The sequence below is a fragment of the Capsicum annuum genome, chromosome 11 (genome assembly GCF_002878395.1).
Source record: "Capsicum annuum cultivar UCD-10X-F1 chromosome 11, UCD10Xv1.1, whole genome shotgun sequence".
NCBI lineage: Eukaryota > Viridiplantae > Streptophyta > Magnoliopsida > Solanales > Solanaceae > Capsicum > Capsicum annuum.
The window spans coordinates 98,397,339-98,469,427 of NC_061121.1; the positions used below are offsets into that span (position 1 = coordinate 98,397,339).

Genomic DNA, 72,089 nt, shown 5'->3' on the forward strand with positions numbered 1-72,089 from the left:
TCTCACCAAAAAGTATAAATATAAGATCTTAAAGTCTATTATTTTCTCAAGAAAATATAGAACAGTTCTAAGGCAAGATCAAACAACCTAGGGTTCCTAATCTAGCAAGCAAAACAAGTTTCTCTTGTTAAGTGTTTGTTTTTATTCAGGTGCATAAGATTTCAGTGATGGATTCCATTCATCCTCACATTCAATTACTTTCAATATATATGAAAATTTGTTCATACCTAGGATTAATGCCCAAATAACAGAACTTGGATTATTTACATGTTTTTCTTGTTTTTATTAAACAACATTACTATGATCTTATGACTTTTTTCTTGAAAACTCTTATTTATGCATTAAATTTCATTCTTTAAGGTTGTTTATAAAGTTATGAACTCTATTTTAAGAATCTATACAATTATGCATATTGAGGTAAGTTTTCCATGATTTATGTTATAAGCAAGATTCAGTAAATATATACTAGATACATGATTTTTAGTATATGATTTATGACATGAAATTGAGCATATCCTCACTACAGTACAGATTTACAAATAAGTGAGCATAGGCTCAAACCATGATTCAATTATGTTATAGAGTACTAATATGTTTGGGCAAAGGTTCAGATAACCCATGTTCAATAACTATATTGCTATCATAGGTTTAGCCTAAAAGGCATAATTATAGGATTCTTCAATACATGGTTCTACAGTTTGACTAGTCAGAACAACTCTTCTAATGTGGGTAAGACGTTGGCATCATGAGCTCACATGGTGTTTGTTAGTTATAAGAAACTCCCCAAGTGCATAGTCTTTATGAAATCTTTTATTTACATACGCATGAAATACTTTTTTACATAATTAGCTATCCTGATTTCCATAAATTTACGACTTTATAACCTCATTATATATGTATTAAAGAAAGAAGTTTTATGCAAGGTTCTTAGCCATCAGGTTCTTATCAAATTTTCAACATGTCTAAGGTATTTTAAAGGCTTTTCTCATGATTTATCATTCAGAGTTTACACTTGTTTTAGGGATCTTACTCTCATGTTATCTTACTCAGTTTTCAAATTTATAGTATATTCATGTATGTATATAAGTTGTGTATCAATATATTTCATTATATTGACTGGGTCTTACACTATATTTATCATGTGGTGTAGATTCATTCACTAGCTTAAGGTTTGCTGCTAGACATTCGGTAGCACCTAAAATTTAATTGATTGGTAAGCACTCTTATCATTCAGGAGGCTTAGAGATGTTTTCAGTTTTTTTCTTTGTTGGCTTATATTTTATTATAATAAAGGTCACGGGGTCTAGTCCCGATTGACTCTTATATTTAGTAGTCAAGGCTTCATTAGACAATAATTATGTAGTAGTTGACAATCTTACATTTATTTTTATTTATGTCTCAATAAAGGTTGTTTCTCTTCAGATTTAGCCTCCATCACTATTTATGTTTCCGCATCAGTTCCATTTTCTGTATTACAATATAGATATGCTATGTTAAGGGTCCTTTCGAACCACTAGTGAGTAGTTAATTATGGCTCACGGCTAGTGATTAGTCTCGGATCATAACACCAAATACTATAGAAGTGTTCAAAACTTATGTTAACTTAAATGCACCTAAAATAAGTCAATTCAATAGTCTTAGTACTTCTATCAATAAGAGTTCTGCCTGCTTCTTTTTTGGTTTGCCCTAATCCATATATTTCATTGCCATGTACAAATATACAAACATACAAGGGACATTTGAAACTATACGCGTATCTAACATTTTTTTTCATTTCCTTTCTTATAGGTCTTGTTCTCTTGGATTATCAAGATTTTTACATAAAAAATTTGCATGTAGACCCATTTTTAACAAAACCCTTAAGTTATGGGTAATTGATTTATAGAATAACGTTTATCAAAATAATTTTCAAATCAAAAATCAGAAATTTTCAGGTGTATTTCAATTATTTTTCTTTATCGATCTAGTGAAGCGTTATTTGAACTTACTTTTAAGTCTTTCATCCCATAATCCATTCAAGAAAAATGTATAAAATTTCAGTAAAAGTAAAGATATAAACCCTCTTTATAATCTATTTTTTATAAAAAAAATAAAAATAAAAAAAATCTTGTATCTGATAATTGTGAAATAATCCTACAATTGATTTTAAGAAATGCAGTTGGCATCTTTTGAAAATTTGGTAAAATTATAGGACAATATAATCATAGACTTTAATAATCTCCTAATTCATAGTTATTTTTAAATATTCAAAGTTGCAATAGATTATGTTACAATGCACAATTTAACTGGTTATATCATCCCAAAAATGAAATCATGCTTTAAAGGTTTAGGTGCAATTTTATCACTTGGGTTTAAAATTGTAATTTTTTTTATATTCATATGTGATAATGCTTACAGTTAATCAACATTTGGAGCAATTTCTCAAAACAATTAGGATAGAAATGTAGAAAATAAACAATGAGAAATACAGAAATTATAATAACAACATATCTGGTGTGATTCCACAAATGAGTTTTGAGGTGGGTTGAGTGTATACAAACTTTATTACTATTTTAAGAGATAGAGAATTTGTTTTTGATAGACTCTTGGCCCAAGTAAAAATATTTCAAAGCAATGAAAATAAAGAAAGTCATAACAAATCACTAAAGAAAGCATGCTAGAGCATTCTTATAGAGAAACAATAACTACAAGAATAATAATAAGATAATCAAATTACAAAAAAAATAAAATAGTAATAGAGATTGAATAACAAGAAACTGCAACAGTAATACTATAACTAATAGTATGGAAAGATAATTGAGACAAACACTCAATTATCTAACTAATCCGGTACCCTCATCTATATCCTCCATTACCTATTATCTAAAGTCATGTTCTCGGTCAATAGATATCGCATCATGTTTTGCCTAGTCATTTCTTATGAATACCTCTTCGGCATACTTCTACCGTTCCTCCTGGAACTATCCATAATCAACTTTTCACACATCCACTAGGATAGTTGTGTTTGTCCTTTCCACATGATAGAATTATCTCAATCTGGCTTCTGCATCATGCCCTTAATTGGGGCCACTCCACCTTACCATAGATATTATCATTTCTAATCTTATATCTCCTAATATCCTCAAACATCCATCTTAATATCCCCATTTTTGCAATTTTTATCTTTTTGATATGAGGGTCATTGACTGACTAACATTCCATCCAAAACTACATAATTGGTCTAACTATCTTCTATAGAACTTGTTGTCAAATTTTGGTGGAACAATCTTATCACACATGACTCTAAAAACGATCCTCCATTTCCTCTAGTCTTTATCAATATGATGTGTGACATCATCGTCAATCACCCCATTATTTTAGATAATAGATCAAATTAAAACACTTGGTATTTGTTGGTTTAAATGGCCTGAGTATCAAGCCTCACTTCTGCATCAGTCTCGTGCATTATATTACTGAACCCACACTTTAGGTATTTGGTCTTGTTCCTGCTCAATCTGAACCCTTTAGACTCTAAAATTTATTTCAACCTCCAACTTAGTATTAACTCCATAGGAATCGTCTCAGCAATCAAATCTACGACATTTATAAATAACATGCACCAAGTATGATACCTGGCGTTGCTTTTGTAGCGTCAATTTTTTTCATCAAAATATTAATGCCTCGATTTTAGTTTGTTTTAGTTTGACTTGACAAATAATTTAATATGGGTAAAGAAAATTTTTGTATCTTGTGAATCTTAAACTAGAGATATATTTAGTGTACCAAAACATTTTTTAGTCTTTTTATTATACATGTTGTGGGGTGTTAAAATTAAAGAGTTATCAAATCAGAAAAATAATTCTTTTTAAACAATTTAAAAAGAAAATAAATTGAAACATAGGGAGAGGGACAAAGTATGACATTACATTTTCAGATTATTTTTCCTTAAACAGAAATTCTTTGAAATATTTTTAAAATTACATAATATCTTCTAATTTTAGTTTGTAATTACAATTGAAAATTCAAATCATGACGACCTTTTGATCTTTACAACATAAATGAAGTTCTTGTAGTGTTTATTATGCATATATGGAGTTGTAGTGTTTATTATGCATATATGGAGTCAAATTGATTGTGGAACTCATTGTCATCCAATGTCCTTGTGTTTGTAGGAGCGCCTTTGGTGAGCGATTACTGTTTTTTTTTACAGAGCGGTCACTGCTTTTATACCCTCCCTTTTTATTGTTGTTGCTGCTAATATTATTATTTTACTAGTTTAAGTGTACGTGCCTTGAGCGTGTACATCATTTCAGTAAGTTTAAACATTACATTAAATAGAATATTTGTTTAAATAATAAAGATAAATATAATAATTAACTTTAATATCTTTTGAGTATGTAAATATGGAGAATTTATTTATAAAACCTAATCTTTATCAAAAATATTTTTAAAAGTCGATTGACATTTATCTACCATCTGTAAATTGCAACAAAACAATACAGTGATAGAGACACTAAAATAATACAATTAAATCTAATCTTTACACACAAATTTTTTTTGAATTCATTCGACACTCATCTGCCACATGTAAACAATAACAAAATAATACGACAATAGAAATATCAAATAATACAACTAAACCTAACCTTTACATAAAAATATTTTTCAAAGCCGACCAACATTTATCAATCACTTGTAAACTGCAACAAAATAATACAATAAAAATAATATCAAAACAATACAATTAAGCTTAAATTTTAAACACAAAAAATTATCAAAGCCGATCGAAATTCATCTACGAACTGTAACTACCATACATAACAAACTAATAGAGGTATTACGATAATACATTTAAACTTAATATTTACCTAAAAAAAATCAAAGTCGACCCACATTCATCTAGCATCTATAAATTAAATAAAACAATAAGATAATAAAGATATCAAAACAATACAATTAAACTTAACATTTACACAAGAAATTCTTCAAAGCCAACTGACATTCATCTATGACCTGTAAACTATAAAAAAAAAATATAATAATGATCACAAAACTTTGATTTTAATCCAACTAATTCTTGTCTGAGCGAAAATTTTGACCCTAAAAAATAATTTTAAATGAAAACAATAAAGATATATATATATATATACACACACATGTTGAATTCTATTATGCTGACAAAAATAGTGATAAAGTTGTGGATTAGAAAATCGAGCATCCACCAATCTAGACATGCAATCGAATCAAGTTAGATGAGCATCAATCATATTCTTCCAATAGGCAAATCGGTTTGTTCTCTAGTTTAATGTACATCTCAATATTTATAGAAGTATTTCATTTAATAGAGTCATATTGTAGGAATACTTTTCTAATTGAACAATAGAAAAGAAAATATTAATTAATTCTCCTATCATATATTTTAAGGAGTACCATATATTTTAGAAAGTCTAGTCGAAAGGAAAATATTAATTAATTCTCATACCATATATTTTAAGAGTCTCATATATTTTTGGAAGTCTAGTTAATATAATAAAATATAATTAAATAATAAATTTAAAAAATAGTGAAAAGATAATTTTGTCTAAAGAAGAGTCTTTTAATGAAGGGCAAAAAGTTCAAATCACTTTTCTATGGGTCTTCACATTTTTAATATATTATAAATTAGAGATCGTTTGATAGAATGTATAAGAATAATAATGAATAAGGCATATTAGAAATGTTTACACTACTAATGTAAGTACTGTTAATGTTGGTATTAGTTATGCAGACATTACTTCTTACACTGTATTTGATTTGATGTATTAAAAATGATTATATTTACATAATTTTTATAAAAGATGTTTGTTTACCAAAATACCCTTCTTTCCATTAAAGCTTCACAAATGTCTCATGATAATTACAAATAATGGCAACAACCGCCTTCCCAACCGTCAACTCTAATTCTTTATCTTCATCCTCTAAAGCTCCTTCCTCTCCTCCAAAGAAGTTCCTCAAATGTAAGAACAATTTCTTGAACTTCACCAAAATCAACATTGATTCAGAATTCTCCAATAAATGTGATAATCTGCTTAAATTGAAAGAGAAGGAGAATTTTAAAGCTAATAGGAGAAGTTTAGGGTGTGATATTAAAGAGATGACACACGGTTACGAGGAGTTCCGACGAATAACATAACAAAGAAATCATTACTTGATTGAAAAATAATAAAGCAACTTCGATGGAAAAAATCATAATTATTTGATTAAATAGAAGGAGCAACATGTGAAGAAAATCATTGTTCCTTTTTCATAGCAAAGCGCACAGAAGAGAAAGAGAGACAAAATGAATTGAGTAATTTTGTCATTCATCAAGTTAATAAATATGTTGAAATCTTTATATTACTAATACATGAAAAATGGATGATATTAATAATATACAATAGAATATAGAGTTAACACAAATACTAGTTATAGATGAAATAATATATTTAGAAATATACAAAGGTAGCCTATGCATTATTTTTAATAATACACTCTATCAACCAATCCTTTCCGGTAATTAGTTAGTAAGTTCTTTTTTTCTTTTTTGTGGGGTGTAGAGTTGGGGTTGGTTCCGTTCTTCTGGTCCATCTTATTTTATGGGGGTGAGGGGCGGGGAGTTTTGGTGGGGTGGGGTGGGAGTGGGTGTAGGGGGTGGGAGTGGTTTATTCCTCTGGTCCGTCTATTTTCAATTCAAAGTCCATCTCCGCTTTTCCAATTTCATTTCTCTGTCGGGACATTAATCCAGTTCTTTTACTTATTTTTTTCCTACAACAAATTTCTCTCTCCTCTGATCTTTCTGTTTCTGTCTCTCTACATTTCTCCAACAGAAGCTGGGGAGCGAGGGCTCGGGAATCTCCGCCGTCGCTCACCGGAAACATCAGAGTTCCGATCGGGATATGAATGTTTAGCTGTGGATAAAGGGAGAAAGCACAATTGCAGAGGAGAGAGAGAGGATTATTTGCAGGTGGTTTAACGTGCAATGTAGGAAAAAACAGGAGAGAGAAACAGCGAGACAGACAGTGAGAGAAAGGAATCGAAGCTTTGGAGGTTTCTGCACGGCACGGATACCTAGATCTCTTCTTCAATTCCCCCCTCCCTTGCCTTGTGCCGTAATTTATTCCTATTTTCATCTCTGTCTGTTCTCTCTTCCAAATCCTTATAGCCAGCCCCTCACCCTCACCCTTCTCTTTTCTATAAAAAAAAATTAAATCGTCTTTCCTCTTCTGTTGAATTCTGTATCCACAGATAGGTGCGTGCTTGCTTTCTCCTTTTTAGCTCAATTATGCCATCAGTTCTCTTTTTGCCCTTTGATCTACTCCCTCACCTTCAAATTAATGCGCTGTAGACCTGCTATACTGTTCGATCGGCCTTCTAATTTTCTCTTTGCTAGAGTTTGTGTCTAACATCAACTAACATTCTTCTTGATCTGCCTAAGTTGATTAATTTATTTTTCTTACCTTTTTCCTCATGCTTATGTTGCATTTCCCATGTTAGCATTGAATAATTCCTTTATTCTCCTCGAATGATTAATAAAAGCTAGTCTTTTTTCTTAAATTCTAGTAGCTAGTCTTTTTTCTTAAATTCTAGTTCCATCTTAGAGTTGTTAAATGGGTCTCCCTGGAAACTAGTGATCCAACCCAGCCTTTGAATTTGACAACCTAATACTGAAGCTGAAGCTATTTGCTGTTCCATATTAACGTTTGTGTTTACTCTTCAACTGAAACTTGGATTACAGCACAATTGAAATATGTTTACATCTGTCATATCTGAAGTGCGAGAAGTTGCTTAGCTGAATTTACTTTGGTGTTGCCATTTTGTGCCCAATCTTTTTTATGATTTCTCTTTGCAGAAATACTTCGAAAAAAGAATCTTCTTTAAACTTCATACAAGGTTGATGTATTTGTGGTCTGATTGAAGGCGGAGATTCTTTCTTTGATTAGATAATTCCTTTTCAGTCCAAATTGCATCACACCATTTCAAATGAGGGAGCTACAGGGTTTATCGCCATCATCTTACTTCTCGGAGGAGTTATGTTTTCGTGATGAGGTATAAATTGGCCATGTATCACTCTTTATTTCTTTCGTAATATGTTAATCTACTTGTGATGTTACAACAGTCTTTATGATCGACCTTACCCTTCTCTCAAATAAGGCATCAAACAGATAAAGAGGGAGGGAACTCTATTTTGCACGTTTTTTCCTCATAACTGATACCTTCCTCTTCTGAACTTAGCAGAGGCAAGTTGGATTTTGGAAGACAAATAGCCTGCAAAACTACCATGGTGAGTAGTAATTTTAATAGGCCATTGTATGTTCCTGTTTATTTCAGGAGTTTGCTAGTATTAGCCGTTGTTTCCAAAACGCATTGTTGCAACTGCCTGCCTCATGCGCAATGCGAGTAGCAGAATAGTTAAGTTCCCTGATTTGAAGTGGCAGTGGATACTAATTATTACAGCCGATTTAGCTTAAGAATCTCCATTATCCCTTCTTCTCTTCTTTTCCAATTACTTATTGTTACCCAAATTGCGCGGACTCTTCAATTTCGAGGCCGAACCCGTGTCAGATTTTCCAAAAGTCCACTATTTTTGGGGAACCCGACACGCACCTGTTGACATTTTTGAAGAGTCCGAGCAGCATAGATTGTTACATTGCTGTAAGCTATAAATTTAGAATGTGTGATCTCATTTTGCCAAACTTCTCTTCTTAAAACGATTAGAGAAAATAGTAATGTTTAAATCATCTGCAAGTTACACAAGATTAGTATCTCTACTGATTTTTGAAAACTTATTCTGCTGAAAGGTGGTGACAAAAATGGTAATTAGGCCATATGAATCTTGCCAGATGGTCGTTTGAATCTTATCTAAATTGATGTGCTTTAACCTTTCTGATTTCCAAAATATGTGTACCCTTCCAAAATACAAACAAATGCATGAATCTCTCTCTCTATTGAGGATAAAAAAAGAGAAAAAGAAAAAAAAAAAAAGAAGGAAGACCCTGTTAGTGAAAATTGCAGTGACAAGTAAATCCTGTTATTTCTGACATATTTTTTCGTGGCTCCATCCATGTACATTCTTTATAAAAGATACTGTAACTAGGGTGAGTAATACTTTTTATTTCCAAGTGAAAGGGTTGTGATCCAGATGGAGATTTTTGATAACCTCTCTTTCCACTTATCTGACGCCTTTCCATACAGGTCTTAAAAGTGATGATGCTTTACAAAGAGCTGCTGTTCATTCATCACCCTTTGAGAATCATATTTCGTTGGGCTCCCCGATGGCGAAGAATTTTGAACATCATGATTCTCATCTAAAACAAGACATAAAAGTTAACAATATCATAGAACAACGATCTTTTGGCGTGGAAAGAGCATCTCACTCCTTACCTAGAGCTCTTGACCATAATGTGGGGGTAAGATCTATTGTCAGCGCCGACTTGGCATCTTATCAAGCAGAAGATGACAAAATTAGCGTAATGGGCAGTCAATATGAGAATGGCCTCTTCTCGAGCTCATTATCAGAGTTATTCAGTAGAAAATGTATGCCTTGCTTTCTTTTTGTCTATTACTGCCTTGGCCTATTAATTTGATTTCCTAGTGTTGTCACTATGGTATTTTGTCCTATTGCTATTTGAGTAGCCGTCAATATTGGTATTTTCACTGCTTCTCTTGTGATTATGTTGGTGGATAATTTATTATTTCAGTCCCTGTCTCATCTATATTTAGTTGTTTTTTCTTCGGCTTTTCTGTCAGCAGAAGAGGAGTTGATGTTTGGACTTTTTGTGCAGTGCGATTACCGACTAACAATTCCCCACATGGTCATTCCGTTGGAGCAGCTGACTCACACTATGAAGAAGAACCTTTTGAGTCCCTTAAAGAACTTGAGGCGCACACTATTGGAAATCTTCTCCCTGATGATGATGACTTGCTTGCTGGGGTGACTGATGGTCTAGACTATGTTGGCCAACCCTATGCTGGTGATGAAACTGAAGATCTTGATCTTTTCAGTAGTGTTGGAGGGATGGACCTAGGAGAAGATGGTTCCTCTACAGGACAACAAAATTCTGAATATGCTGGGAATTATACACCGCAGTTGGGCAACTCTAATGCTGCAATTGGTGGCCAGCACCCTTTCGGGGAAAATCCATCTAGAACACTCTTTGTTAGAAATATAAACAGCAGCGTTGAAGATTCTGAACTACAAACTCTTTTTGAGGTGAGAGCGGTCAATCTGTGGGTCTACATTTTCCAGAAACTTTTGTCTACCCTCTTCAAAGAGAAAATAAAAAAGAACAGAAGTTGTATGTTTTGATTGGTGATAATTGTTATGTTTGATTCGTGTGAACAGCAATATGGAGATATTCGCACACTGTATACAACATGCAAGCATCGCGGTTTTGTTATGATCTCATATTATGATATTCGGGCATCACAGAATGCCATGAAAGCTCTTCAGAACAAACCACTGAATCACAGGAAGCTAGACATACATTTCTCTATTCCCAAGGTATGTATGCTTCATCTTCCTTGGTCCTTCCCATGCCTGTTTTTGACATTACTGGCCCTACAATTGCTTTTGACATTTGTATATCCTCCCATATGCAAGCAGTATACCAAAAAGATCATCCATAGGCATTATTTTCTGAGCTAGTTTGTTTTTTGCATCACATGTTTCTTAGTTAATAAGAAACTATTCTCAGCCCTACTTTTCTGATCATTTTTTATAGGACAATCCATCAGAAAACGATGTCAATCAAGGGACTTTCCTGGTTTTCAACCTTGATTCTTCTGTTTCAAATGATGAACTACGTCAAATATTTGGTGTATATGGAGAGATTAAGGAGGTCAGCTAGTTTACTGGCTTTTTTGCATGCAGTTTTGTCAAGGATATTGCTGATTTTTGTCTTCGTTTTTGCCCCTTTCTTATGAAAGATCCGCGAGACTCCGCATAGAAGCCATCACAAATTTGTAGAGTTTTATGATATTAGAGCTGCAGAAGCTGCTCTTGTTGCTTTAAACAGGAGTGACGTTGCAGGGAAGCAGATAAAGATTGAAGCAATCCATCCTGGTGGTACTAGACGGTGCGAATTTTTAACATTTTACTTTGCTTTGTTCTTCTCGGAGATACCCCTCCTTTCCACTTCTTAGAGAGAGGGAGAGGGAGAAGGAGGGGGAGGGAGAGGAGGAGACAGGAGGGAAGGGAGGGAGGGAGGGAGAGAGGGAGGGAGGAGGGGAGAGAGAGAGGGGACAGTGCTGTTGTATAAAGCTGTTAGCTACGTTATATTTTATAGCTGATTATATCAATTATCCATGTTCTATAGGCTACAAAAATTTGTATTTGTTAATTTTAAAAATCTTAATTTTCTTTAAACTGATTCACACTGTATTTGAGCCTTTGTTTGAATACAGCAGGTTTTCACAGCAATTTCCTTCTGAGCTGGAGCAAGATGAACCTGGTCTTTATTTTCAGCAGAGTAGTCCTAGTAGTTTAGCCACTGGATTTTCTGGTATTGTTACTCTTCATTCTTTGCATCATAATAATTCCTTTGAGAAAAAGTATTACGTTCACTTTACTTGATCTTAAGTTCCAGGAGCATTTCTACATGTAGGACATGCATCGAATATGGAAAATGGATCTATTCTGGGCAGACAATCAGCCAATGGCTCTGCCATTAATTCCTATTTGGATAATGCATTTGACTGTGGATTATCATTCAGTGTTCCTAATAGCTTATTGAGGCTGGAATCTAAGGGGAGCTCCCAAGCCAATGTTGGTGAAACTGGCCACCTGCTGAGCCAAGTCAATTTTGACTTTAGGGGAACATCAGGTCTCCATCCTCATTCACCGCCGGAGTACCATGATGGTTTATCTAATGGAACTTCCTCCATTTCTTCGGGTGGCATTTCTGCAACTATGAATATCAGGCCACTAGAAGCAATTGAAAACCGACAGTTCTCCAGAGTTGGCCCTAATGGGCAACTGGTTGAGCTAAATGAAGGTAAGAAGTTCCGTATCACAGGTCTTCGTTCTGTGCAAGGATAAATATTATACTGACTGGAATAGTGAGGTTGTAATCCTGAAAAAGATGGAAGAGAGAAGAATGAGACTGTTGAAATTTGCTTCTATCCTAGCCAGTTCTGTGATATGTTTCTTTTTCATTTTAATGAGGTCTGCAATTTCTAACAGAACTGTGAGTGCAATTGTACCTGTAAGGGTACTGATACAAGGACCAAGAAATAAATTCTAAGTGTGTGCCAAATTTCCTTATTTACTGATCTTCTATGTTTGCTATTTGTTGGAAAGAAAGAACAGAACTTAATCTGTATAAAGAAAAAATACAGATGTTGAACTAAGAAGAGAGAGCAGAAAAACTTTTATTTATTTCATAGCTTATTGAAATGATCACTGCCACATTTATACACAAAATCATAACTGAAAAAGCTTAATTAAAGGAGTAAAATAAGCTATCATATATCTAACATTATTGCCTAAAGATTAGTATCTGTTATAAAATCAGATTGTGCATGATTGCAGCCTTATTTACCTAAACTTAATCCAACTTTAAAGCTGTAAGCTGAATTTCAGCAGCTAGTATAGCTAATCTGCAGCTCTTGAGATACTAATCTTAACACTCCTCCTTGACTCAAGAGCTGTAACACCAAGTCTATCTATGAGAAACTTGAATCTTTCTCTAGGTAGAGACTTAGTTAAAATGTCAGCATTCTGAAAAACAGTTTTGCAATGCACCATGATTATTTTCCCTTCTTTTGCACCTCCCTCAAGAAATAAAGCTCGATCTTGAAATGTTGTCTTTCCATGAGAAACAGGATTATTTGCAATTGAAATTGCAGCTTCATTATCCACAAGGATTTCAGTACTCTTCTTTTGTTCCATGTACAAATCTGCCAGCAACTTCCGAATCCAAAGAGCTTGATTCACAGCTAAAGCAGTACCATTTAAAAATGGTGTTTTCTGAGGTCCTCCGACGTCCGTGTGAACAATTTGCAGCTTATTCTTTGGCCTCCATGATAAATTCTAAAAAGGAAGCCTTGTTTGCTTCCCATACCAACAAGCTTCACAAGCACGCAGATTTTTCTCAAGGCTCGGGAGACCTTTTGTTAGTTGATTTTCTTTCATGAAGAGTATGGCATCATGATGATAATGTCCGAGTCTTTTGTGGCATAACTCGGAATCATTTTTCAACCTGACAATTGTTGCTTGCTCCTCGTCAATAGATCCTCTCATCTTGATATTGAACATCTCCTTATTATCAAAATCCTTAATGACACATGTTTTTTCTTTAAACAACACTTTGAACCCATTTTCAAGTAGCTGCCCAACACTTAAGAGGTTTTGATCAAGATCAGGAACAAAGAAAACATTATTATAAGTTTCAAACGTGTAGGGCTTTGAATTCCAATTGTTCCTTTGCCTTTTGCGTTAAGATATTCTCCATTTCCAATTTTGACTTTGGAAATAACAGATAGATATGTCTAGCTCTTTAAAGAGCTCATGATCACTGGTCATATGATTTGTGCATCCACTTTTTCAATCAACCAAATTTTAGAAGTGTTTTTGCTAGCAAAACAAGTTGCTACAAACAATTACTCTTCTTCATATTGATTTACAGCAGCCTTGGCTTCTTCTTGTTGCGTTTGTGACTTGCATACCCTCTCCACATGGCTGAGTTGACCACATTTGTTGCACTTGACATCTGGTCTCCACCAACATTTCTGTTGAGAGTGATTTGTCTTTTTGCAATGAGGGCAGGGGGATTACTTCCTCCCTGATTATTGTAATTATTGTAATGCCTTTGTTTCTGGTTCTTTTTCTTTTCCTCGTATGACTCGTTCTGTGATTTAGCTTGAAAAGCACCTTCAACAGAACCTCCTTCAACAGAACCTTCTTTCCTCATTATTCTCCTTTGCTCCAATGCCTGCAAAGCATTAACAAGTTCTGCCAAGGTAATGCTTGACAGATCCTTAGAATTTTCGAAAGAAGAGATTGTGGCTTCGCATTTCTCAGGAAGTGTGACAAGAATTTTTTGAACAATTCTTTCATCAGTAAAATCCTTACCAAACAATCTCACCTTGTTGGCTAAGTCAAGTAGCGGATATGCATAATCTTTTATGGTTTCTGATTCTTTCATTTTATTCATTTCAAATTCCTGAATCAGATTCATCACTTGCATATTTTGAACTCTTTCGTTTCCCTGGTATTCCTTTTCAAGATACTCCCAAATTTCTGCAGCGGACTTCATTTGCATAATTCTGTTAAGAATTGAAGGAGATACCGTAGAGAAAAGGCATGCTTTGGCTTTGGCTTTCCTTGTCTTTCTCTCCTTGTGATGTCTCATCTGATTTACTCTTGGATTATCTCCAAGAGGAGTTACTTCATAGTCCTCTTCTACTCCTCTTCTACTGCTTCCCATAGATCCAGTGCTTCAAGATGAACCGTCATTCTAATTGCCCAAGCTTGATAATTCTCACCATTGAAGACGGGTGGAGTAAAGCTTGTTTCAGAATTCATTCTCTATAAACTATTTAAGATAACAGTTTAAAGAATGGTTTTATAGAAAGAACTTGTGTTTTTTTATTCACTCTCTTCTCACAGGTCCCTCAAGATGACAATGCTCTTGATACCAATTTGTTGGAAAGAAAGAACAGAACTTAATCTGTATAAAGAAAAAAAACAGATGTTGAACTAAGAAGAGAGAGCAAAAAAACTTTTATTTATTTCATAGCTTATTGAAATGATCACTGCCACATTTATTACACAAAATCATAACTGAAAAAGCTTACTTAAAGGAGTAAAATAAGCTATCATATCTCTAACATTATTGCCTAAAGATTAGTAGCTGTTATAAAATCAGATTCTGCATGATTGCAGCCTTATTTACCTAAACTTAATCCAACTTTAAAGCTGTAAGCTGAATTTCAGCAGCTAGTACAGCGAATCTGCAGCTCTTGAGGCACTAATCTTAACACTATTTCTGTTCATTTCAGTTTTTACTCCAAATGGAAATGTAAACTGTCCTTCTCCTGGGCACCAGTACATGTGGAGTAATTCACATCATCCGCAGCCTCAAGGCATGATGTGGCCAAACTCACCAACATTTGTTGGTGGGGTCTGTGCTACTCGCCCTCAACAACTGCATTCAGTTCCAAGGGCTCCATCCCATATGCTGAATGCGCTTGTACCGATAAACAACCATCATGTGGGTTCAGCACCTTCTGTTAATCGATCCCTCTCTCTCTGGGACAGAAGACATGCCTATGCAGGAGAATCGCCTGATTCATCTGGTTTTCACCCAGGTTCTTTGGGCAGTATGAGGATTTCTGGAAATTCACCACATCCTTTGGAGTTTATTCCTCATAATGTTTTATCGCGCACTGGTGGCAGCTGTATAGACTTGCCAATGTCTTCCAGTAATGTCGGATTGCATTCCCATCAACAGAGAAGTTTAATGTTTCCTAGTAGAGGTCAAATAATTCCTATGATCAATTCATTTGATTCTCCAAATGAAAGGATGCGGAGCCGTAGGAATGAAGGCAATTCGAGTCAGGCTGACAACAAGAAGCAGTTTGAACTGGATATTGAACGGATTGCACGAGGGGATGATAAAAGGACGACCCTAATGATAAAGAACATTCCTAACAAGTACGTCATTCTCTTATTATTAATTGATATTCAATTTTATGCCTGAAACCCTTCTATTTGCTGATATGGAAACACCATGCTAAAGATGTTGGAAGTGGAGGGAATTTGCTCCAAAAATAAATAAATAATAATAATAATAATAAATGAAGAAGCTGTTTGTTCTTGATGGATTTCTAATCCATTAGTTTCTTTGTTATTTGAGTTGATTTTTGTAATGTTTTCTCTTGAAAACTAACCTGACTTGTTGGCTCATCTGGCATTTGTGTAGATAAAATTACCATAAGTATGTACAAGTAGAGAGTAGCAGCGCCTCCCACCTTGAACTGTTATCGGAAAAAGCGTGGTGATTGCTATTACATATCAGGCCTTCTCATGTTAAAGAATTTCCTCTCCCCTTTTCTTGCTTAATGCCATGAATTTTTTCTGAAATTTTCTCAAATGTGTCTTACCTGTAACTTATCTAACAGTTTTTCTAGTTGCGTTTTGTAGATCATTGATACCAACACCAATGCATCTGCTCGACATACCTTATATATGTATTTTGGTTGCAAAAATTCAATGCTTGTATACCAGCATGAAATGAATAAAATAACATCAAGGCTTCAATTCATGATCAGTTTTCATCTTTTGAGTATAAAGATCATCTATCTGTTCTCAGAGGGACAAAATTCTTCAGCTTTTGGATAAATACTTTTTGCATTCTGTGTTTTCAAAATTTTCTATGGTGTGCCATGTTTTAACTTCTCCTGGGGATTTTTAGGTATACTTCAAAAATGCTTTTGGCTGCAATTGATGAACGTCACAGAGGAACGTATGATTTCATCTATCTACCAATTGATTTCAAGGTCAGTGCTTTTCCATGGTTTAAGCTTTCTTGTGTTCTGGATCTTGTTTCTACTTTCTGTATAACTTTGGTTCGTTTTGTTGCAGAACAAATGCAACGTAGGTTACGCATTTATCAACATGACTGATCCTTCTCTTATTGTTCCATTTTATCATGTATGTAGTCCTTGCATCCTAAACAAATTAGTTCTATTCAATTTAATGGTTACTTCCTATCATTGTTGCTTTTTTGATGATAAAACGTGAGAATATTTGGCAGGCATTCGATGGAAAGAAATGGGAAAAATTCAATAGTGAGAAGGTGGCGTCACTTGCATATGCTCGCATTCAGGGAAAAGCTGCACTCATTGCTCACTTCCAGAATTCTAGCCTCATGAATGAAGATAAGCGATGCCGTCCAATCCTCTTCCACACTGATGGCCCTAATGCTGGTGATCAGGTGTGAACACAACTCTATCAACAGCGGTCTTTGCTTTTATAGTTTCATTGTATTGGGGGCCTTGGCTCATGATTAAGCATTTGCCAATTTGTGATTGGAGCATCAGCTTGATATTGCTTGAGTGCTTGGTTCCAATTTGATGTAGTGTGTTTTGTGTCCGGGGTAAAATAGAAAAGGTACTAGTCTCACTTTCCTGATTTTGCAGGTGCCCTTTCCCATGGGTGTAAACATCAGGTCAAGAACCAGCAAAAATCGGGCTGGCACCAGTGAAGAAAGCCTCCAAGAAAGCCAAACTAGTTTGTCAATCGGCAAGTATTTCATAATTGAAGAGTCGTCTTCAGGTTCTGTCAAGGAATCAAATTGAGCAAGCTGCTGCAATTTTGTTGGTACTAACCTACTAATAGGACTTTGAGATTGGAAAGAATCCACACAATTTTTATTAATGTACATTAGGGGTAGTCTGTGGGAAAGGCAGAAAAAGAAGAAAAGACTTCTATTTTTCTGAATTTTGGGACGGACTCCTAAAATAGTCATGAAAATTGTGCATTACCCGTTTGCGTACAGGTTATCGTATACCGAGGCATCGCAGTGGAACTTCAAAATTTTGGAAGATTGGGAGGCTACTAATTCATGATAAACACACATGTATGAGTTTCTATGTATGATAAAGCATTTGCGGCACAACGGAGGGTTCTGTTGTATCTCTTTTTGTCTCCTGCCATTTTCACTATGTCTCTTTTTGTCTTCTTGGCAGCATCCCAAGATATGTTGTGCCATTTCTTCCAAGTTGCAAGAATGTCAATACGGCTGACGCCCTGTGGCCCTGCTTTTTACATTTTGGCCACGTAATTGAATAAGATCCTATAAACATTTTTTGGTTAAAGATTTTTTTTTAAAAAAGTAAAAGGATGAGGCTTATGAGCTGGTCCAAGCAACAAGACCCGGCCCAACAAGAGAATAACCGAAAAGAAAACAAAAGAGAAACATCTGATATTATTTATTATCATTATTTTAAATTATATAGAAGAGTGAGTTGGAGAACAGTTAAGGATAAAATTGTCATTTCATAAATACTTTAGAATATTTATTTTTATTATATAGTATTAAAAGTTGGTCATAAATTTTAAAATAATAAAATAGCCAAACATCTTTTTCAAAATGTCAAGTGTGTCCTAATGATGTGACATTTAAGGTGAACTCCACATTTTTTCAATAATAATTTTTCAAAAAGTATGTTTTGTATATCAATAATTAATCTATTTTAATAAGATATTATCTAAATTTCAATTCCTTTTTAGGATGTGAAATTTACATTTTTATTTTATTAGAATAGAAATATTTAGAGAAAAATTGTAACTATGTTATCATATACTTATGAAACTTTCATAAAATAATATGAAATATAATTCTAAACAAAAATGTATAAAATATTCGTATGATTTGAGATCAAGTTTGTGCACAAATTAGATCAACTTGATTTTTTGAGTCGATTCGAATCAATTTCAATAATATAATTTCGATGATTAAAAATTTAATTTGATTTACAAATTCAATACTAGAATATTACTATGAGAGAAGTAATAATTATCCCCTGAACTTGTCGACTTTTATTCATGGTACACTTGAACTTTTAACCGTCTTAAATACACCTCCAAACTTATTTTTTTCACAACTTCGACTGACCCTTCTTTGGCCAAAGGCCACAATGTTGAATACAAGCGCTTTCACCATGGCAATTTAATTGCGTGTCTTTCCACGTGGATTAATAATGTCCACATGAGACCATCCGTTGAATAAAAAAAAAAGGAGAAAGAAGAATTAAAACGATTCACATTTTACCCCCCTATTCTCTCTCTAAACTCCTCCATCTCTCACTAACCAAATCATCCGATTCTTTTAATCTTCCTTGTAATAGTTAATGAACGATTCGTATTGAGTTATTGTTGAAGATTTCGTTGATGTTGGTGAATCTGTAGTGACTTCTCTCAAAGGTAGTGGTAAAGATTTCGTTGAAGTTGTTGGTGAAGCTGTAGTGACTTAGTCTGTGTTCTGTTATTTCGTTGAAGATTTTGAGTTTTTCACTAGTCAAAAGTAGAGTAATATTGAGATTTCGTTTTGGCAGGTAAGTTTTACCTTAAAAAACTTGATTTTTCGTTTGTTTTGATTGTGTTGAAACTGAAGTTGTTTTCTTTCTATTACTGTTCCGATTTTGAATAGAAATCATATTATTGATTGTTCGTCGGTGTGTTATTGATCAAATTGTCATGAAATTATGAGAATTTTTGCATGCATGATATTAGGGTTTTTCCTAATTAGTTCAAAAATAAGGGCTTTTTTGTAAAACTAATTTTTTATTATAATTTGTGTGTTTTTTTTGTTACTGTTGGGTTGTATTGTTCAATTTTAATTTTTTTTAATAATTTTACTTGCATATTTTTTGGTGTTTTCTTGAAATTAGACATGTACATTATCTTATATTGTTAAATTATTGTGAAATTATGAGAAATTTTGCAAGCATGATATTAGAATTTTCTGTAATTAGAACAAAAATTAGGGCTTTTTTGTAAAATTTTTTTATCCTAATTTGTGTGTTGTTTTGTTACTGTTGGATTGTATTGTTCGATTTTGAATTTTTTTTGTAAATTTACTTATTGTGGTTATAGGTTAACATATGGCTACTAAGTTGTTGAACTTAAGATTTAAAATTGGTGGTGTTTTGGTGAGTGAGGTTGGACCAATCTACATTGATGGTAGAACTGAATATGTATATAATGTCGATTAAGATCACTTGTCAATTCCTTAAATTGCTGACTATACAAAGTCATTTGGTGTCACAAAGTTGGGGAGGACTTATGTTGGGTCATCTTTGGGGGTTGATTTGGTAGAAATGAAAAAAGATGGGGACATTTATGACATTGCATTATTTCTTAAAGGTGGGAACACAATAGATATATATGTGTGTGAGGACTCAATTGTAGAGTGTGTGGGTCAATCTGAAGGACAATTAAGTCAAATTAAAAGTGCTGGTGAGTCTTTTAATGCACCTCTAGCTGCTAGAAAAGAAGATGAGGTATGTTTTGTTCCATGTGAAAATACCAATGAAAAAATCTAGATCTAGGGTTAGCTTCTTCTTCTGTTGCTACTGTCGCCATTCAAAATAATTGTAACAGATCTGAAAATGCAGCAGAAGTTGGGGTTGATGTTGATTATAGTTCAATAGATTGGACTGACACTGAAGAAGAACTTGAAATATCTATCCAAAAATCAGTTGAACCTTTGTTGAAGGAGTAGAGGAACCTCTTGTTCAAGAAGAGGAGGTTAGAGATAGTGATGGTGATGATGATGATTCTGACCAATCGATTGACTATGAAAGTTATATGCATGATGAGTTGAGGATAGAGAAGGCAAATGTGAGAACGTTTAAGAGAGAAAATAAGAGGAACAAGAAGAAAGAGAAAGCAAAAGGCTTTTTGGGTGAAGCTGGACTGGATGTTGGGTTTGATGATATTGAAAAAGGTAAGAAAAATTACAAGGGTAAATTGATAGAAGATGAGCTATATTATGATAGTTCTGGTTGTGATAGTTTTCAAAGTGATGATGATTTGTTTTCTATTTCTGATGATGAATTTGAGGGAGGAAAGTTAAGTGGAAGAAAAAAGAGCACTTTAGTGGTATATGATCCAACTTGTGAAATGGTTGTGTGACAGCTAGGCTTAGTATTTGAGAATGCAAATGAGTTTAGGGAAGCAGTTACTAAATATGCTATTAAGAAGGGGGTTGAATTAGACAAATATGTGAATGAGAGTTATAGAGTAAGAGTTAGATGTAAATGTGGTTGTCCGTGGTTGTTGTATGCTAGCAAGGAAGGAAAGAGTGGAAACTTTTTTGTCAAGACCTACAATCCGAGGCACAAATATACTAGGACAAACACTAATTTTCTTTATAATTCAAAATTTCTATCAAATTATCTTAAAGATAGGATTATATCCCAGCCAACAATCAAAGGGTGGGAGATTCAAGAATTAGTTACGCAAGAGTTGGGTGTTTATGTTGGCAAGGTAGTGTATTTAAAGACAAGAAAATAGATTTTGAAAGAAATTATAGGGCATCATGTGGCTGAATTTAACAGAATTTTAGACTACAAGGATATGTTATTCTAAACAAATCCTGGTAGTACTTGTGTTGTGAAGCTGACAGATTCAGATAGTGGGATGAAAATATTTCACTCTTTCTACATTTGTTTTGATGCTATGAAAAAATGATTTCAAGAGGGATGCAGAAAGTGTATTAGACTGAATAGGTGTTTTTTTTAAAGGAGTTTGTAAAGGTCAGCTGTTGGTAGCTATTGCTAAGAATGGAAACAATTAAATGTTTCCAATAGCATGGGCAGTGATTGACAAAGAAAGTAAGGCTACATGGAGATGGTTCTTGATAATATTACAAGATGATCTCAACTTAGGAGATGGTTCTCAGCTCACTATTATCAGTGATATGCAAAAGGTAACTATATTTATTAGTAAATTTTTTTTCATTAAGTTAGACCAAAATTAACTAACTTCATTTGTTTATTTTGAAACTGCAGGGACTAGTTGTTGCTGCAGAACAAATACTTCCTGAATGTGAGCACAGAATGTGTGCTAGACACATCTTAGCCAATTGGTCAAAGAAATGGAGAGGCATAGAGAAAAGAAAGAAATTTTGGGCTTGTTCTAGATCAACTTTTGAGGCACAATTTAAGTATAACCTTGAAGCTCTTTCTTAGTTGGTTAGAGACATTGTTGACGATTTGATAGGTTACAACAAAGAGAGATGGTGCAAGGCTTACTTCAATACCTTTTTCAAGTGTGATAGTGTGGATAACAATATGGCCGAGAGTTTCAATGCTTGGGTTTTGATTCCTAGGAACAAGACAATTATTTCAGTGTTGGAAGAAATCAAGATAAAAGTGATGACAAGGGTGAGTAGGGCAAGAAAATTTACAAATTCTTGGACAAATGACATATCTCCAATGAAAATGATGGTGTTCAATGCAAATATAGAAAAATCAATGCAGTACAACATTGACTGGAATGGTGATCGAGGATTTGAAGTGACTGAAGGGGCATACAAACAGACTGTGAATTTGAGGCAAAATAAATGTTGTTGCAGATCATGGGAATTAAAAGGAATTCCTTGTGAACATGGTATAGCAACAATGAACTACTTAAATTTGAATGCATCACAGGTAATTTCTAGCTAGTACAGAAAGGAGGCATATTTGAAGGCCTATTCTTACTTTATTCAGCCAGTCCCAAATATGAAAATGTGGCCAGATAGTAGGAATCCTATTATTGAGCCACCTAAAGTGACACAAATGCCTGGTAGGCCACCAAAGGATAGAAAAAAAAAAAACAGATTGGTGAAGTGGCAAAATCTGGAAAGTTGCCAAAATTTGGGGTGACAATGAGATGTTCAATCTGCAAACAACCAAATCATAACAAGAGAGGATGCCCACATAATCCCAATCGTAAATCCAAATCAGTCACAAAAGAGGTGATAATCTTATTTGCTTGCTTAAAATTTTAACATACATTACTTATTAACTAGTTTCTCTTGTTTTTCTAGTATGTTGCCTCCCAACAATTTTCTACTAGAAAGAGGAAAAAAAGCAACACAATCAACATGAACAAAACTGATGGAAAGTGTGATAACAAGAGGCCAAGAGTTGTGGGTCAAGGTGTTTTTGTTTCTAAATCTGGATACACTTGTGTTAATGTAAGTGTCTTATCAAATTGATACTTCTAATTATTTTTGCAAAAATTTGTCAAAATATTAATAAGGATTGACTATATTTTTCAGCAAGGATTGGCTAGTAGTAGAAGGGTTAATACAAGCATAATGAGTTCGGCACATGTGACTGATGATATTGGTTATCAACCAACAAAAGAACTGAAGTGGAAAAATTAACGTGTTGTTAATCAAAGGCAACTTCAAGTTCAAACAAGATCAAAAGCTGCTGGAATTAGGACAAGGGTGCAACTATTAGGGAAATCTCCAACAACAACAAAGAGTACCAAGGCAAAGACTTCATCAAAGAAAAATGCAAAGGGCAAGGAAAAAAGTTCTGTTGATGGTAGTTGTTAGTTGTTGACATCTCTTAATTGTTGTACTGTTGGTATCGTAACAGAATGATTGAACTAGTCTTTATTTATGTGTTTTGACAGTTTCATATTTTGAAGTACCCGACTTGATTTTGGTTGAAACAATTGAGCACTATAGTGCCGTTAATTTCATTAATTCGAAATAATTAAGCACTAATGAATGCATCTATTATGTACAAAGTTGTATTGTTACATTATGCATCTATTGTGTTGTTGTCAACTTATGATTCGTAATGCACCTATTATGTACAAAGTTATATTGTTACATTATGCATCTATTGTGTTGTTGCCAACTTATCATTTTCTTATGGAGAAGCCAACAATAACCAAGAAATGAGAATATATTGCTTTAATCAGCAAACAAATAATCATATCCGTCAAAATACACAATCTTATCAAATTAAAGCACCATTACATACGCTAATCAATCAATGACTCAAAATGTAAATTAGCATCATCGCATTACATATCAAACTAATGAACAAAATTAGTTTTAACATCTTTTTGCGTTTCAACTCTTTTTGTTGTTTGTTGGTCTTCTTCAACAAATCCAAAATGACAATATTGGCTTGACGTAGAAATTCTGCATCATACCAATCAAAGAAGTTGCAACTAGTTCAAAATCGGGACTGCAATTCATAGAATAGAAAAAAAGTAATCAATTTAACTTGTTACAAAACATAAATAAAAAAAAAGATAATATAAAAAAAGAATTACATACACCATAATGCATACAACTGAGAGATCTAGGATTGTCATCCGACCATGAAATTCTCACAATTGGAGGAGACCCACATGCACACACAAGTCTCCTATTATAATTCATGGAGTTAAAAAAATTTTCAAGTAGAAATAATTAAATGAAATTGAGAGAAGTAGATTGGAAGTGATGGAATAAGATGATAGAGAAGATGGATAGTAAATAGGAGAAGAATAATTAATTTTTTATTGCATAAATTAAAGAGAAAATGATTTTTTTTGTTTTGTTACCGTTGGAACGGATGACTTGGACAAAAAAAAACTTCATCACGCGCGTGATGGAGTTTGTAGTCAAACAATTATCCACGTCGGACAAGAAGGGTCAATCGAAGTTGTAAAAAAATAGGTTTGAGGGGGTACTTAAGACGGTTAAAAGTTCAGATGTACCATGAATAAAAGTCGACAAGTTCAGGGGGGTAACTATTACTTCTCTCTATTACGATACATATATTTGGATATACTTGAATGTGTTTGCAATCCGAACAAACCTAAAAAGGTAAAATATATATTACGTGATAATAATAATTTTTTTCTTATCAATTATCATCCTATGTCTCAGTTCAAATAATATATTTTTCTTTTTAACCAGTTCTAAAAAAGAATTAACATTTTTTATTTGGTTAGTATTTTATAACATTATTAATATTTTAGTGATGTTGTATTTTATTTATTTGTTAAAAAGTCAACAAAGGTATACTCTTCTATTAAAGGTTTATTTATTTAAATGATAATGTGAAATATTGCGAAGTTTTTTCATATATCCTAAGAGAAAATGGCCAAAAGCCCCCCCAAATCTCAACTATATACCTATACTTTGCAGGGGTTCTATTACCTTCCTAAATTATTTTAAAGTAGAATTATTACACCCCTAAAAGCTGACATAGCAAGATAGTGTGTTTCGCTATCTTTAAGAGAGTGAGAACGAAAATTATTAGTTAAAGACTTATTTTTAATATTCTTTACATAAATATATATATTTTTCTCTTTTTATTTTCTTCTTTTTCTTCTTCCCTCTTCTTCTTCCTCTTCCTCTTCCTCTTCCTCTTCCTTTTCCTCTTCCTTTTCCTCTTCGTCTTCTTCTTCTTCTTCTTCTTCAGAAAGAAAGAAAGAAAGAAAGAAAAAAGAAAGAAAGAAAACTTGAAGAATTCATCAATGACATCCAAGACTAATCTATCATCTTCCTCATCTCCAAGCATAAAATTGATTGGTTCCGACTTCAAGATCGTCGAAAAATTTAAAAATGGGTATTGTTCATTGTTTCCAACTTCAAGGTCGTCGAAAATTTCAAAAGCACTATTTTTCATTATTTTCGACTTCAAGGTCGTCGTAAATTTTAAAATGGGTATTGTCCATTGTTTCCGACATCAAGGTCGTCAAAAATTTCAAAATTTTCTATTGTTTTCAACTTTAAGGTCATCAAAAATTTTAAATTTGGTATTGTTTATTATTTTTGGCTTCAAGGTCGTCGAAAATTTTGAAATTGGTATTGTTCGTTGTTTCCGAATTTAAGATCGTTGAAAATTTAAAAATTGATAGTGTTCATTGTTTTTCACTTCAAGGTTGTCAAAAATTTCAAATTTGATGTTGTTTATTATTTTCGACTTCAAGATTATTGAAAATTTCAAATTCAATATGAGGTTCCGGTGGACATCACTCAGCGGCAGCGACCATGGCCAGGATTAGCGAGAAAAGGAAAATAAGTAAAGGAAAATATATAAAGCAAAATAATTAGTTTTTTTAGATAAAAAAATAATATATAAAATAAAATAATTAATTTTTTAGATAAAAAAATGTTAATATGATATGGAATTATGTGGCATGACACGTGGCAGCGCGTGCAGACCACTACTTGAAACAAAATCTGGGTATGAGCTTTTAGACGGGTATATATTTCATTTTAAAATTGTTCAGGGGGTCATAGGACCCCCGCAAAGTATAAGTGTGTAGTTGAAATTTGGGGTAAAGGTTGAGGGTACTTTTGACCATTTTCTCTATATCCTAAATTCAATGTCTTATTAAAATGTTATAAATTAAAATAAAGGAAGACATAGTCTATAGGAGTATGTGCAAATACTCACATATGTTCCATAAAAGATAAAAATGTGAAATTAATTTTAGCCACACATTTAACTGCATACAGTAACTATTACTATATTATAGTAAGATAATAAAATATTTATAAATATTGAATAGGTGTTTATCTGTCAAACACAATAAGCGATTTCTCTATAATTTCAAAACTTCACATGATACATATTACAAAGATTTTCACAACATATAATTTATGAAAACATAATTATTTACTCAACACCTATTAAAATTATTTTAAGCATCTTATTTAAAACGTAATATTAACTATCTCAAGTTAAATTACTATAATATATATCATGTTAACTTTTGTTAACTATCTCATGTTAAATTACTATAACATTTTTTATTTGGTTGGTGTTATATAACATTATTAATATTTTAATCATGTTGTATTTTATTTATTTGTTAAAAAGTCTACAAAGGTATACTCTTCTATTAAAGGTTTATTTATTTTAAAGATAATTTGAAATATTGCAAAGTTTTTTCATATATCTTAAATTTAATGTCTCATTAAAATATTATGAATTGAAATAAAGAAAGACAAAGTCTATAGGAGTATGCGAAAATACTTACATATGTTTCATAAAAGATAAAAATGTGAAATTAATTTTAGCCACACATTTAACTGCATAAAATAATTATTACTATATTATAGTAAGATAACAAAAATACTCATAAATATTGAATAGGTGTTTATCTGTCAAACACAATAAGCGTTTCCTCTATAATTTCAAAACTTCACATGATACATATTACAAAGATTTGCATAACATATAATTTATGAAAAGATAATTATTTACTTAGCACCTAGTAAAATTATTTTAAGTATCTTATTTAAAATATAATATTAACTATCTCATGTAAAATTACTATAATGTATATCATGTTAATTTTTGTGAACTATCTCATGTTAAATTAATATAATATTTTTTATTTGGTTAGTGTCTTATAACATTATTAATATCTTAATCATGTTGTATTTTATTTATTTGTTAAAAAGTCCACAAAGGTATAATCTTCTATTAAAGGTTTATTTACTTTAAAGATAATTTGAAATATTGCAAAGTTTTTTCATATATCTTAAATTTAATGTCTCATTAAAATGTTATAAATTGAAATAAAGAAAGACATAGTCTATAGGAGTATGTGCAAATACTCACATATGTTCCATCAAAGATAAAAATGTGAAAATAATTTTAGCCACACATTTAACTGCATAAAGTAACTATTATTATATTATAGTAGGATAACAAAAATACTCATAAATATTGAATAGGTGTTTATCTGTCAAACACAATAAGCGATTCCTCTATAGTTTCAAAACTTCACATGATACATATTACAAAGATTTGCACAACATATAATTTATGAAAACATAATTATTTACTCAGCACCTATTAAAGTTATTTTAAGCATCTTATTTAAAATGTAATATTAACTATCTCATGTTAAATTACTATAATATATATCATGTTAACTTTTGTTAATTCTTTTGATTCTCTTTATTTGATGTAGTAACTTTTCAATTCAAGTAGACAAGTCACTTAAAAATAATTTCTTACTTACTATTAAATTGGTCTCCTATTTTTAACATATATAAGACAAGATATAAAGACAATCCTTTAACATTATGATTCATTAAAATATTCATCTAGTAAGTCCTTATTTTTATTTGTTAAATACTAGTAAAACGAATATAAATGTATTTAAAATCAATTTGTGTATGGATTAGTTTTCTTTATTGCTTCGTATGATTCTATATAAAATGTTAATAAATAGATATTTTTAATTTTAATCTATTGTCTTGTATAATTTTTAAGTAAAGTAGTAAAAGAAAAATATTACAATTAGTTGTTTAATCTAAGAGAATGTGTTTGACCTAATGTTAAAATAAGTATTAGAGTATATGATATTTTATTGTTAATTATGAAACCTTAAATAAGTTATAATATATTATTTAATTTTATAAAAATAAGAAGTTATATTTTATTATATAGTGTGATTTCTACTTACATTTCTATTGTGTTTATTCAAAATTATTAATATTTATTTTAAAAAAATTAATTAAATAGCTATAAATATATTTAAAATTATAATATTGGGTCGGTAAATGGCCTTTCATTATCTAATAATTCTAAAGCAAAATTCACAGGACCAATTTCCTGAAAAGGTCATTGGGAAGAAGGTGCGGTGCCAAAGGAAACTCATCGGAGCTCCAAGTTGTCATTTTCACTGGCTAACCTACGGCCATCTTCTCTACAAAGAACTGATTTTTCTCTTAAACATCGAGAAAGTCGCATCCCCAACAGAAAGAGCTCCAGATTACTCATTCGTTGCAATAGGATATTTAACTGTTCCAACAGATCACTCATGTTGCAATAATGTATGATCTGTTGCAAAGATCATTCATCTGTCTTAAAAGATGAGTGACACATATTGTATTATTACAATAGATTGCTTATTTGCTGCAACAGCTTTGTTACATGCTGCAACAGATATACTACCTGGTGCAATAGATAAGTGATATGTTGGAACTGTTATTTTACTATTTTGCTTGTTAGATTTACTGTCATCTTTTTTTAACGATGCATTAATCAGCTATAATATATATATATTTTTATATTTCTGTTAATTATAGATAATATGGCTCCCAAAAGAATAGAAATCGAATCAAGTCTAAGTAAAGGAACAAGTGAAACAGCCAGGGTACATCTATCACTCTATAAGCTTGCTTTACAAGCGTTATCTCAATCATGAGCAGCATATGAGGAACAGGAGATGAGGAATATTTTAAAAGAGATGATCCAAATGCTAATAGCCGTCTATTGAAGAGTTGGTCAAAACCTTCAGCATTGAGTGAGAATGCAGTGCGAGGGTGCCGCAGATTTAACGAGTGATTTTGTGGTTAAGTCAGCCATGGGAAAATCTTTCAACGCCTTCAGAAAAATACTTCGAGAACAAAAATTGGATGCTTATTTCAGGGACAACTGCTTTAAAAAATATCTTAATTTGCAGGAGGACAACGATGCTCGTTTCCAAATGAAAATGGTATATGAACTTCTCAAGCGTAGGTTTATGTATGAAAACAAAGATAAGATGGATGAGGTGTAGATAAATTACTGTGGCATGCCTGTGTGTTTTGGTTGGAAGGAGTTTCTCATAATTACTGGACTAAAATGTTATTCATTTTCTCAAGTTATACCTATTCTAACTCCAAAAAAAAGCACCTCGCACACCAAAAAAGGTAAAGGCAAGTCGTTTGATCGTGATGACCTGGTGTCCATTCTTGGTCCAAGATTCAAAAATAAAATTTTGATAGAAACATTGAAAGGTAAAGAACTTTCAAAGAAGCACAAGCAGTCATCGTGCTTGGTTTGGTTTGTACATAATATTCTTTGGTTAACAACAACATTAGCGTTGGTTTAATAAAGCTCTCCGAGGATCTTGAGGCATTCAATAACTATCCTTGGGGTTATGAAAAGTTCAAAATGACTGTCCAATATTTGTTGATTCCGTTAGCGCCAAAGACAGTCAGCTTATATGGATTTCCATGGGCTTTCATGGTAAATGTTTCGTTTCTTTCTTTCATTATAATATCATTTATTTTTTTTACTCAATAATGGTTTTAATTTATCGGCATTATTTTATAGGCTTAAGCGTTTGAAGCCATTTTTCATTTGAGACAACAAGTTAACTACTAGGAAGAGGTTTCCTATCCAAGAATCTTGAGATGGTTATCTGCAAAAACTAATAAAAATGTAAAATTTCTTGATCTCTTCAACCCTTGAAAGATACAGTAAGTATAATTATAATTAAGTTTTTATTTTAATTAATAATTTTTTTGAATGATCTAATCATCATTTTAATATATGTAATGATTTATATTAGATTGTGCATCCATCGCTAGTTCTGATCAATCGAGAGTTGAAGATGTCATTTTTTCTTACTTTACAGTTTGTGCAAATTTTATTGGATCCTAAGGTCATCGACAGAATAAAAATGGAATTGTTTGGAGCAACAACTATTGCAAAAAAAAAACTGTTTTGGAGGGTGGGCTTATTGTTGTTGATAGTCTTAGTAGTGATGGAACTGTTGGTGCTGGTAGTGGTGTTGCTGTTGGTTCTAATGATGCTCCTCTTACAGTATTTAAAACAAACCATTATGAGTAGGATCATACTGGTTATATAGATTTTGCCTCTCCCAGCGAATGTTCTGCATGCAAATGTCAAGACTGTAGGGCAAAACATGATGTAGTGATTAATGCTATTAATGCATTAACTGCTTCTATAAAAGAATTGACATCTAAGAGGGGTGTTATTCCATCAAAGAAGATTTTATTTCCATCCACCCCATTAGAGATTAAGGCTAAAAGGAGAAGGAAAGTGATTTTCAAGGCATTATCAAGCATCCAAAAAAGCAAAATTACAATATCTCTGCCCGTGTGTTGTACTAAGCAATGTGCAATTCCTAAAAGAGAAGCACGAGCTGAAGAAGGTGAATATTTATGTCTTCCAACTAACAAACAGACATATTTCTATTTCTGCTGAAAATTATCAAACAGATATATACATCTGTTGCAACAGTTGACTAACTTATTGCACCAAATAAAGTTCCTATTACGACATATGTCTCGTCTATTTTAGCAAATCAAATAACCTTTCATATCCCTTTTATTTGTACCAACAGATGACCTATCTACGGCAATAGATGAGTCATATGTTGCAACAAATGGTTCATCCATTGAAAATTATCATACATGTATTCCTCATGTAGAAATTTGACCCAACTATTAATTCATTGTTGCAACAGAAATATAATCTATTTGGGACAATTTAAAATAGGAGGAAGGCCTATTTGATTTGCTAGAGCAAATGAGTTATCCTTTTTCATTTTTTTGTAACTTCGTGATTAGCATTGACCAATTATGGCTTTCCAGGTGGATGTAGAAGCTACTGCTGAACAACATTGAAAATATGCTACTTTACTTTTTTTATGAAAATATGGAGAATAGAAAGTGCAAAAATCATACGTAAGCGACAATAACGATCCACATCGAGCAAAGCTGAATTTCATAGCATCGGATGAAGAACAACTTGTCCATATTAAGTAGATATTTATAGCTTGAGTCTGTCAAAGTAATAATCTCACCCCTCCATAGGGATCCTTGGCATCAATACTTAAATTATTGATGTATTTGTTGAGATCTGTATCCATAATATTTTTTTTACATTTCATTTGTTCATTGATTTTATTTCAGCTAATTGTTTAAGGCTTCAATTTATTTTATTTTATTTATGAATTTTAGTTTTTCCTTAGATTTGAACTTATTTATTGAAATGAAATACCAGATTCAAATATTACAAGTAATAATGTATCTGTTGCAACAAATGACATATCTGTTGTAAAATATCGAGAAAATTTGACATATGTTACAACCGGTAGGTAATCTGTTGGAATTTATCAAACAGGTCTTTCCACTGCTGCAACAGATAGACTTAGATAGAAATACCGATATAATGCAACAGATGACCAACCTATTGTAACAGATAAATTATATGTCAGAACAGGTAGAATATCTGTTACAACGGATGGAGAATCTATTGCATTATAAAAATTCAATTTTTATTGGACATAAAATAATTGCCACTATATGTAAAAAAGTAAAAGTGAATTGAAATAAAAAAGGTGGAACCCATCGACAGTGTTCAGTTCAAACACCTAAAATAAAATAGGCATCAAGTAGACAATGTTCATTTTAAACACGTAAAATAAAATAGGAACAAATGTTTCAGGTTGACACTTTTTGCTGACTTGGCTTCTACTTTTGCCCCTAACGGTCATTTTTTCCTCCAATGTCTTATATATTCATCTTTTTTCTAAAATTTAACCCTAAATTCCCAAATCTTTTTCTTCTTTGTCATTTTTTTTATCTATCCAAATTGTTCAAATTATTTTCATTTGAGCTTTTTCTTTTCTTTATTTTTTTTTTCATTTTTTCCAACTGAACTTGACAATGTCGAGCGCATTTTCCACTGTTTTTTGTGATAATAATTTTTGATATTTTATTTTAAAGACTTCTTGGAATCAATAAAATCTAGGTTGTAAGTTTTTTACTTCTAAGATTTTAAAGGTGATATTTTTTAATTTAATTATTTGATTAATTATTGACTTGTAATTATTTTGTAATTGTGTTCTTATTTTTATTGAAATTGGGTGGATGCGATTACTTTGATTGGTATGAAGAACAACACCCTTCACAAGCAAATCGTATAATCTGGGGTTTGTTGAAGAAAGTCAAAGCTTCTGAAGAGAAACAAAATCGAGCAAGAAGATAGTAGATTGTTGTCATTATTGCTACTGATTTGGTGGTGTTGGGAACATGAATTTTCAAGCCTAATTGCTGAAATTTTCATGATGGTGTATTTGCTACTGGTTTGGTGTTGTCAAGCACATGGATATTCAAGCGTAATTATTGGAAAATATCAAATAGATTTAGGCATATGTTGTAAATTTTAGGTCATCTGGTGGAAATTATCAAATAGGTCTTTCCACTGTTGCAACAGATTAGACTTAGATTAGATAGATATAACATTGACATAATGCAACAGATGATCAACCTATTACAACAGCTAAACTATCTGCCAGAACAGATAGAATATATTTTACAACATATTGACAATCTATTTCATTATAAAAAAGTCAACTTTCATTCATCAGAAAAAAATTATTTCCACTACATGTACATGTAATTTAAAGTAAAGTGAAGTGTGACTCAAAATAAAAAATTGTTATTTCATAGGACCTTCTATATACACAGACTCCAAGCATTCAGTTAGTACCCCATAAGCTCAGACCTTTTGCAGGCTTTCCATAGCGTTGTCGAGAAAGGTCGTTGGCTCGGCCATTTCTTTGTCAGTCAGCAAACATTCGATGTGTGCAAGAGTGTGCGAGCCGCTCGCGTAATCGGTATCTTTTTTTGGAAGGGTCATGCCCTTGTTTGGACCTTCAAAGTCCTATGATTTCTTCATAAACACTTTCTTTGGCAAATGATTCATCAGTTTACTCTCCCTCAATAAGATAGGTAATAGCTCCATCAATGGCTGAACGAGGAGAAAAAGATCGACATCGTCGATGACAGGTTTGTTGTAGTCATAAACTTTGATCTTTCCCTCCTCGAGTAGTATTTCGACATCCCGATAATGCATGCCGTTCATGCTAATAACTGCAGGAATCCTCTTTGCCTCGGTCCAACTCTTACTGTGTGGATTTCGCCTGTCCCCTCTAACATATTTTATCATTTCTTCTTTCTCCAAGTCCAACGTAGAAACTAAGAAATCAAGTCCCGTGCCACATGCTTCAGAATTGAGTTGATCATACTTATCCTTAAGCTTCTTGCAGAAGTTGAGGTCCATTATCCTATCGGCAGCATCATAAGCTTTCGGGCACATTAATTGCCTTTTCCTCATGAGGCAGAGAATTTTGTCAACATGCTGTGATATAAGAAGATAATTTTTAAATAGGTTAGTAATTTATCTGTTGCATAGGATTCTCTAAATCAATAATCCTACATAACTTATGCAATAGATGGCTAGTAAGTTACAACAGAACCACTACCATTTGCACCAAAAAACCAGTTGTTGCAACAGATTTCATACCTGTTGTGTAGCTTCTTCATCATGGGGTAGATTAGATTAGAAGGCTAGGTTAGGAAAAGTAAACTTACCTTGTCCTCGTACCACATACGTATATCTGTCATAGTCTGGAAGTCTTGGAGAGAAAAGAGAGCCCTAGGGTAATCTGATGTGCCTGGCTTGGCATTCTTTGCCTGTCACAGATCCTTCTTCTCTTTGGAGCCAAGTTCTGCGTATATGTCCACCTTCTTGAATGGCCCTTGAACTTCAACAACTTTTTGAGAGGGAGGAGCTGCAATTATTTTTGATTTCCGATAGGAGAGTAAGTCGGTTATTGCTTTTTTCTTTCTCCTAACCAACACTGTAGGAGTATATTGCTCCCTTACCTTCTTGGATGGTATGACACCCCTCTTGGATTTGAATTCCTCGACAGTTTTAGAGATAGCCTCTACTTTTTCAAAGAGTTTATCTTGGCTGTCCTTACACTCTTTGCATTCACAATGGCTTGGTTTCATATATAAAAATAATATATCTTACATAATTTCTATAAAAGAAATTTTTGTTTATAAAAATACCCTTCTTTGATTTTGTACACTTTTTTGCAACAAAGTTCTTTTGTTATTTCAAACATAATTAATATTGTTGAACTATTATATAGAGGTTTAGAATTAATTGCAAGACCTTCGTCTTTACGCAAAAATGTTACGCCGACGGATTAACATAGTCGAAACAAAAATAAAATACAAGACGTAAAATTAAGAAATAGTCTCAATATTTTTTAAAATCTTTTTAGACTCGAAGCAAAGCATAAATATGTTATAGTTATTTAAATCAACCATTCATTGTTGCAAATTCAAATAGTGGGAAAAGAAATTATGAAATGTTTTGAAAAGATTCACTAGTGCAAATTAAAATAGTGGGAAAAGTAATGGTGAAATATTTTGATAGGAAAATTGAGGGATATTAAGGTCATTTAATAAGTTAATACATGTGTTTAAAGTCTTTGTATTACTAATATATAGGAAATAGAGTGTATTACTAATACACACTTCAATACACAATAGAGTGTATAACTAATGCTTGCATTAGTTATACATAGACAAAAAGTCTGACTAAATAAGATACTAACAACACATATTAACTAATGCATGCATTATATTTTACAATACACTTTACCAAATGACCCCTTAAGGTATTTGTTTAACACATGAAATCAATTGAATTGTATAATAACAAATATTCAACTTGTTGCAACATATATCTTTTCTGTTGGATTTAATCAAACAGATTAAGTCATCTGTTACAACATATTACACATCTATTGCGATGGATGACCGAGCTTTGAAAATTTTCAAACAGAAATTGTTATCCGTTGCACTTAGATATTTTAAGACCCTTTTTATAAAAGCAATTTAGGTATTTCTTGTCTGAGATAAAAAAATTAAAATACTAAGGTGGTAAAAAATATTACTTGGATGACTCAAAAATCTCCTGAGTGAGTAGTCTTATCTTGTCTATTCAATGTCACCGTCTCCTCGTGCCCCTCAAAAGTCAAAAGTCATTAATAAATATTTAAAACGTATATCTAGAAGAATATTCTCTCGTTCAGCCATAACATAAGTAAGACTCAAGACTTAACTCAACTCATCTATCACTCTTTCTTCTTTATTCTCAATTCTCTTTCTTTTATTTTTGCCTCATTTTTCTCGCTTCTTTCGGATGAGGATCCTTTCAGATCTCAACCAATCAATATCTTTTCTTGACTGAACTGGATGTTCTGATCCCTTTGCTTTTTTCACATTGTAGGTATGGTTCATTATTGTTTTTTTCATCTCGTCTTTTTCTTTGTATGTCATATAAATTAGATATTTATATTTATTGCTATTGAAGATTTACCCATTACCAATTTCCTATTTATTGAGAAAATTGAAGAAAAGGTGACTTTTATGTCTTGAATGAATGAACCATTATTTTTATATCTGTTACAAAATGCCTCATCGGTTGACCAGATGGGTAATCTGTTACACCAGATTGGTCATCTGTTGATTCACTCAATTTTGTGTTACCCTTTTGTACAAATGAGCAACTGTTTGAAGAAATCAAACTAGCAGCAAGGCTGGTTTGATTTATTCCTATAGATGGCCCATCTGTTGCAACATGTCATCCATCTGTTGCAACAGATGCCTCATCGGTTGAGCAGATGGGAAATCTGTTGCAACAGATTTGTCATCTTTTGATTATCTCAATTTTGTGTTGCCTTTTTGTAATGTTCTTTTTCTTCTTCTTTTGTTTGACATAAAATGTATTTCTCTTGTTTGTAGATAAAAGGAAGTGAAAATGGATCCATTTTTGCCCGACTAGCATTAAAGGCTAGAGTAAAGATGGGTTCGGAGAAATAAGCTACTTGCAAATTGAACCACTTCATATGTGGGAGGTATGTATTACTGATCAACCTATCGTGAAAACACACATCCAGTGTAATGATTTTATGAATATTTATTCTTTACCTATTAGGCGTAAATTATTCAAACAAGATATGACATTTTACAGTTAAGATTGTTAGGTTCGAACTGGTAAGGCTAAGGGACTAAGTAGGTGGTGTCGATACCCTGTTATAATTTAATGACCATTTATGCTCATGTTGTTGTGTTAAGTTTGGGGAAGGGTTTAAGTTTTCGGCGGTAGTGTAAATATTCAATAGTGATTGGACCAGTTTATATGGCTCAATAGCCTTCTTGAAAAGCCTTCGAAGCCTCGTACTGCAGTAAACACCGATGGAACAAATAAAATTCCCTTGGTCCAAATTTATATGGATGGGTTGCTGGAGGAGACTATTGTACAGTAGTAGGTGCTTGGGAGAATAGCTGTGCGGGAAGAGGGAGGTTGAGAAAGCAATATATCATCTTAAACTTTGTTTAAGAGAAAACACAGGGTAGGAACGAAAGTGTAGCAAAATTGGCTGATGAAATTGACATGAAAAATAAAAAACTAGATGAGCTGCGAATGTGAAAGCGTATCCAAAAATGAAAATCCATCAGTTGTTGAAGTAAAAGAAGAGTGGTCAAAAGGACAGTAGCTGGTCACTTTGCTAGAGACTACAATTAGCGAGAGTGGCCTCAATGAAGACCCACAAAATATAGGACCAGAACTCTAAGGAAGCAGTTTCGCGAGCACGGAAGGTTGTAAGATTGTCAGTTAGAATTGAAACCTGAACCAACTACTCCTGAATTAAAAATATGGGATTAAGCTAAGGTGGCAGTTTCTTAAGTTAAACTTGCATCCCATGCCTCCTGTTTATGGCTCTGTTCAGGTCAAAGGCAGTGGAAACAATAAGGCATGGGATTTCTGCCCAACTTCAGACCTTTTTGTTTCTACTGCCATCGACCTGATCATAGTCACAAATAGAAGGCATGACATAAAAGTTTAACTTGAGAAATTGCCACCTTGGCCTGATCCCATATTTTTAACTTAGGAGTAGTTAGTTCAGGTTCCAATTTTGACCGACAACCGTATCAATTTCCTATGCTCAAAAAACTTCTTCCTTATAGTTCTGGTCCTGTATTTTGTGGGTCTTCATTAAGGCCACGCTCGCTAGTTGTAGTCTCTAGCAAATGACCAGCTATAGTCCTCTTGACCATTCTTCTTTTACTTCAATGACTGATGGATTTTTATATTTGGATACAATTCCATATTTGAAGCTCATCCAGTTTTTTTGTTTCTCATGTCAATTTCATTGGCCAGATTCGCTAGAATTTCCTTGCTGTACCGCCTCGAATTTGGTACCCAGAATGCTACACGGTGCTCATGATCTCGAAGGATCACAAGCTAACCCATGACTAATATCTGTAACTAAGCACTGAATAATATACTGTAATTATGCGGAATATAAGCTGTAAGTCCATAAGGTTCAAAACTGAACTATTATTGAATATAAAACAATGTCTGTAATGGGGTATAACAATACCCAAAACTGAAATAAACTGTCTGAATGTCTCTAAACTGAACTGAAAAAGGAGTTGATGGGATAGGTCCTCAACTAACTCCAACTACTAAAATAAACTGAAACTGAAATAATAAAGTAATCATGATGTACTCGAAGGATGAGGTTCACTGCTGACTCTGATTGTTGAACTGGGATGCTACTGATGTTCTGGAGCTCGTGCTTCTAAACCTGTGGTATAAAGTAAAACACCATAGCAAAAATGCGTTAGTACATTAGAATGTACTGGTATGCAAGTGAGGTAGGTTGAATGCAAGAGTTCATATGCATGAACAATAATAAATGACTGAATAACATAAACGTGAGAATACATGCATGAATACGTAACTGTAAGTGAAATCGTGATAGCACTGACTCATAGATTCTGATAACGTGGATTTACTAATATCTGAGTACTAATATTGGAATACTGAATAACTGAGTCTACTGAATATTGAGAGACTGATGTTATTTTACTGATAGAGGGAAGACTGTTTCTGATAGTTTTGATTATGAAGAACTGGTCTAGTTGACTGTATCGGATAGTCCTGAAACTTAATACTGATAACATGAAGTTTGTATAATTAATATACTATTAACTGAGTTTGTGATAACATCATTGATGAGTATGAGTACTGATAACATAAGTGACTATATCTGACACTCCTGATACTGATGGAACTAGCTGAGTTCTGTACTGTATCTGAATTGACTGTATGTGATAGTCCTAAATTTTGTAGAACTATCTGAGTTCTATTACTGAGACTGAATGACTGTATCTGACAATCCTGATTCTATAACTGAAACTGTAGGAAGTAGTTATCTAACCGACATGCCCTTAATATGCCATTATGGCTGAGTTAGGGTCTAATCTGTAACCTCAATTGGAAGGGTGTCAATACCGCGCCACTGGGAAGGATAGCTATGAGTCACCCTCATCTAACAATGTCCCAAAAATAGAACAGTGGGCCCCTCATCTGACAGTGCTTATCCACCTCATAAACCCTCATCTGACAGTGTTGATGTCTCAACTAATGCTGGCTACATAGTTTTGGAATACAAGGATGACTTGTAAGAATCATACCCTCATCTGATAGTGTGTGTTCCCATCCTTGGGTTCATTCGGTGGTAATTCCTAGTCCCATCTGAATAGACATTGATCATGGATTACTGAACTAAACTGGACTGAATTAATTGAATTGAACTGATACTAATAGTATCATTTAGCGGAATAAATTTGGCTCTCTGAGTTTCGTTGACTGACAGAATGCTACTGAGATTTAAGGACTGACAGAGAGTACTGAAGTTATTGAGATTTCTGAGAATATTGAGGTTACCGAGATTATTGAGTACTGATGTTACTGAGACCACTGAGGTCACTGATATTACTGAGTAAGACTAGACTGATACTGAATTTACTAAGTTTTCCTGAGTCATGAGACTGACTGAATTCTAAGGATCATGGCCTGACTGAGAGTATCGTGAAAACATGACATGGCTCTAGGCACACAACTAAATTGTCGGGTATAAGTACCCCCAGGACTCGATAGCATGAAACTGACAAGACTTGACACTTCTTGAACACATGACCATTATCAACAATTCATAATATATCAATTTAGGGATTTCATGAAGCACATGGTTATCATAGCCTTGTACATGAAATGGAATTGCATATCAACATGGCCTATGTTCATGCTTCTAATCTCATGAACATCTCATCAAGCAATCACGATGTATGGGTTTAGCATGGGAATCATCTTAATCAAATAGGTATAGCATAATCTAAGAGACATGACATAATCTTGACACATAGAAACTAAGTACTTGATAATTATTTATTCATTGGGGCATATCATCAAACACCTTGCATGCACACTTAGGTCATAGGTATGATCATCAATTTAATACCACATGGTTCCACAATTTAACTCAATTACATGAATTTCAACCCTATACTAACATAGTTTCATGAAAAACATGATAAAGATACAATCTTGGCAATGGTACAACAATAACAACATGAGCATAATCAATTCAAAATAAGAACATCATGACATATAGTTTAAAATAGGGTTCTTGAGCTTCATGGACGAAAGGAGTCCATGAATCAACACTGTGCATACCTTAGTTCTTGATTCTTCGAAGATTGATAGAGGGATTTTTGAATTTGAGTCTTGGATTTGAATCCCCAATTGAAAACCCTAGCTTGTTCTTGATATAAACTTGAGAGAAACAATATATTTTGGGTGAAATATGGCTGAATCACATATTATTGGGTATATATAAGGGTGAGACATTAACCCTTTTAACCCTTGGACGCGTATTTAATTCTGTGAAAATTTTCCAATTTGGACCCCTGGCGCGACGCGGTGCTATCGCGCCGTGTCTCTGAAAAATGACAACTGGGAAATTTCATAATGACACGACGTGGTGAAATCACGTTGCAATACTGAATGGGACCTAAAAGTTCACCGCGTCGCACTGAGACACTGGAAAAAAAGACAATTCTGAATTTGAGCCTTAGCGCGATACACCATAATCACGGAGGTTCACTAGATTTTGACGATTGCCATTTTGTCCTGCTCCATGACACGTTGATGGCTCAGGTTGCATACTGTCTTACTAAAATCCCGGGTATTTGATTTGGCCGAATTTGGTACCGATGGAAAGCTTATTCAATTTCCCACACAATAAGTCAAAATCTTGAAAATTCCACATGTATAAATATGGATTCATCTTTAAAACAAGTCTTTAACATTTCTGGGATGATTTTTAAGCTAGGTAGAAATATGGGGTATTACACTTGCTCTCCTGTGTTTACTTCTTAAACAAGGTCTGAGATGATATATGGCCTTCTCCACCCCTCTTCCCGCACAGGTATTCTCCTAAGCACCTTCTGCTGTATAAAAGTCTCCTCCAGCAATCCATCCATATAAATTTGGAATATGAGAATTTCTATTGGTTCCATCATTGATTGCTGCAGTGCGAGGCTTCAGAGGCCTTTCAAGAAGTCCGTTGTGCCATTAAAATCGGTCCAATCACTATTGGATATTTACACTACCGCCAAAAACTTGAACCCTTCCCCAACCTTGACACAAAAACTTGAGCATAGACCATCATTAAATTGTAATAGGGTATCGATACCACCGTCTTGGAACCCTTCGGCCTTATCAGTTCGTACCTATCAAACTAAACTGTACAATGTAGGATCTTGTTTGAAGGATTAGTGTCTAATCGGTAAAAAACTACATTCACAAAATTTTTGCACTTTATGTGTGTCTGTCGCGGTAGACTGATCAATAATACATAACTCCCATACATAAAAGTGGATACATTGCACGGACCTTATTCTTCCTACCCCATCAAAGACACTACAGTGTTGTTTATTTATTTGCACGGATGTTATGTCTATTAAAAACGAGGTGTGAAGAGTCATGCCTTTTTTATCTTAACACATTTAAAACAACTGACGAATCAAAATCTCCATCTTTTGTAACTGATAGATTAGCTGTTGGAAGAAATCAAAACATCTCCTCCAACATATGGTCCATTTGTCATAACAGATAATCCATATGTTGCAACAGATTGTAAATCTATTATGACAGATCAGGCATTGTTTATTCATCTGGACGCATGTGATGACTATTAAAAAAAGGAGAGGAGTCATGAATTTTTATCTAACACATTCAAAACAGCTAATAAATCGAATTCTCCATCTGTTCCAAATGATGAATCAGCTGTTAGAAGAAATCAAAACATCCCAACATATGGTCCATCTGTCGCAACAGATAATTTATATGTTGTAACAAATGGTAAATCTATTACAACGGATGGATGATCTGATGCAACAGCTCAATAATAACGGCTGTTATCAAGTCTTCTCAAAACCATTTTGAAAAGGTGAGAAGTATTAATGTAAATAAAAAAGTCACAACTTTTCACAGAAAATAAAATTCCACCAGTTTGAATGTAATTAATACAATGAACCTTAACAGACGTGCATTTTGTCCTTACACATCCAGATTCAATCCTCTATAAATAGGTTCTTCCTTAATATTCATTTTCCTAAACTTTATTTATTTCTTGCATTTTTTCTTTTCGTGCGACATCTTCAACTTCTCTTCAAAGAGCATATTCCTTTATCATTGAGGTAAGTTTTTTTCCAGTGTAAATCTACCAGTTTGTAGTATATGTTGTATTATATTTGGACTTTTTTCTTTACATTTGTCAATTCATGCGTATTCTAGATATGGCTGGTCCTATTTGAGACACTGCTATTCTGTGCAACACAGTGCGAGAACTTCAAAGGCAGGTTAATGACCTGCAGAGAGAGTTGGTCACCGTGAGAGCGATGATATTCAGAGAGATGAATAGGCTGATGAGGGCCCTATTGCTGTGAGTTAATTGACCGGCTGTCATTAATGATAATGAGGATGATGATGATAATAATAATAATTAGAATGTGCTTTTTCTTTTAGCGTACGTCTTTTAATTTTTCTCTATCAGATCTATACCTAATGTATCTTATTTTTTGTTTAATGAAAAATTTATTTTTAGTCAATTTTGGATTTTTAATTCTTATTTAATTGTCATTCTGTCTATTTCTTCTTCTAAATATTTTATATGTTAACATATCGACGGTTGAAGGTAAGGAGAAACTTTGAATCCAGTAGCTATAAGAATTTTGGCTTTTGAGTTCTTTCAATAGATGGACTATGTGTTGGAACAGATTGGTCATCAATAGGGTTTCTATCAACAAATTATCCATCTATTGCGACAGATTTATCATTTGTTGGAGGAAAACATTCTAGTTTTATGAAACTATTGTGTTCTTCTAGCTAATGTCCATCTGTTACCATAGATGGGTAATCTATTGAAAATACTTGTGGTCTGCTGTATTGTTTAGTTCATATTTTCTTTTTTTATTGATGTATAAGTAATTAAAAAGAAATTTTATAAATAATAAATGATAATATTACGTTCACAACAACGAGTTAATTATATAAAAGTCCACAACAAACAACTAATTCAATTTTGTGGGTCCCGTCGTCTTGAAGATTTCTAGACTGTGTCGATTGAGAAGAGCTGCACATCATATTGGTCGTATCAATGGGTGTAGGTGTTTGATCATCATCTGGAATATTCATGTCTAAATCATCCAACCTATAATCAAAGATGTCTAGTTGTTGTTTTTCTTCTATGTTCTTGTTCTCATTTTCTATGGTCTTTTCAACCATGTACACCCTTAACACCAGCCTGGATGAATCACTAAGATAAGCACGCAACGGAACCTGATCGGTTATCTAGAAAGGCAGTACCCTCTAATTTTCAAAGGAGTTGTGCATGTAGCTGATGATGAGTTCTTCTGATTGACAATTCAATCCATAATAACTGATGATTAATTTTACAAAATCATCATACAAAACATCACTTTGGATTGTCATAACTATCATCTCTAGTATTTTACCCTTGTTCCAATGCCATATATATATCGATTGCTCTTCTCGATCCATTGACCATGACAATCCACCCCTATTGTTATTGATCCCTCCATTAGTGGTACCTAAATTAAGTCATTTGTTAAAAAAAGTTAATAGTGATTTCATAGTGCCATAAATGAATCCCAACAGATATGTAATCAATCGCAATAGATTACTTACCTGTTGGGATTCATGTTACACTCCTGAAGCTGATTTTAACAGACGAGTTATCTGTTGTAACAGGTGAATCATATGTTGTAACCGACTATATATCTGTTGGGATTGATGTTACAGTATCGAGGCACCTTTGAAGCTGATTCCAGTAGATGAGTGATATGTTGCAACAAATAATTAACCTGTTGCAACAGATGACTTACCTGTTACAACAGACGATGATCAGTTGGAATCAAGGTTAGATTCTATCGCAACAGGTTACTAATATGTTGCAACATATATTTACCGTCTATTGGAATCTACTTTGGGTTTTGTTTTAACAAAATAATCTGTTACAATAGATACTTACCCTGTTGCAATAGACAATATGTCTGTTGGAATCGAGTTCAGGTTCTGTAGCAATAGGTTTTTTATATGTTGCAATAGATATTTACCATGTTGCACCAGATAACTAATCTGTTTAAACAAATAAATTATCTGTTGCAACAGATGACCCATCTATTCGATTCATGTTACGACATATAAAACCATAAACATGAATCCAACATATCAGTTTTTCGTTGAAATAGACGTCTCATCTATTGCAACAGATGATTTATCTATTTAAACAGATGGCTCTTATGTTGGATTCATGATCGGGTTCTACCCATTGTTGAAAAAACATCACAAAAGCAGTTACCCAGATAAAAAATTCAACTAAAAATCATAATTTGACTTACCAAAGTCTCCTATGAAGTAATGTCAAAGTGGAAAGTGATGTATGAAATAAGATTTAACCTAATAAATTGGTCAAATAGTAACAGTAGTGGTAACAATAACAACAACAATTACAATGATCAACAATAACAAGAAGATGATAATAAAGTAGAAGATGATGATAATGAAGCAGAAGATGATAAATTAAGCAGCAACAACAATGAAAAATAAAAATTGCTAAGAGAGAGATAACAACAGTGGATGAGAAGAGAGAGAAATGTGCTTTTTTCCCCTCCGTTTTCCATTTTATTAGGTAAACATTTGGATCAAAGTATAAATTTAAAAACTTATGGGCTATTCTAAAACTTACCAAACTTTCTTAATCCATAATAAAGTATTTGTTACCTCCACTCAATTATTAATACGTGTCACCTACACCTCATTTTAAAACTCTTTTGTCACCTATAGCCCAAACCCCCTAGAAACCCACTAATTGTCTAGTTCATTAGGGATCATTTTTCGGAGTGACGATAGAAGTATCTTTTTTTATCATTTTCCAAAAAGTTGATAAACTTGGCGGGTATGTAAAAGATATTCTTTGTTTTCCATCACTTTTTCATTGGTCAAAATATATTGTGGCATTTCAGTTCTTACGGCTTGTTCAAACCAATTATTCTTTATATAGATAAATGATTGATTCCACCGATTATGATCGAAAAGAATACTCACAAGAGGTTTTTAAAACTAGAAGAGGTATTCACTTTCATTTTTGTTATCAAGCACTTGCAATTTAAAATTTTCTGAATTCCTCATGTTGTTGTTGTTGTTATTATTATTATTATTATTATTATTATTATTATTATTTAGATAAGAATCTTTTTTATTTGGAAATAACCTCTCTACCTCTTTGGAGGTAGTGGTATAGATTGCGTACACTCTACCCTCCCCAGACCCCACTTTGTGGGAATATACTGGGTTTGTTGTTTTTGTTGAAGAATCTTTTTTATCATAAATTTCACAATTACCAGTAGTAATATTTTTATAGCCTGTCTCTGTAAGGTGAGAGTGGAATTTATCTTTTATTTTGTCCTTTCCATTTACTAGAATTTCTTCTGTTTCATCAATTTTGTTCGAATTTGACCCTTCTTCTGAAAAAAAGGAAGGAGAAGGAAAAACATCTTCTTTATTGGATCCCTCTTGTTCCTGTTTAGTCCCCTTCATTTCAATAGTAGTTTCTATATCTCTTTCTTCTTTGCTTTCCTTCCTTTCTTCTATTTTTAAGGCTTCTTTCAGTTTTTAGTGTAATACCCTACATTTTGGACTAGAATGAAAATCCGTCATTTCTATGCGTGGATGTTTCAAAAGCCTCAAATCCTATATAAATTTAGTGTGTTAATCAATTATATAGTGTGGAAATCTATTTGAGCATGAATTTAGATCATAGAGGTCCCCTAACTCAAGTACAAGTTGAAAGTTTTCCTATCGTTCAAGTTTTAGTGAGCGTCAAAACTTGGGTCAACTTCAATTGAGCATAACTCATTGTATATGATGAACTGGGTGGTTTACTATATATCAAATGAAAGCTCTTTGAATTAGCTTTCCAACGATACCAATTTCTCCTAAATTCAAAATTGGAGCAAAGAGTTATCCCCATTTTATTCCATCATGTCAAGTTGGAAAACGGTGACATTTCTGATGGGCTATCACGTTTTCGATGACCTTTTTGACGACATCGTCACATTCTGACGACGTCGTCAGCCCTGGCAGAAAATCAAGAATTTGGACCCCTTTTGTGACGACCATTCGTGATGGCCTATCACAGACCTGACGGCCTGTCACGGATGGCGTCAAGTATATTTTTCCAGCAATTCAAGGGCATTTTTGCAAGGGTATTTTGGTCATTTACTTCACCTTCCATGACTTATAACCTTAAAGAGGCGTAATTTTTCCCATTTTTCTTCAGTTAAGCATCTCAAAAACCCTCTCTTACACTCTCAACCACAATATTAGGGTTTCTATCAAACTCATCTCTCAAAAGCAAGATTCATGCCTTTTCCCAAGATAATCAATAATTAAGTTTCCCAATCCAAGAACTCTCCAGCAAATCATCAAGGTTTCCTTTCTAAGGTATGCGTGTGTTCATTCATGGACTCCTTTTGTCCATGAAGTTCAAGAACCCCATTTTTTTTTCTAAAACTATATATTGTGGTTTTCATGTTATGAATGGTTTGTTGATCATGTATATGTGTTGAATGATGCCAAGATAGAATCTTTATGTGTTATTATGAATCTATGACATCATACGAGTTAAAAACATGTAAGTTTGATTATTTATGATGAGTAATTGTATGATTTACATATATGCCTAAGTTGTGCATGTAAGGTGTTTGATAAAATACCTAAGAGACTAGAAATCATGAATTATAGCTAAATTCTGACTAAGTGAAGGATTCATGATAGGCCTCTATGATTCAATGTCATCCATGTTGATAATGTGTCTTGTGAACACTGTTGGATTACTCATGAACTAGTTTTATGCAATTATGCTATGCTTACTTGCAAAACCCACTCATGTACAAGATGTAGAATACCCATGTACTTCATGAAATTCTCCAAGTTATGATATTATGGATTGTGGTTATAATATGTAATGAGCATGATATTGAAAGCTATGCAAGTATATACATGTTGTATGAAATTTCCTTCCATGAAATAGATTGTTGAGAATCATGCTTAGTATGAAATTCCTTATTTATGATATTGTGGATTATGGACTCTGCTCTTATGATCAAGTCAGTCATGTGTGTTAGTTTCCTTCCATCGATTTCTGGGGGTACTTGTACCTAAAAAATATAACTGTGTGTCTAGAGCCATGTCATATTTTCACGATACTCTCAGTCAAGCCATGATCTATAGAAATCAGTCAATCATGTAACTCAGGAAAACTCAATAATCTCAGTAATCTCAGTGCTCAGTAACCTCAGTAATCACTGTAAATCTCAGTAACTTCAGTACTCTTATTCAGTCCTCAGAACTCATTATATTCCATCCGTCATCAGAATCCAGTAAAATCAGTTTTAGCTCCGCTAAATAATACCACTATTTTCAGTTCAATTAATCAGTATCAATTTAGCAAATTAGTTCAGTTAAGTTGTTTAGTTCTTCCCAGTTATTCAGTTCAGTGTCTTTCAGATGAGTAGGATTCAGCACCGAGTGAGCCTAGGGATGGGGACTCACTCGCTAGATTAGGACTGATATCCTTAGAAGTAATCCCTAAGTTCCAGAACTACGCAGCCAGCGTAGGTATAAGATGTCACCCGTTAGATAGGACTGACATACTAAGGGGGCACCCGTTAGCACATTTATATGTATAAGACTGATCCCAGGAGTCACCCGCTAGATTAGGACTGACTCCAAAGCAGATGTCTTTACTTGTGGCGCGCTAATGACACTCTTCCAGTCAGGGTAGAGATTGGAACCCAGTCAGCTTATCTTTGGGCATGTCGGTTAGATGAATATATCCTATAGTTTCAGTTACAGATTCAGGACTGTCAGATATAGTCAACTCAGTTCAGTAGTAAAGATTCAGTACTATTAGAGACAATCAATCCTTATCATTATAAATAGACTTCAAGATCACCCATTAGACAGGACTTCAACTATAGTTAAATAGTATCAAAATCATCAGATTTAAAGATCACCCGCTAGATAGGACTTATCTCAAATTCCGTTACTCCATATAAAATAGAACTCAGATAGTTCCATCAGAACTTAGACTGTCAGATACAGTCACTCAGTATCAGTTACATCGGTTAGGCTGATCATTACAGTTATATTAGTTTTCTAAACTCATGTATCAGTCATATCAGTTATCAGAATTCATGATACCAGTATTCAACTTCAGGAATGTTAGACACAGTCAACCAGACCAGTTCTTCATAATTCAAACTGTCAGAAATAGTCGTGAATCTATTCAGTATCTCAGTATCAGTATACTTATGTTGTCAGTAGTCAGACTCAGTAGTCAGTATCTCCACGAGTTCAGTTACAGTTATGTATGCATGTATGCATTCTCACATTCATATTAGTCAGTATTGTTTATACATATAATCTTTGTATTTGGCCTACCTCACTCTTATACTCATTACATTCAGACGTACTGACATCTTTGCGCTATGGTGCTTTCTCTTAGGTTACACATAGGTTCAGAGGCACGAGATCCAGATCAACAGTAGCATTCCAGTTTCAGAGTTTGCAGTGAGTCCTTCTTATTCGATGATGATATGATTATTGCTAAATTTACTATTCAGTTGCTAGATGGAGTTAGTTGGAGACATGTTCCTTCAACTCCTTATTCAGTTTAGTTAGAGGCTTTCAGACTAGATGTCAGATTTGATATTCATATCTCATTATTTTCAGTATTTATGACTTGTTTTTGTATTGTTATACCTTTTTCAGATATTTTGTTATCAGACGTTTATTCAGTTCGAACCTTATGAACTTTCATGTTCATGTTTCCTAATTTTATGATTTATTATGCAGTATATAGGTACAGATATCAGTCATGGGTTAGCTTGTGGTCCTTCGGGGTTATGAGCACCGTGTAGCATTCCGGTTCAAAAAATTGGGGTGTTACACTTAGTAAGAATAGGTGAGGGTATTCTGCCTAAATAGTAGACACGGATAACAAATAAGAGAATACTAAAGATCCGAGCCATAAAATTTCTCTATTCTAACACAAGGTACTTATTAGATCGAATGTACTTATTCGATCTAGTAGAATAATTTTGGCGTATCCAGACTAATACCAATCCAAGCCATTTCATGAATAAAAAGTGATCAATTAACCAACCAACAAAACCACTTGTCACAAATAAGATCTTGTTGTTGCATCGAAAGAGATAAATGTTGACTAATCTGGCTAACATTGAGCTTGGTAAAGTGAAATGGTTGAATAATTGAAAAATGAGATTATTTAGGAATACACATTGAATGCTGAGATTACGCAGTGAATTTTTAGTAGTAGTTTCATAATCAAAAAAGTGTTTGTGATTGTTCTAGAAGAAATGAAAAAAAAGACATGGTAAAGCTAGGACAGTTATTGTATAAGTTCTACCCAATGCTACATACAAAGGTGCATAATAGATCGATATGAACATCATGAGTTGTCCCGTAATAAAACCAGTTGTTGCTGATACCTTCTCCTCGATTCCTTCATCCATAACCAGAGCTCAGAGAAAGAAGAGATAAGAGGGCCCTTTGAGAATGTGGTCAGAAAACTATAATAGAGTCTGACTACAAAGACTGAATTGATTATCTTCATGGATAAGGATACTAGATTACCTAGTAGAAAATATTGAAAAATCATCACAAACATCCCTTATTTATTTTCTATTATAATTTCTGAATTATTATATGATGATTTTTTCACTTTCCATATATAGAAAAGAAATAGAAAGATAACCACTTTATACATATATATACACACACACACGTGTTGTTAGACAACAAATGTTGAAAAAATAGAATGTAATGTATAAATATTTAATTTGTTGAAATAGGTTGAAATTGCTGAATAAGTGCTTATGAAAAATTTGAATTTTAGCGACTTACTCTCTTACCGAATTAGTATTGAAATTTCATTTTTTATTTTAAGCAAACGTGGAGGTTACTACGTCCATTTTTGTGGCAAAAAATTAGTTTTAAGAAAGTTAGTTCAATGTTAAAGTTGCTAATGCCCCTTTTTATTTAAGAAAAATCCATTTGATAAGTTTAGTAGTCATGCGTTAATTGTGAAAAGGTGAGGACGTTATACTACTTTAAAAGGATCAACAAAGGCAATATAAAGTAATAAACAAATAAGGTTATCTTAAATAAGTTCAGTAACAAAAATAAGAAGTATATATAATTCTAAAAAATATAACATGATATGAATAGATTAAAAGAAAAAGAGGCTAAGGAATACTGTTTCGATAATGAGCTTTTAATCTATGAGAATTCGGGCCGCTGCGATTCTAGTAACAGTTGACGAATATTTTGGTTAAAATAGAGTTTCGATCAAAACTACGGCTTCCGCATTTTCATGTGATAGAAAAAAGAAAAGATTAGAAACTAACCAAATGGTATCCATACGTAAGAATGCAAATTGAGAAAGTATGTTTTGAATAAGAAACACATTAAAATTAAAAGATAGGTTTTGAAACTCTACTAGCATAATATTGTTGGAAAAAATAGACTACATGGATCAAAATGATATATACATGTATAACGAATAAACAATGATTCAGATGTCATTTTTAAGAGAAGCTATGCTTATGCATTTGTTTTAGGTGGTTTAGCCATTTCCAACATAAACATAAATATGAATTGAACATTTAAACACTCTTGACCTTTCGGTCTTAAAAATAGCATAGGTAAATGACATTTTTTGGAGCAACGATATGAATTATTCAACTAATTTTAACAAGATTAAAAGGGTAAAATGACATAAAGTTCTAAAATGCAGTCATGTAGTAATGAAAGAAAAAAAGAAAAGATTAAAAAACTCATGATAAACGTCAATTAATTGTGAAAAATCCTACATCATCACACCTAAGTCGTTTCATATTGATTTTGGAAAGTCAAGGTACAAGAACAAGGCAATAACTCATAGACAAAGAAAAACATAACTCATAGACAAAGAAAAACAATAACATGAACTTGGCAGATTCCCCTGAAACAAGGATATAGAACAAAACATAAAACGATATGCTTTCCAGTATTCTAAATTTTTAGAAATTGGATTACCAAGTCTAAATTGAAAGTAAGGGGAAGTTTCAAGTTCGAATTTTATTCGACCAACAAGGAACCATAGCATTCCAAACTAACTTTTTCCTAAAAAACTTACCTTGAACTTCAGAGTCATTACTAGTTAATAAAGAGCATATGTGTATATTTATCGATCCATGTATTCACACATGAAAATAATTTCAAAATAAAAATATCTTCACCAGAATAATTCAAGAGATATCACAACAACATAGGCTCAGTCGAAGCTACAAAAAGAATCACGTATTCATGGAAATTCAAAAATAAGAAAGAGATATGAAAGTTGAACAAAGGGACTGATTCATACATCATCTAAAACTCATATTTGATATTAAAATGAGATTGGAAATAGTGAATCACGTCTTGCATACTTAAACCACCATGTGTTTTTAAAAAGTGGAAATTTTGAAAAGAAAATGATCTCATGTTCTTCAATTTAATTTTTAGATAAAATAAACACTAATAACAAATGGGGTAGACAATTACACACATTTCCAAAAGCATATTCAAATAGAAAAATAAACATACAAGGCAATTTTCACATTATTCAGCTTCTTAAACAAAATTCAAACCCAATATTTTTTAGGTAGATAAAAATACAAACAAAAATATAATAGGGTGAAGAAAATATTTCACAACATAGTAGAAATAAAGGATATGACCAGCAGTTCCATAACAAGATGGATACACATTCGCATGTGTTTACAAGCACAAATATTCATGCACAAAGATAATTTTTTTTTCAAAATTGAAAGTTATATTTATCTGCAAAGGCGAAAGCAAAACTACAAGAACATAAATCACATATCCCTGAAATCAGAATAGATGAAAGAGAAAGAGATGAAGGTGAAGTAAAAGGCTGAATTTGCACTTTTTTTAGTGCAATAAAATTGGAGCTTCCCATTAAGAATTTTGGCTACCCAAACTTGAACTCTGGAAATTAAAACCTTGGCCAATCACCAAGGAAAAACAAAGTGATTTTTGTGACTTTTCTTGTGAGATTCTTCTTAAACGTCCAAATCTATCTCTTTTTTTTCTTGAATCTATAAAAAGGAATTTGATGATTTTTGAATACTTCTTTTTTCTCCCAATTTTTATCTTGTTCAACTTGTTTCTCACCCTCCTTTTCTCCAATTTCAACCTCTCCCTTGAGAAAGTGAAAACTTTGGACATTTATAGATGAATTTTAGATTTGAAAATTCGGATCTGAAATAAGAATTTTTGTAAAATTTGAGATTTGAAATTTGAATTCAAATATCTCCAGAGAATCCATTTCCTCCATATCTTTGGCTCTAATGATGAATTTCAGACTGATTTTATATCCTTTCATCAATTTGGTGACTGGTTTTCTGTTGTTATTGTGATTCATGGATTTTGAGACTAAAAATAGGGAGAATCTTAGTAGATGACGATAGAGATGGCAGTTTCCATAGCTAGCGCGAATGCTAAGATTTCAATTTTAGCAGTGCTAAAGGAGAGGCGAGGGAGAGAGGAGGAGGGTCGGTTGTTTGTGTTGCTTTTTAAGGAAAGAGGTGGTGACCAGTCATAAGAAAGACATGTATGATGTATTTGAGATTTACTAAAATTTCACTGAATTAAAAATGACTCTAGGATTGAAAAATATTTTATGGTTGAAATGAATTTGTGCTTGTTTAATAAAATCTTGTGATTCTTTATTGACATGGCTGCATACGATTGGTGGATATAGTGTAGGGTGGATTGATGAGGTGGATGTGAGGATTGGCTGATTTTGGGTCTTAAATGGACTAGGTTTTGGGCTAAATTTGGGCCTCTTCGATTTGAAAAATAACAAATAAATTGCATCTGATTAAGTAAAATTGAGATTGAATTACTTTTGGCCTAAAAGTTATTTTTTCACTAAAATTATTTTAACAATGCTACGTATTTCCTAATCTTTTTTAAATTTATACGTCTATAAATTATATATATATAATTTTTATTATTTTTAAACAAAAGAGGCTCAAATTTGGCCCAAAATCCAGTCCATACAAATAAGTTGGGTCTGATTAAATAAAATTGAGATTGAATTATTTTTGGCTGAAATACTCTTTTTTCCATAAAGATTACTTTTAACAATGCTTTGTATTGTCGTAATTTTTTTAAATTTATATAAATAAGTTGGGTTTGATTAAATAAAATTGAAATTGAATTATTTTTAGCTAAAATACTTTTTTTTCCACAAAAATTACTTTTAACAATGCTTTGTATTGTCCTAAATTTCTTAAATTTATACACATATATATATATATATATATTATTTAGTAAATGCTTATAAATTATAATAATCTTAAAAATTATATATATATATATATATAAATATTTTTGTGTGATTTTTAATATTAAATAATTAACTATAGTTAGTTAAAATATTTTAGAACATAGTAGGAAAAAAAATAAAGCCTCTTTTTCATTCTTTTCAAAATTCATAGAAATTAAAATACGAATTTATTTTGAAAAATTTCTTAGGACTAATAAGCATAGAAAAATAATTAGAGGGAAAAAACGAACTAAAATTAGGTGTTAATAACTACCTCTGATTGACTGAAGATTGATGTAAGAATCTTTGGGCAATATGTTGACGTAGCCAATTTTGTCTCGAGCAAAATTTTTTTCTTGAAAGATTAGGGTCGAGCTTCAACTTCTAAGCTACTTACATATCTCGAATTTCATAAGAAATTATATCATTTCTAGTTTGTATCATAACAAATTTTAAGTTACCTCAAAATTTGCCTCAATGTAGAATTATGATAACACTAGGTTCTTTTAGTGGTGATTGTGAAGATTTTAGCACAAATGTAATGGGTATAGCTGCTCTTATTTCCCTAAATTACTTTTTTGGGATAGTTGAGAATGAGAAGACGCTTGATAAAAATATCTGATGAGAATTTTAAAAGGAAAAAAGATCACAAATTTTTGAAAATCATTGTAGTGTCGAATTAAGACAGCATCGAGAGATTATACTAGAATGCAAGAAGGTGTGAAATTAAGTCGAGTTGAGTTTCTTTAGCAGAATTCATGTTGTATGATGTGTGAGCTAATGCTAACACATTTGAGGCTTTTAACTATAAATAATTTTAAAGTCTTATGCAACTTTTATTATTTGTGATTACTTTCTCTTTGATAATACAGGAGAGTCAAGATGCAACAAAATCAAAGACAATAAGAGCAAAAGACGTGAATTTGGAACAAGTAGCCATGAAAGTGTAGTTAACGACTTGTCTGATAAGTCATCAAATTTGTCATAAGTTATCAGAGTCATCGTCAGCTGTAGACAGTGTGAGAAAGTTGGAGAAGAAGTGTAACGACATCTGATAAGTTGTCACAATTATGATAAGCAATCGAGAATGCCGTCAGCCTAAGCCAGTAATGAGATTTGAAGAAAAGAAGTGACGACATTGTCTGATATGACGTCAAAGTCCTGATAACTCATCAGGATTACCGTCAGCCTTAGACAGTGTTTAGAAGACGAGTTGAAAAAGTGATGACATTCTGTGATAAGTCATTAGATCTTTGATAAGCCGTCAGACTCGTCATCAGCTGAAGACATCAACATATCAAATACAAAGAGGAGTTGATGGCATGTCTGATAAGCCATCAGCCCCCTGATAGGTCATCACATATTTTTATCACTTGAGCGAGAAAAAGCTGTATGCTGTGATTTGATTCCTAATTTAGATCCTGGTATTTAAGGGAAAGTTTTTCGGTTTTATAGGCGGCAGACATTCATCTTGAACTACACAACATTAATTCATTTTCTCTCTAGTTTTAGGGATTAACATCTTGAACTTATTCCAAAGACTACTTTACTTCTCTTTGGTCTCTAAACTTGGATTTTTAATTTTCAATTCTTTGATTTAGTTGTTGGATATTCTTCTTGAATTTAAGAAGAGAATCAATTTCTGACTACATTTTTTGTAAGTTTAATCACTTTGAATTATGAATCCAGTTGTTGTTATCGCTTTCTCTTTCATGTGGAACTAAAACCCACAACTAGGGTTGTGGGATCTATGATTACTCCTGTATTGTCTTAATAGTTAGTTAGGGTTTGAGTGATTGTGGGAACATCTTGATAATTCTTTTGTATTAATTATTTTTTGTTGGTTGCAAACAATAGATCTCGCCTTATGTTGATTTGCTCGAAATGAGAAATAAACTAAAGGTAGTGAATTATCAATGAGGATTTGGGAAGGTTAAAGTTCCTATCTAATGATTAATGCTGTAACAAGATTAATCAACTCGAAATAAAATCAGTATGAATAGAATATTTTCCTAAGTTCAAGAGAATTAAGAAGTTCAACATCTAGGTTGGTTAAGAAACACTTAGATGGACTGTCAAAATTGATAATTTGGTGTTTCCCACAAGTCATGAGAATCCAATACTATAACTATTATTTAATGGAGGATTACTAATCATAGTGATCACAACTCTAGTTTCTCCATATCATTGATTTGAAATATTGCAGTTTAAGCTTTGAGTTCTAAGGCGAATTAAAGTGTTAATAACTTTTGTTCAATCATTAAAAACCCCCATTTTATCTTTTTGTATCATTTGTTTGAATTTAACTTGTAGCTATAGTTTCAAATTAGTTTAATTGCCACTCACATTGTTCCTCGTGGATTCGACTCCGAATCCAGAGTTGGGTAAATATATTGACGATGACCACCTTGCACTAAATTGACATGTAAGTTGAGTGTTATCATTGTAGCTAAGGATGCTAGACATTTCTCTAGCTTGCCTCAATTTGCTGATATGAGGGTAGTTCCACGTTGTAGTGCGTTGTCTTGCAAAATTGGTAAAAAAAATAAAAAGTACCTATTGTTGTTTAAATATTGTAAATTGAAATTGTAATGTAAAGAGTAAAGTGTATATATTCAAACTAATGTCATAATATATTTTCTGTAGAGGCCTTCAACGGGCACGACAATAGATAGAAAGACTGTCGGCGGAGCAATTATTGAAAAATAAAAAGCCCTCGATTGGCGGAAGTAGTTGTTAAAGAATAAAGCCTCTGACTGGTAGGGTAATTGCTTAAAATTAAAAGCGTTTGACAGGCAGGATGGTTGTTTAAAAGTAAAAGTTTCATTCAGGCAAGGTGATCTTTAACTCGAACTTTATGATAATATTGCTATTGGGATTTGATGCTGCTACGATAATGCCTTTTTTCTGCTATAATAGTGAATTTTTGATACTGCTATGATAGCGGATTTTGACACACTTGTTATGGTGAAAATTTTTGATTGGTAGATCGTTCTTTGTTTGCTAGAATACAATTCTCTTATATGTTAGAGATTTGCTATGCTTATGTATATTATTCGATATGGTAGAGTGTCACCTTGCTAGTGTGAAACATCCAATATAGTAGAGAGTCGTGTTTCTCATTTACATCCTCCGATATGGTAGAGGGTCACTTCATTTGCTTATGTAAAATCTTTAAAATGTGGAATTCGACTTCGTTTTCTTATGTAAATCCTCAAAATGTAGGAGATCGACTTTGTTTATTTATGTACAGTATTCAAAATGTGGGATCTTGACTTTTTTTTTCTTATATACAGTCTTTGAAATATAGGAGTTTGGCTTTGTTTGCTTATGTACAATCTTCGAGATGTGGAGCCTTTGATAAAGTTAAACGACACTCTCTGATTGGTGGAGTTATTTGACACAATTAGATGGTGATTCTTCGATTGACAAAGTTATTCGATGTAGTTAGGTGGCAATCTTTAATTGGTGGAGTTTGTTGGAGGAAATATAAGAGCCTAATTATCCTATGAGGGCCCTTTGTTTTTAACCGTTTGATTTGGATCTTGGATGTACCCGTAAATATTATACATGAAACATTTTAGAGATCACGAATGATATTTTAAGTATCTTACTAAAATAGAGTAGGGAGAGTATTTTAGCTCATGATGTTGTTATAAGCCGCATGACATCTTCGATCATGTCTAAGATATTGACTTGACATCATCTTTACTAATTCCTATTTTCCCGTGCTCAAAGAAAAATTCTTAATTAAGAGGGGAATGTAGATTTGTGTCAACTCAGAAATCCTGGCTTTGAACGGAATCCTCAAACACTTCCTCGGCTGCTCGATCTTCCCAAATTCGAATTCTTGGTAGGTGGAAAAGTAAGAAAGTATGTTGAAAGTGTATATATATATATATTCACAAATATATTACGTATATATCGAATATGTATATATGGTAATCGTCTATCATTTTTTTAGATTATGACATGCTTCAAAATCTATTGAGCCTTTATTTATCAATTATAACCACATAGCTTGATTCGTAAGATAAAACTCCGCTGACTTTTGTCGATGCTACGACGAGTCTAATGGAAAAATAACCTATATTATGGGACTGTACTATGAGAAAAAAGGGTTTCTTTGTATAGGTAATATAAAACCTTTTAGGTTGGTTATGTATCCTTAAATAAGAATCACGTTTATACGTAGTTCATGGGTAGAGAAAGAAATATAAAATGCAATGACCAAGCCTTACTTAGACTACCTACGTATCCACTAAGAAATAAATATTAAATACAATAAAAAATAATGACTCATACTATCTACATATTCCAGTGGAATCTTGGACATGACATTGTTCAAATACAAGGGGAGAAATAAAAATATGAAATGTAATAATTGAGCCTGACTCAGGCTGCCAACGTAATCCAAGTTGAATAAGGTCATATCGTAGTTCAAATACAAAAGGTAAAGTAAAATAATGCAATGACCAAGCCCAAATCAGGTTACCTACATGTCCAATTTGAATTAGGTTAAGCCGTAGTTTAGTACAATAAAAGGGTAAATATTAAGGTATGGTATCCAATGAGGATTGCCTACATATCTCATCAAGGGAAGTCAGGTCGAGCATAGTTCTAAATATATTAAATATGATGTTTTTCTTTTTTAAGTGAAATAAAACCCAATGTGGGTTTCCTACGTCTCCTACAGTGTGAAGTCAGGCTAATACGTAGTTCTGTTACATTAGGGAAAATACAAAAGTACAAGAAACTAACAACTTGTCCTAATGTCTTCAAACGTATTACTTTTTGATAGAGTATAAATTTATCGGATTTGTGATTACTATGTTGTCCATCTCTGCAAGGATTACTGCTCGGTGAACTATGTAGGGACCTTGCCAATTCGGTGCAAATTTCCCTTTAACTTTATCTTGGTGAGGGAATATCTTCTTTAATACTAATTGTCTCAATGTGAATCATTAATGATCATCAACTGTTCAATCTTGTTACAAATTCATTCAACGTCATCTAGACCAATGTCTTGGATGACTCTTATAGAGGGTATTTCCACTTCTTTGGGTATCACTACTTCTAAATCGTAAACCAATATGTAGGGAGTTGTACCAGTGGATGTTCTAATCATGGTACAAAATCTGAGCAAAGCATATGGTAGCTTCTCATGCCATTCCCTATTACCGTCCACTATTTTCCTCAATATTCTCATAATATTCTTGTTTTCAATCTCAACTTCTCCATTCATCTGCAGGTAATATGCTGTGGAATTTCTGTGAGATATCTTAAACCTTTCACAAATGTCTTTCATAAGATTGTTATTAAGATTGGCACCGTTGTCTTTTATGATTGACTCAGGAATCCCAAATCAACAGACCATGTTATTGCAAACAAAATCTCCTACTACCTTCGTAGTTATTGCCTTGTTCATTGAAGCTTTAACCCACTTTGTAAAAAAGTCGATAGCCTCCAAGATAAAACAATGTCCATTTCATGTAGAAGTTTCTATGAGCCTAATACCATCCTTGCCCCAAGCAGTAAATGACCAAAGGGAATCTATCACATTGAGATTGTTTGGCGGAATCCATATAAAATCCCCATAAACTTGACATTGTTGAAATCTTTGCACGTATAGGATGCTATCCTTCTACATGGTCATCCAAAAGTATCCAACTCTCAGGCTTCCTTGCAAGTATGATCCCATTCATTTGGGTTACATAAGTTCATGCATGTATTTATTCCAATAGTCTTGTTTCTTTTGTGACATCAACATATCATAGTAATTCCAAATACAAATTCCTCATACACAGGATTTCTTTATTGAGAAAAAGGTGGTTGGCCATCCTTCTTGAAGTCTTCTTTTGCTTGCTAGTAGCACTTTCTAGATATTCCCCTTCTTTGAGTAACCTTTTGATGTGCTAATACCACGGCTTTCCATCTAATTCTTCATCTACATGGAAATAATATGAATGCTGATCATATATCTCAACCTTGATGGGATCAAAATAATTCTTATCTGGATGCTGCATCATTGAAGATAGTGTCGATAGGGCTTCGACAAACTCATATTGAATTCGACAGACATGTTTGAACTCAATCTTCATGAATATTTTTCTTATATCTTTATCACATTGCATATAAGAAAGTATCTTTACATTCTTAGTGGCCCATTCTCTTACCTGATGAACCAAAAAATCTAAATCTCCCATCACTAAAAGCTCCTTGATGTTCATGTCTACCGCTATCCTAAGTTTGAGAAAGCAAGCTTTATATCTTGCCTTGTTGTTCATGCAAGAAAACCTAATCTTCGCCTAGATTGAATAATGGTGACCTATTTATGAAATTAGACCTGCTCCTATTCTGACTCTTTTAAAATGTGAGGCTCTATCGATGAACATTATCCATTCATCATACGTTGTAATCATGATCCATTAGATTTTCTGCTAGATGTTCATCCAAAGCTTGTCCTTTAACGACTTTTGAGTAGCCCCACGACCAACACTACTGTAACGCCCTAAATTTGGTACCCAGAATGCTACACGGTGCTCATGATCTCGAAAGACACAAGCTAACCCATGACTAATATCTGTATCTGAACACTGCATAATATACTATATAAATATGGAAATAAAGGCTTTAAGACCATAAGGTTCAAAACTGATAAAATAATCTCTGAATGATGTGGTATCATAATACCAAAACAAAACCTGAATTAAACTATCTAAACATAATAGTCTGAAAAGCCTTTTATTGACTAAACTGTCTGAATAAGAAGTTGATAGGACATGTCCCAACTAACTCCAACTACTGAAATAAATTAGTCAATGAGATAATAAAGTAATGGTCATGTCCTCGAAGGATGAGAACTCATTGCTAACTCTGACTTCTGAGACTAGAATGCTACTGATGCTCTGGAGCTCATGCTTCTGAACCTATGGTATAAAACACTATAGGGAAAATGCGTCAGTACATTTGAATGTACTGCTATGCATATGAGGTAGGCTGAATGCAAAAGGGTTCACATGCATAAACTATACTAACTGACTGCATAACATGAATGTGAGAATACACGCATGACTATTTAATAAGTATAACTAAGTTCGTGATAACATGATTTCTGAGTCTGAGTACTGATAACATGAGATACTGATATCTGTATAATTAAAATAACTGATACTGAGCAACTATATCTGACAGTCTAGGTTCTGATGGAACTAGCTGAGTTTCATACTATTCTGAGTTGACTATATTTGATAGTCCTGAATCTTGTAGAACTATCTGAGTTCTATTACTGAGACTGAATGACTTTATCTGATAGTCCTGATTCTATACTGAAACTATGGGAAGTAGTCATCTAACCGACATGCCCTAAAGAATGCAATATAGCTGAGTTGGGGTCCAATCTTTAACTCCAATTGGAAGGGTGTCAATACTGCGCCACCGGTAAGGACAAGCTATGGGTGATCCTCATCTAATAGTGTCCCCAAAAGAGAACGGTGGGACCCTTATCTAAAAGTGTTTATCCACTTCATCAACCCTCATCTGACAGTGTCGATGTCTCAACCTATGCTGGCTACATAGTTCTGGAATGCAAGATTGACTTCTAAGAATCACACCCTTATCTAATAGTATGTGTTCCCATCCTTGGGTTCACTCAGTGCTAAATCCTACTCCTATCTGAATAGACACTAAACATGATTAACTAGATTGATCTGGACTGAGTTAACTGAGTTCTGTTGACTGAAGCGATACTACTGAGATTATTGAATTTCTAAGATTTCTGAGATTACTGAGTTTACTGAGTTTTCCTGAGTCACATGACTGACTGAATTTCTATGAACATGGCTCGACTGAGAGTATCTTAAAAACATGACACTGACTTTAGGCACATAACTAATTGTCGAGTACAAGTACCCCAGGACTCGATAGCATAAAACTGACAAAGTATAACTTTCTTGAATACATGGCCAACATCACAATCCATAATACAATAAGTTGGAGATTTCATGAAGTAGAAGTTCTAAAGCACCACAAGGGATACACATGTATCCATTATTCACTAACTAAGACATTTCATCAAACATTTGACATTCATACACTTGTACATGATTGGTGATTTCATATTGTCATACTAGTATGGCACTTTTTCTTCACATAGACATTAAATTAAACACATGAGGAGCATACTTTGGTTATACCATCATCAATGCATCTAATTGTCATGGTTGCATGAATAATTTTGCAAGTTTGAAGGGTTTATCATGATTATTATACAAATTATCACATACTAGGGTCAATCATTGGAATATGTAATTTAAAACACGAATCAAAGCCCCACAACATCATGAATATGAATTTCAATTCAATTTAAATCATAAACATTCATACATACACAAATCTTGGATTTTGAAAAGATATTCTTGAGCTTCACGGGTGAAAGGGACCCATGAATCAACACCTGACATACCTGGGGTGTGAGTTCCTTAAAGTCCTTTGACTTGAAGAACTTGAATCTCTTAGTTTCTTGAAGAAGGATTTGGATCTTGTTCTTGGGGATTATCTTTAAGTAAAACTCTAATTTGATGTTGTAGATGGATAATGAACTTATGAGCCTTGGTCTGATATAATTAGGGGTAAAAATGGGTGGAAAAAGACCTAAATAACCTTTAAAAATGACTCAAAAATAACTAAACGAAGTATGCGACAGTGGGTGCAATGGTCCATCACTGGGTCGACGGTCAGTTGGTCCTGACCGTTGCACCTGAGCAGAATAGGGGTTCATTGCCTTTCTTATGATGGCTTGGGCGATGGTCCGTCGCTAGCTTGATGGTCCATTGGCCTGAGCCGTTGCCCTTAGGTAGAAGGTGGTATCACTTCTTTTTTTTGCGAAGGCTTGGGTGATGGTCCGTCGCTATCTTGATGATCCATCGGCCTTCACCGTCGCACCTAGGCAGTTTTGACTGCTTTCTATATTTCGGTTATAAATTTCTCTGCTGATGTTAGATTTGGACGAAATGGGTATCGATGGAGATCTTATTCAATTTTCCACTCAATAAAAACTAAAAATCTTAAGAATTCCACGTGTACAAAAGTGGATTTATCTTTCAAAGAAAGTTTCTAACATTTCTTTGGATGATTTCAAGCTAGGTAGAAGTACGGGGTATTACAACTACAGACACCACTACCTCTGCTATGAGCACTTCTAGTAGAACCTACCTCTTACAACCAATATAAGAGTAGACTTGAAAAATAACCACCTCATCACACAAGAAACAACCTCTGCTGTTTGACTCAATTGAAGGAGGACGACTGAGCTAGAATGACCACCTGAAGCTAATGAAATAAATGACCCACTACCTAAACCCTGCAAGGCTACCTGTATTGGTCTACTATGATACCCATGAAAGCCTTTAGAATCTCTACCTGGAGGACTGTGACCTCTGAATTCACCTTGATAAGGCACCCTCTTAGCGCCTCCTTGAAATCCTCAAAGAATAGACTCAGTCATCTTAGGATGATCCACTATACTCTAAAATAATGCCCCATACACTACTATCTTAGTCATAGCCAGCTGAAGGAAATCACCCAATCCCTTCATGAACTTTTAAATCTTCTTAGACTCAGTGAACATACTGGCATAAGAATATCTAGACAAGGCATGGAAATGTGTCTCATACTCTACAATAGTCATAAACCCTTGCTCTAGGTGATCAACCTTATCTCTCATTTAATCTCTCAACCTGTATGGCATAAACCTATCCAAAAAAGCCTCAAAAACTATTTCCAGAATATCTCTGGTGAACCAAGAGGTCTACAACTAACAAGTTACCTCCACTAATCCCTAACTGTATCTCTCAGCTGGTAAGAAATATGAGCAACCCCATGTGACTCAAGAAAACAAAAGTTATGCAACTTCTAACAATAATCAATCAAGAACTCATAGTCATCCTCACATAAAACATCACTGAACCTAAAGAGATCCAAATGAGTGAATCTCTCAAACCTCTTTCGATCCTCAAAAGACATAACTGTACTCATAATAATAGGAGGCATAGTAAATCTATCTGGCTGAGATCCCACCTGAGGAGTTAACATAGAAGAAGGCTGAACTCCTGGTCTCAGAATACCATACTTAGATACCAGTATAGAAGGAGAAACAACACTCGGTAGCACTAAAGGATCCATACTCAAAACTTTAGGAACACTATAAGAAGAATCTATCATAAACGAAGGTACAATACTCAGATTTGGAGGAACACCACGTTCACTCAAAGGAGCATCCTCCAAATAGGTCAACAAGAAAATCATCAACCCTTCTAAGACTGGGGTAGAAAAACTCTGTGGGATCAAAGTAGGACCCATATATCCAGTACACTAAACTTGAGGCTCAAGGGAGAGCCCCCTAGTACTACCTCTGGATGGGGAAGATCTTCATGCTTGTCCACTATCTCGAGCCCATCCAAGGATTATAACTCTCATTTTAGACTGATTCTTCTCCTCGAATAATATATATAAATATCTAACCTCACGGGTGATGAGTGGTGAATTTACCACTCATTTTAACTCAATATTCATGCACATTACCTTGGTTTAAATGTATAAATAATACATATGTGTGATTAAAATACACTAATATCCATATTTTGTAGGCATACAGGTTATGAAGGAAAAGATATGGACTCGAATTAAAAAGGATCAAAAGAGATAAAAGAAGTGTAGTTGTAAGACCTGGAGCAAAACAAGCCTCAGTTACCGCAATCGCGGTTAGTCAAGCCTAGTCAAAGAACTGCGATCGCGATATTTTAGCTACAGTCGCAGTATCTACGATCGTGGACAAGTTACCATGATCGCGGTTTAGTGGGAGTACAACCCAATGGAAGAGATATAAATTCACACAACTAATTCCTAAATTCCATTAAGAAGCTTAACCCTATTCCTTTGAAAGGAGATCCGACTTTTGTGGAATTTTCCAACATCTAGTTTCCAACTTTAAAGAGAAAAATATTGCACCTATCCTTGGGTGAATAATACATTAGAGAAGATTTCAAGTGGAGAATTGGCAATTTCCATTGAAGATTTTTTGAATCCTAAAGTTTGTAATTTGCATTCTCTTTATCTTTCAATAAATGAAATTGTTAGAGATTTTTGGGTATATCTTGCTTATTAATCTTCTGTGTAGATAGTTTTTCCTCTTGGGATTATGTTAGAATAGGGAGAAATTGTGTGTGGGTTGTGATTTATTTGTACATTTGCTAGTTTTTTTGATGATGGGTTCTACTATTGCTTGATTAAATTAGTTGGGATTTGTGAGCGAAAGTCCCAAATATGCACATGGGTTTGTGGGTGAAAATTCCAAACTCTTGAAAGTTCAAACAATCCTTGAAAGAGGGGTTTGGGTGAAATTTTTGACCCTACATCATCCTTGAAAGAGAAATATAGAAAGCAAGGCAATAGTAGAAAATTAATGGGTGTAGTTTTTGAACTATCACTATCTGAGACTTAAGGGTGATTACGAGGTTGAATATACCCTAGGTTGCATCTTAGAAATAAGGATACCTAAATTTAAGTGTTGGATAGATTTAATTGACACAATCATTAGGTACTCAAAAGGATCAATGAGTGACATCTTTGAGGCTTTGTTGACAAACTAGCCTCAAGGACTTGCAGTTGAGCCTACCGCATCACTAACAACTAGAACTTGCATCGAATCATCATGATCCCATGAATAATTTATTCCTAGGAAAGAATAATCCGAAGATCCATTTCTAATTGATTATACTCTAATTATTTGTAGCTTCGGGTTAGTCCATTATTACTCAAAAAATAATCATATCTTTAAAAAGACAGAAATCCCCCAATTACTTGTATCATTGATTTAAGTTTAGAAAGTAACTTCAATCTCAAACATATTTAATCGCCACTCGTATTGTTTCTCATGGATTCAATCCCAACTCAAAGTTGGGTAGTTATATTGAAGACGACCGCCTTGCACTTAATATGATGTGTAAGTTGAGCGTTATAAAAAATTCTCTATTATCGGGGAACAATTTGGCATATTGAGTTAGTTTGAGACTTTAGATTCCTTACTTGGATTCAAACTTGTAAATATTTGTGTGTGATTTTCTTTTGTCTCTTATGCTATGTAGACTTTTATTTTTATTTACTTGTCAATATGGCATCTTAGGAAAAATATGATTTTGGTAGTTGGAAATCCTATCTTGATGATCTATGGCAATATTATAATGGACCCCACTTTAGGAAAGATTGCAGATATGCTCCTCAGAGAGAGATAAAGGCACCATCTCGATCCTATTGGGAGTATGATTGTTCTTTATGTGGTGGTCTAGATGGACATTGGAGTGATTGTCCAAATTCCCCTTCCCCTAGTTATGCTAATGAGTATACTAGTTATTTTTGTGAGTTTGATAGGTCTCACAGTGTGAAAAAGGGAGAAAAAACATGCCAAATACAATAGTGTTGATGCAATACTTCAAACTCTTTTGGAAAGGGCAACTACATTGGAAGAGGACATGCATGACTTGTATCAATCCATTGAGGCATTCAAAAGGGAAATAGAAAAGATTGAATAAATGGGCAAGGAGGCCAATCTTGAAAGTACCATGAATATGCCCATTCTTCAAACTGAGCTTGAAAATGAGGAGTCATCGGTGATTTCCCAACCAACCAAACCTGATATAGTTGAAGATGCCAAAATTGAGGAAATGGTGCTAGAGTCAAAAGAACAAGCCAAACAAATCTCTTATAAAAACTCTAGCATATTTTGGGATGAGAATGCTAATAGGGATGCAATTTCAAAATTAGGGGATAGACCTCATACAACCCATTTTTCAAAATTATGCTTGGTGGATGTGATGAAAGTCCAACTACCCAAGCAAATAATTGATTTTGGGGAGACGGAGTACCATCCCTATATTTTGGAGTTTGATATTCCAAATAAGCACATGAGAACCCCTCACTCGAAGGACAATGAAATTAACTTCCGATGTTCAACTAGTGGCCTATTGAAATTCCCACCATTACCCAAGGAGCTGAATCAAAAATTTAATGTGAAATTGGGTAAAAGGTTCAAGTCTTCAAAGTGGCGATAAAGAAGCCGCATCGCCATGTCATGCTTTCTATCATGTTTTATCTGGAAGATCTAAACCTTGTGTCCCTCTGCCGCTCAATTCGTAGTGAGAGAGAGTTGGGATGGGGATTTAAATCTTCTAAGTGGAAACACAAGTGGTAGTTAAAATGGCATCATTCTACGACGTTAAACTAAGCACTCAATGAGAGGCTCTCCATCATGCCATGAAAAGTGGCCCATATCTTTTTTTTTTTAAAATTTAATCGAGTAGATTTTATTTTTGTTTATGCATAATCCATAAAATTATAGTGCTATGAGGAGTGTTGATTAAAATTGAAAGAGGGAAAGTATGAAATTATTGTGTTTTGAACTGAGCAGGGGAGTGCAGAGGACCTAAAAATTATTCTCAAGTACCGTAATCATGGACCATGTCACCACGATCGCAGTAGCTGAGTGTTTGTGATCGTAGAAATTGGACCCCAATCAGAGCCAAAGCAGTTTAAAAACTATCCAACTACCATTTCGCTCCCACACCCCTTTTTCAAATTCTCTCAAATTTCTCTAAAATTTAACCATGTGTTGAGTGTCTAAGTTGTGCATTTCTCTTTATTTTCATCTTATAACTTGGTAAGTGGTCCCAATTCCCTCATTTTTGTATTTTTTTCAGGTTTGGAACTTATGTTTTAGGAGTAGGCCAAAAATAGTGTTTCTAATGCTAAATCCATGCGTGTATATGGTTATTTTTGTGGTTAGCTATTGTAGTTGGTGTGCACATTGATGGGGAGTCTTGAGTACTCAAAATTTAGTGTAAATAGGTTGTAATTAGTGTTTCCACCATGTGTTTCATTGAATGCTCCAATGAACCCATTGTACATTTCTTCTCTTTTCAAGAGCACAATCAAATACTTAGGGTTTATGTTTCATGAGCATGATGATCTATTGGTTGGTTGGAACTCATTTTGGGTTTGAAATATGGTATTTGATGCTATCGCAGATTTGGTCAAAAATGGTCTTAAATACCACAATCATGGTCAAGGGTTCGCGATCTCCATAACTGAGACCAGTTTCAAACTTAGACAAAAAAATTTTGCATACCCATTTTTCACCCTAAAACCCACTATGACATTGCCATATGAGTTTATCTGATTAATCTAGCAATGTTTTGGTATGAAAATGCTAATGATGGTCCAAGTTATGCTGCTTACAGGTACTCAGCCACAAAATGAGAGATTACGACCATATCCATTTCATGTCTCTAAAATGTCACAGCCTCTACTACAGTGACCTCCCAAAGACCAAGCTACTCTTGAAAAAGGGTATCTGTATGGACAAGATGCTAGAGAAATTATCGGCATTTCATAATAGGGTTGCTTCTACAGGGTGGATTTGCTGTGCCCCAGACCCCTGTATTGCCAATGAGCACTGGGTATGAGAGCTCTATGCGAATCTCAGCATAGTCTTCCTCTCAAACCCAATGATGTATATTAGGGGAAAAGATATGCATTTTTGAGAAGAATAAATAAATGACATATATGTGCTCCTAGATGCAAACATGACTGAGTTTCAGGCAAAGAGTGGTGAGCTAGGTACCTGGATGGATAGAATATTGTGCCTTGGTAAAGAGGTCTCTTAGGCTGTCACCAAAAGAGGAATCTCCCTGAATGACTTCACAGCAGAGGCCAGGATCAGGTTGAATATCATCTGTAGTCGAGTTTCACCATGTAAACATATGACTGCTGTCACTGATATATGAGCCAGAATGGTGGCTAGTAGCTTGTCTTTCATTGCTCTAAATTTGGGAAGATTATGATTTCAAAATGAAGGTATTTCAAGAGTCAGGGTGGTACACTTCTTCTCTTTCCTTCTCTTATTACTGAATTATACAGGAGCACCGACGTAGATAAGTATCTAATACATACCTGGGTGAAACCATTCCCCTACATTTTTTCACTAAAGATTTGGGGTGAGGGTCCACTCGGCTAGAGCAAGAAGAGAACGATCAACTTGGGAAAGTTGACAGCAGAGGCATCAGAGTTGTGCAGACCATCCACTGCTGAGACTCTGGAGGATATTGATGTGGATATTAGGGTCATCAAGGAGTTGGTATCAGGATTGCTTAAGGGCTGAGAGAGCCTTCCACCAGGCGTTACTCTTATGTTTCCTACTTTGACTATGATAGATATCAGGAAGAGCAGCAGACCTAGGAAGCCACTATTTCTAGGATCGAGAAGGCATACTCAGCACTGAAAGAGTCTCATAGAGAGTTTTAGGAGTCCCACGAGAAGATGAAGATAAAAGAGAATAAGAGAGACAAGTTCTTCAATAAAATAGGGACTGTAGAAGGTTCAGAAACCCCATGACAAATTATCTTCTTCCAGGATAGAGAGTAATGATGAGGCCCCTGATGAGTAGTCTAATGCTAATGCTGGTGGTGATGATGCAAAGTCTGTAGGAGATAGAAGATCATGATGCAAACACATGGAGCACATCTTTTCCCCTCTCTATTAATTATTGATTATGCAGTGAGGGCACTGCGAGCTGTTAGTAGGGGTGTATTGCCCATGTATTCATTCTATATTGTGGATATTTTATGGATGTTTTATGTTTCTTGGATATTTTTTTTGTTTTTGGATTGTAATTTTTGGGCACTCTGATGGTGCCTACATTTCATGGATTAGTTATTTGGTTTGATTTTAGTTTTTCTATTTTACTTTATCTTTATTTTAGTTGTGATGATAATGCACAAGCTTTTCCCTATGATAGATTGAACAATGACATTCTTAAGGAAAAAATGCAGTGCTTGGGTTTTGAACCATGGATGAAGGGAAAGTATGAGTACCCATGGCATCGTGGTCATACATAAAAGGGAAATCTGAGTACCTGTGACATTTTACATTTGGGATCGCACTTATATCTATGGAGAAGTCTGAGTAGCTATATGGTTTGCCCGTGTAAAGGACAAAATGTGAGATGAAGGCTTGGGTTTATGCCATATTTAGTAAATTATGCATGGTGAAAATGCAAAGCAAACACCCCTCTCCATCTAAAATTTTTTAAAAATCATGGGCATGGACCCAAGCGACCTAGTAACAATTCCTTTTCTCTATTCGTGACTCCAAAAATTTTGGCTTGTGAAAATTGGTAGATATTCTATTTTTGTCTCTAACGGGAGGGGAAATTGAGCCTCTTTGGTGAATTTGTATGCCATGTGTGGTGAGCTCATTTGTCCAAATCTCATGTGTACTTGTACTAGCTAGAACTTGCCCCATTAGTCTCTCAAGGAGAATTTTGATTGCACTTGGTTGGTGTGATGTCTTAGGCTATCTTTGTGACATTGGAAGTCCATTTAGACAAAAAGACTACCCTTTCATAGATGTTAGCCCTAGTCACCCAAGTTGAGCCATTGGATTTTTCTTTGGTAAAGACATTACAAGCCATGAGCCTTTCAATTCTTATCCCTCTTTTGAGCCCTACCCTTCTTGAACTTAAAATTACAACTTGAGGCTAAAAGCCTAAGTTGGGGTGTTGGAGATAGAAAGAGGTAACTTTGAACCACGAAGTTGTAAGTGAGTGCCTATGCGCTTAAGAATTAAGAACAATTAAAGGATCCAACAAAGGAAAGAGAAGCACAAAGGGTGCAAGAAAAAGAAATGAAAAGAAGATGGGTGAACCAAGGAAATAATATAGGCATGTGTAAAAAGTGAAAACAAAAAGAAGTGGCCCATGATCAAAAGTTGGATAGAATAATGTGATGTAGATGTTTAGGAGGATATAGCCATGGTGTTCCTAAATAATATCCTACCCTATCCCAAACCTATATTACAAGCTCAAAATCCCTTCGTGATTTACAACTAAGTATTTTATTGTAATGGCGATTGAAAATAGGGGTAAGCCTATGGCATGGTACTTGTTAGCATTGAGAGTCCTTAAGTGAGAGAGAAAGTATTTCACACTTAAATTACTTATTTCATAGTTGATTACTTGGTGTGTGGAATTTTCTTTCTTGTGAGGAGGCATGTAAACAAGTTGAGGTGGGTGATTTTGTCATCCACCAACAATTAAAGCAAAAGGAGTATTTTGTGGTTGATGTCAAAGGTGAGTCACTTCTAGAGTATTAGTGATTGTTGTATGATTGCTATTGGAAGTCTTTTTTACCTTTGAACATTGTATTTCATGTTAAAGGAGGTGGTGAGTATAACTTTGCCCATATTTGAAGAGCTATTTGTGGTAGTGACTAAGATTGAAGTCATTATGATCATTGGGTCATGTAGTTGGGCATAAATGTGCATTGTCTCGTGGTAAAAGGTAGTGTTGCTTGAGGAAAAACAAAGCCTTAAGTTGGGGGTGTTGATGAGTGGTAAATTTACCACTCATTTGCGCTCAACATTCATGCACATTAACCTAGTTTAAATGTATAAATGAGATATATGTGTGATTAAAATGCACTAATATCAACATTATATAGGCATACAGGTTATGGGATGGAAAGATGTAGGCTTGAACTAAAAAGGATCAAAAAGAGAAAAGAAGTGTAGTTTGAAGATCTGGAGTAGAACAACCTCAATTACCACGATCGTGGTCAGTCAGGACTGGTCAAAGCATCGTAATCATGTTATTTTGGCCGTAGTCGTGGTATCCGCAATAACTAACAAGTTTCCACGATTGCTGCTTAACGAGAGTACAACCCAAGGATAAAGATGTAAATGCACACAGCTGATTCCCAAATTCCCTTACAAAGCTCAACCCTATCTCCTTGAAAGGAGATCCGACTTTTGTGAAAATTTTCCACCATCTAGTTTCCAAATTTGAATAGACAACTACTGTACTAATTCTTGGGTGAAGAATACATTAGAGTAGCTTCCTAGTGAAGGATTGACAATTTCCATTGAAGATTTGTTGAATCCTAAAGCTTGTAATTTGCATTCTCTTTATCTTTCAATAAATCAAATTAATCAAGATTTTTGGGTATATCTTTCTTATTAATCGTATGTGTAGCTAGTTATTCATCTTGAGATTATGTTAGAATAGGGAGCAATTGTGTGTGGTTTGTGATTTATTTGTGCATTTGCTAGTTTGTTGATAATGTGTTCTACTATTTCTTGATTAAATTGGCTAAGATTTGTGGGTGAAAGCCCCAAATACTCACATGGTTTTGTGGGTGAAAATTCCAAACTCTTGAAAGCTCAAACCATCCTTAAAAGAGGGGTTTGGGTGAACTTTTTGAACCTACATCATCCTTGAAAGAGGGATTTGGAAACCAAGGCAAGAATAGATAATTAATGGGTGTAGTTTGCTAACTATCACTATCTTAGACATAAGGGTGATTATGAGGTTGGCTATACATTGGGTAGCATCCTAGAAATAGTAACCCAAATTGAGGTGTTGGGTGGATTTAATTGATGCACTCATTATGTACTTGAAAAGGTTAATGAGTGACATCTTGGAGGCTTTGTTGACAAACTAGCCTCAAGGACTTGCAACCTAGCCTACCACATCACTAACGACTAGAGTTGGCACCAACTTATCATGCTCCCATGCATAATTTGTCCCTAGGAAAACATAATCCCAAGATCCATTTCTAATTAATTACACTCTAATTATTCGTAGCTCTGGGTTAGTCCATTAGGAGTCAATATATAATCATATCTTTGAAACAACAAAAATACCCCAATCACTTGTATTTTAGGTTTGAGTTTAGCAACTAAATTCAATCTTGAACTTATTTAATGTCCACTCACATTGTTCCTTGTGGATTTGACCCCGATTTAAAGTTGGGTAAATATATTAACGACGAATGCCTTTCACATAAAATTGATGTGTAAGTTGAGCGTTATCAATGGGATCTTATCCGTACTATCTATGCAAAAAGAGTGAAACACTATTTGGAAAACAAGGTGTGGAAAGATTTGCACTATATAAAATGAAATAATGAAAGTTTCCTAAAGATATCTTATAACCTCTCAAATATGAATACAAACATCTACATACTGATTCACAAAACTCTACTAGACACCCTAATCTTCCACTAATGAG

General features: G+C 33.7%; 1 protein-coding gene and 1 pseudogene across 14 annotated transcripts; one reads left to right on the forward strand and one right to left on the reverse strand.

The window, feature by feature from the left end:
- The first annotated feature begins 7,104 nt into the window (after positions 1-7,104).
- Positions 7,105-17,635, forward strand: LOC107847450 (protein MEI2-like 4). 14 transcript variants are annotated; one of them, XM_016691701.2, is made up of 15 exons: positions 7,105-7,246; positions 7,953-8,043; positions 8,230-8,278; positions 9,190-9,531; positions 9,780-10,207; positions 10,340-10,498; positions 10,719-10,835; positions 10,924-11,072; positions 11,401-11,498; positions 11,577-11,990; positions 14,998-15,652; positions 16,413-16,497; positions 16,583-16,651; positions 16,755-16,934; positions 17,140-17,635. In XM_016691701.2, exons 2-15 carry the CDS (start codon positions 7,978-7,980, stop codon positions 17,296-17,298), a joined length of 2,970 nt encoding a protein of 989 aa, XP_016547187.2. In that variant the 5' UTR covers positions 7,105-7,246; positions 7,953-7,977; the 3' UTR covers positions 17,299-17,635. The 14 variants fall into 14 exon arrangements, with proteins under 14 accessions (XP_016547187.2, XP_047254805.1, XP_047254808.1 ...); XM_047398849.1 differs by having other exon boundaries at positions 11,601-11,990; XM_047398852.1 differs by having other exon boundaries at positions 11,404-11,498; positions 11,601-11,990.
- Positions 17,636-32,937: 15,302 nt separating this feature from the next.
- LOC124888878 lies at positions 32,938-49,210 on the reverse strand (annotated as a pseudogene).
- Between the last annotated feature and the right edge of the window lie 22,879 nt (positions 49,211-72,089).

Bases quoted from the DNA above. Each gene is read 5' to 3' on its own strand.
- LOC107847450 (XM_016691701.2), top strand. From the start codon at position 7,978: ATGAGGGAGCTACAGGGTTTATCGCCATCATCTTACTTCTCGGAGGAG. The intron at 11,499-11,576 runs GTATTGTTACTC...CTTGATCTTAAG, and splicing joins TTTAGCCACTGGATTTTCTG to TTCCAGGAGCATTTCTACAT. The intron at 16,652-16,754 runs GTATGTAGTCCT...AATATTTGGCAG, and splicing joins TTATTGTTCCATTTTATCAT to GCATTCGATGGAAAGAAATG.